This window comes from Myotis nattereri (genome assembly GCF_964212035.1).
Source record: "Myotis nattereri genome assembly, chromosome: 18".
Taxonomy (NCBI): Eukaryota; Metazoa; Chordata; class Mammalia; order Chiroptera; family Vespertilionidae; genus Myotis; species Myotis nattereri.
The window spans coordinates 5,970,893-6,039,478 of NC_138093.1; the positions used below are offsets into that span (position 1 = coordinate 5,970,893).

Here is a 68,586-nt window from a genome sequence, read left to right on the forward strand (position 1 = left end):
GAACCCCCATGGGGAAGTGCACCCATTCATTCATCTACCCGCTGGGACGGGTGACTGATTTTACAGTCACTCTCTGTGTGCCGGACACTTCGAAATCACAGTCTCACATTCACCAACCAGCCATGAATGAGTCTGTGCCTGCGTTCCCCGCCTGCCGTGAGCCAGGGGAGGGTGACAGAAGCCAATTGGGCACTGTCCCTGACTCCGGCAGCAGCGGGGGTCATGGGTAACACCCATACTGCTCAGCTGGCTGTGCCTGCATATGGGTGGCACACCTCCCTCCTCAGACTAACCGCTCTCACCTCTGAGGTTGGGACAGTCCACTGTCCGGCCGGCTAACACTCGGTGGGCAGGGGCCGGTGGGCTGTGTCCTCAGCTCCGTGGAGATGGCGTAGGTGACAAACAAGGGGGACCAAGCCTGGCCCTTGGTCACTCCGGCTGCTACCAGCCTCCACTGGGTTTTAATCTCCGTGGGGACATCTTTCCCAAGGCCAGGTGGTGACAGAGTCCACAGCTGATGTCTGCTTTTATTCTGTCTCTTTCAGGAATATTCCAAGGCCAGTGTTTTTTTATCAGTCTGAGTCCTTCTCCTCCTGGACCCTTCACGGCTGGCTGCTCGAGCCTATGTGATTGGATCACCTGAATCAGCCCTGAGGTCGGCAGCATCCTATCCCAGGACTTGGCCCACCTCAGAGCACTGTCCCCTGCCCGAATACCCAGGTCCCGTGCCACCACCAGGTACCTCTGAGAATGCTTCCCATCGCCTGCCTTCCCACCTCCTCCCGGAAGCCTTCCCTGACTTCCATGACCCACCTTATATCCAGCCCGAACATCCTGTTGCTTTATAAGATTCTCTTCTAGTTGCTTATCTATATGCACCTAAGCAGGGCAGCTTTTCCTGCCTTTCCATCTCATCCCCAGCACCAAGCAAGGAAGGACAAAGAACGGGCGATGTTTGAGGGATTTGGCTAGATGGGGGCACATCTGGGATGTTCTGATTGGAAAGATGCCCGTAGGTTACCGGGGATGGCACCTGCCTTTGTCCAGCCCTGTGGGACTTCTCAGGATTTATTACCCTCTCTCCTCATTTGTCAGGGAGATGGGGGAAGGGCTGAGTCCTGGTACAAACTAAATGAGCTGTTTCCACCCTGACCGGTTTGGCTCAGTGGATAGAGCGTTGGCTTGTGGACTGAAGGGTCCCAGGTTCGATTTCAGTCAAGGGCATGTACCTTGGTTGCGGGCACATCCCTGGTAGGGAGTGTGCAGGAGGCAGCTGATCGATGTTTCTCTCTCATTGATGTTTCTAACTCTCTCCCTCTCCCTTCCTCTTTGTTAAAAAAAATCAATAAAATATACTTTAAAATAATGATTAGTAAATGGGCTGTTTCCACCTGTCTAGCAGGCCCTGTGAGTCCAGCCAGGTAGGGTATACCTGGGAGCAAAGGTATATGAACAGCTTGTTGTGTGACCTTGGGCAAGTCACTCCTTGCTGGGCCTGGCTTTCTTCATCTGATAACAGTAGTGGCCTGGAGGATTGTTAAGGTGCCTTCCAGCCCTGAGCCTTTGCTCCACTGACTCAAAGACAAAGTGTTTATAGCTGCACAAATAAAATGTCCCTCCCTGACATGCAGCTTGGGGATCAGTAATTCTGTGCGAGTACCCTTGCAGTAAAACCAGAATCCTGCCATGTTCCCTCAAGACTGGACACGATCTTTATTCGTTGCTCATCCATTCTCCCTCTGCTCGGCCCTCCCTCCAACCCCCTTTACCACCCCACCCCCAATCCAGGATGCGGCAACTTGCCATGAATGAAGAGTGGCTGGTCACGTGGCCTGGTCGCCATGGCAACGGGTCCCTGCAGGCGAGGTAGGCATCAAAGTCACATGAGAACCCCAGAAAATTGGCTGAGGTATTTATAGAAGCAGGCTGGTGCTTTTATGGAAATGGGTCTATATTTGACTCAGGTACAGAAAGCTCTGTGCTGGCCCTAGGGAGAGGCAGGTCTTACATCTGATTCTCCCTTCCCAAGCCTGGAGTGGGGGCACCCAGTCCCCGCCCTTCCTCTGTGTACCGGCACATTCCCTTCCCCACACCAGTCCCCGCTGCTGCCCCTGCTACTACAGCAGACCCCCTTCTGTTTACACACAAAGCCTTCTTCCTGGTTGGGAGTTTGGGGGCCCAGGATGCTGGCCAGTGGGCAATTGAGGACACCCTCCTGCACCACTCCCTCAAGTACCACCAAGGGGCATGTCCCTGCAGCGCTCAGTAAATATTAGAAGTTACTGTGATGACTCAAAGCCTCGGCCACTCCTTCCTTCTGTGTTGGGAGAAGCTGCTAAATGGAGAAGGAGCCGAGACCGGTTTGGCTCAGTGGATAGAGCTTCGGCCTGCGGACTGAAGGGTCCCGGGTTCGATTCCGGTCAAGGGCATGTACCTGGGTTGCGGGCATATCCCCAGTGGGAGATGTGCAGGAGGCAGCTGATCGATGTTTCTCTCTCATCGATGTTTCTCTCTCATCGATGTTTCTAACTCTCTATCTCTCTCCCTTCCTCTCTGTAAAAAATCAATAAAATATATTTAAAAAATAAATAAATAAATAAAATAAATGGAGAAGGAATACATTGTAGATAGAGCAAGCTTTGGAAGGGTCGGATGTCTCAGAAAAGCAAGGAAATGTTCATGGTAACTATTGTTTATTGAGCACTCACTGGGTATGTGTTCTCTCATGTAACACTCACCCATCCAGTGCTGTGGAAACTGCTGTTATCCCCATTTCACAGATGAAATGTAATCTCCGTCATCTTCTAAATGACTGGATTGGGTTCACTTCTGGATTCAGGGTTCTGCTTCGTATTTCTCAGGACTAGGACTGCACTAACTTAAACTTATAGCTTCCTAATGTGCCTTACCGACTGGTGGGTGGATTCCCATCACACCCATTACTTCCCCTGCTAATTTCCTGGCTAATTGCTTGTTTCTTTTTCCTAGTGAATCTTAGAAGCAGCTTGTCTGATTACAAAGAAAAAAGTAACCCTTTTGTTATTTTCATCGAGTCTTTTTTAAAGTATAAATTAATTTATATGTTTTCTCTCCCAATCTAAGAATATCATTTATTTTCTTATGTTCAAATGCCCTTTTATGAACTCTCAGTAGCATGCAGATGCTTTCTTCGTGTAAGATATCCTACACATCTTTTAAAGTTTATTCCAAGTGTTCTTCTTTTCTGGTGATTGCTCTTGTAACTGAAGCATTTCTTATATTTCCTCACTGGTTGGTATATTGGAAGGTTACGATATTCTACATATTAATTTTGCATATATCACATTCCTGAATCCTTTTTTGGTTTTTTTAGTTGTGAATTATATTTTAAAAATGTATTTTTATTGATTTCAGAGAGAAAGGGAGAGGGAGGGAAAAATAGAAATATCAATGATGAGGATCATTCATTGGCTACCTCCTGCACACCCTCCTACTGGGAATGAGCCCGCAACCTGGGCCTGTATCCTGACTGGGAATTGAACTGTGACCTCCTGGTTCATAGGTCAACACTCAACCACTGAGTCTTGCCATCCGGGCTTGAATTATTTTTTAAATGAGCTTTCAGCCTTTAAGAGGAGGATGCACACACACACACACACACACACACAACCCTGGGGTAAGTGGCTATTTCATAATTCAGTGAGTTCCTAAGTGTAGGATATTTAGAGTAGTGCCTGGCCCATCTTATGAGTTACTGGTAATAGCAACAGTCATAATATGGCCTTGAGTTTACACAGGGTCTAATTTCATTTAATCCTTACAATGACCCCATGAGGTTAGAGAACAGATAAAGAATCTGAAGGTCAGAGATAGGAAGTAGTTGGTCAAAGGTCACCTGGGAAGGTAGAGCTGGATTAGAACCCGTGTTCATCTGACTGTACATCATGCTGTCTCAGAGAGAGACCAGGCCAGTCCTTTTGCAAAGTGGAGGGTCCCTGTCATCACTCCTTTTGATTTGTGTTCTGGGTGCTCATGCAAGGGTGTGCTTAGTTGGGCCACCCCACCCTGCTCAATAAGGACTCTGGATTCAGTTTCCGGGGCAGCTTTCTAACTGCTGAGTCCCAGTAAAGGAAAAGACTGGGGCTGGCCTGCCTTTGTGCGGCTCCCTTATATCCTCCCAACGGAAGTGGCAGCTCCCGGCTGACAGGCCAGGCCTCCACAGTAGAGAATTCAGCTCACCTTCCAGCCTTCTCTCCCGCTTGTCCCCTGAGTCCACAGCTTCCCTCCAGGCCTGCGAGGTCAGGGACCTGGGGAGTTCCATCACCTGCTCCTTCCTGCTTGCTCTTTATTCCTCTACATGTCTGTCCTCTCGCTCCAGACAGGAAGCGGGAGGACTTGTTAACGCAACCCTGTACTTCAAACCGTAATTTCACACATGTAGCTCAGGCTGCAGCTACTTCTGCAACGTGTTACTTCTGTTTTTTTACAAAATATTTTTATTGATTTCAGAGAGGAAGGGAGAGGAAGAGAGAGATAGAAACATCAATGATGAAAGAGAATCATTGATTGGCTGCCTCCTGCATGCTCCCTCCGGGCTTCGAACTCGCAACCTGGGCATGTGCCCTGACTGGGAATTGAACCGTGACCTCCTGGTTCATAGGTCTATGCTCAACCACTGAGTCACACCGGCCAGGCAATACCCATATTTCTAACCACACGTTCTGGTTTCTTTCAGCAAATCTGTATGGAGAGTTCATTCTGTGTTCAAGACGGGCATGGTCTCTGCCCTGTGGAATGTCCACAGCAGCCAAGGTGACCATCAGCAGCAGCCGATCACACCATAAGCACTTAACTACATTGTGACGACGGCTACGGAGGAGAAGAAATGTCCAGCTGGGAGGCTGACCGAATTCTCCATGGCCAGGAGGGGCATGAAGAGTTGGGGTCCGAGGTGAACTCTGGTGAGTGGGCAGGGAGTGAGGAGAGAGGAAAAAGGGGGACCTAGCGGCTTCCTAGCAGAGAGGGCACGTGCGCTGAAGGCTGAGTCAGGAAGGAGTGGGCGAGTCGGGCTGAGAGAAGGTTGGGGTAGGAGTGGGCTGCAGAAAAGGCCGTGGGAGAGGGGTGTGAAATGAGCCGGGGATGCGGAGGGCCTTGAAGGACCTGCTGAAGATGGGGCGAAACTGTGAGCTTGAGAAGGCTCCACTCATCTTCGTGCGTCTAAAAGGGGAGGCATTGGTGGCTCTTTGTTCCAGGCTGTCTTGCTGAGGATGTTTGCATAGCAGACACCTCTGGGGGCTGGAGATAGTGTCTCCCAGTGGAGGACAGGTTTGTTTGCTGTCCGGGATAATAACAGTACTAAGTAGAATAACATCTGGGGCCAAGGTTGGGCAGGCTTGCCGGCAGCCCACTATAAAAGATTGGGGTTCCCTAAGCTGGGGTTCCCCAGCTGGTGCAGTATTATCTGAGCACAGCCCCACTCCCCTCCTTTGGACTAGAGTGAAGGTAAACTGAGTTGACTGAAGCTCAAGCTTCCTGTTGAGCCTTGAGGAATAAGATCCTTTGTCTCTGGCCCAAGAGTCTCATGTCTCCTGCCAGCATCCATGAAACTGTCAGGCTCATTTGTTAGACAGCAAGGGTAGAATCTCAGAGCCTCCGGAGTACATGACCACAGTCCTATTGCCTTTCAGCAGGACCACTGAGACAGCTGCCACCTCCGATCCTTCCCAAACACCTGTGTCTAATGCCAAGGTCCCCTTAATGTCCTCTAGAGCAGCGGTCGCCAACCTTTCGGACCTCATGGACCACTGGTTGGCAACCGCTGCTCTAGAGCAGAAGTAATTCATTCCAGACTCTGCAAACAGCCCTCCCAGGCTCTGGAGCATGGCTCCTGCCTGCCTACCCACTCCTGCTCCAGCTCAGGCATTCACCACCCCCTCCCCCCAACCTCCACTCTCTTGTATCTTTGTCTTGTCATGCTGTCCCCTCCACAAGGGTCATCCTTCTCCCCTTCCACCCTCTGAGGCCAGGATCCTGCCGCACCTCCTCCATAAGGTCTGCCCAGAGCCCAGGCAGAACCCCCCTCTCCCTTCACTGACCCTCACTTTCCTTATCTTCTAGGGTCTTCGGTCCTTCTGCCTCGTACTGTGACTGTCTGTGCAAACCTCTCCCAGAGGCCCCCTACCACCATTCCTGTTATCCCAACCCCTGCAGCCTCTGCCTAGGTGGGAGCTCAAGAGATAAGTGATGTAGGAGGAGCTGAGCTGCACAGGGAATGATCCTCCTGGGAGATGGGATGGGAGGGCCGTGGGGGCAGAGAAGCCATTCCAAGTGAGGAGTAGAGAGGGAACAAAGGCATGGAGGTGTAAACTGCTAGGGCAGGGAGAAAAACCGCTTTGGGTGGGGCTGAGTTCATGAAGGGGCCAAAGGAGATGGGCCTGAAAAGATGGAGGCCCAGGACTCAGGAGGGCCTTGGCCATGGGGGTCCCGTTCCGCTCTGAGGGCAGAAGCCCCAGTGACTCCTCTCCAGCGTCTGGACCCCTCCGTGAGGGGCCTCAAGAGGCTGCTGCCAGGGTAGCCCCTGCCCCTCCTCCTGCCCACCCCCTCCACCAGAGCCTCGCTCGCGGCCCCAAAGCCTCGCATTGACGCGGGCCCGCGCGTGAGTCAAGCCTGCGTCACGGCACCCCGCCGCCAGGGTGGCCTTTCGCAAAGCGAGGGAACAGCGAGCACGCCGCGCTCCGCCCAGCTCGTTCCGCTCTGCAGAGCCGGCGTGACCAGAGCGCAGGGCGGGCGGCACTCGGTCCCGGCTTCCGCAGCCCCACGGGCTCCCTCTGCCGCGGGACCTGAGTCCCCGGGCCGCTCCCCAGAGGGCTGAGCGCGCCACGGGCGGGAGCTGGGCCGGGACTGGCGGCGAGAAAGGGAGCGAGAAGCCAGCAGAGTCGGTGGCGCGCGGCTCCGCGTCCCCTCCCAGCCCCGGCCGGTGCCGTTGCCGCCGGACTCGGGCTGCCCGAGGAGGGGGCTGTGCGCCCGCCGCCCGTCGGGGACGCAGCTGCTCCGAGGGAGTGCAGGGGCAGAGTGCGCGGCGGTCCGCAAGGCACAGGTGAGTCGCAGCCGGAGCCTGGCTTTACAGGGTCAGCCGCTGCACCTTCAGCTGTGCCGGCCCCGCCCAGCCAGGAAGGCCTAAGAACCGGGATGCGAGGCGGCGCTGCCCGGGTATCCTCGGGCTCTGCGCGGCCCGGGCTCCTCCCCCCTCTCCAGCCTCCGTTGCCTGGTGACGGAGCCCGAGAGTCGCGCTCCTCGGACGCATCGGGGGTGTCTAGCGCCGAGCTCAGGGGTTGGACACCTGACGCTGGCTTCCGGGGCTTAGATGGGCCTCAGAACTCCGGAGGTGTTGAGGCGGAGCTGCAAGGCTGGCGCCTGCGAACCCGGGAGGAGGCCACTGGTTCCACCGCCTGGAGCTGCGCTGGCTCAGGGCGCAGTTCCTGCGCGGCTGGAGACCCCAGCCCCTGCCGCTCTGCTTCAGGCCCGTGACCTTGACGGTATCATTGGCTGGAGAAGCAAAGCGCTCATGCCCGAGATGAGTATTTAATTCCCACACCTAGGGCTGGTCCTCGCTGAGTTCCGAGCTAGCGGGAAGCCCATACTCCCTCGAGGTAAGCGCATCGGAGCGGAATGGCGGAGATGGGGACGTGCGCGGGGTGGGGTCTCCAGGGCGCCCCCTCCGGAGAGTGGCCTCCGCCCCGTTTATACCTGTGCGTCAGGGGCTCGGATGCTCGCTGCACTCCAGGGGCGGGCAGTGGAAGGAAGCCTTGTGTTTCCTCTTAAAGCCCAAACAGCCCTGTTAGGCCTCCCAGTTCAGAAATCCCGAGGCCACTCACCTTACAGGACCAAGTCGCTGACAAGAGAAATTTTTTAAAACCAATTTGATCCTACTCCTCTTTCCTTTGAGAAATGATTTATCTAGTTCTTTGGATTAGAAATTTCTAACCAGACCTGTCTTTGGAGCAGTTCAGCTGTGAACATGAAGCTGGTGGGGTTGGATTGGAGAGAGAGAAGATTCATTGGAGGGCACTGCTCTTGTTAGCAGGAATCTCCAGAAACTAAGAAGATCCTTAACGACTCAAAAAAAAAAAAATCAAAACTTTTGTTAGATCCTGTTAGGCTGGTGTCTGGAGACCAAGGTCAGAGTGTGTGGAGGGCAACCCTGGGGGCTTGTCTACCTGATGCTGTGCTTACGTTGTCCCAGGGCCTGGTGAGGTGGGCCCATCACCTGGCAGGAAGGGCTTGGAGGTCACACCTGATTGTCCTTGGCCGTGGCCCAGCCATGGAGACCATCAGAGCCTCCAGCTCCTCTGCTGGCTCTTTCTCAGATGGAGCAGCTGTGGCTAAGTAGGTGGTGAGTTTCAGCGAATCCCTGCAGCTCAGCCTGGAGGTGACTCAGTGCAGGAGGTGCGTCGTGCCCACTCGCTCTGACTGGAGTGAGTTTGTTAGGCCTGAGTCACAGGCAGCGCGGTGTCAGCTGCTTGTGAGTTGAATGGAGTTCGGTACCGGGCCTTGTGAGCGGGAACAGCCACAGCGCCCGCCCGATGTTGGGGGGCCACCAACCAGAAGTGGGCAAGTCCTCAGAGGGAGCTAAGCAGACCCAGGCTGCCTGGCTCCTGGGCCAGGGTTCTGGAGCTCTGACCCCTGGGAAAGGCAAGCAGGGTCAGGCTGGGTGGGGAGGTGGAGGAGAGCTGCAGGGGAGGCGCTGGGATTGTGGTCAGAAGGCCCAGTGCTCTTCATGTGCCAGCGCGGGGTGACCTTGGGCAAGTCAGTTTACCTCTGGAGCCTTGGTTTCCTCAGTTGAAAAACAGGGACACCTATGGTGCCTTTGCCACGGGCTTATTTTGAGCCCAGTGACCTAGAGCGGGTGCTCATTAAGTGTGAGTTCCCCGCCTCTTGCTTTATGGGCCTTAACCAGGAGGGGTTCTTTCCCTCCCTGCCCTTGCTCCTTGGGGTGGAGACAAAGGAAGGTGACAGGGTTTCACATGTGAGAGAGGCACCTGCAACTCAGCTGCAAACTGACCTACTTCCACCGCTCGGTTCTTCCAGGAGACCCCGAACGGGGAAGCCCGAGTGAGCACAGGGCTGGTGGGGAGCCTGGGCTGGGTCTGCAGGGTGCCCTGGGCTGGCTGAGACTCCAGCACAGACCTTGACTCCTTAGATTGTCCCTGACTGTGGCCTGGTCCCAAGTTACATGCCTGCTGGGTGGACTGCAGGGGTCCTTGCCCTTGGAGCAGGTCTTGCCACCCTCCTCCTCACCTGCCCCCTCTGTAGGGGAGTTGGAAGCTGCAAGACCACGGAGTGTGTTCCCTGCCTTCTCTGAAGGACTCGGGCTCTGGCTCCCTCCTCTGTAATGTGTGTAGACTTGGTGCTGAGCTGAGATGTGTTTGCCTCAAGAGTGGAGGCAATGCTCAGTGGTTGACCATTGACCTATGAACCTGGAGGTCATGGTTTGATTCCCAGTTGGGGCACATGCCCAGGTTGTAGGCTTGATCCCTAGTGAGGGGGCGTGCAGGAGGCAGCCAATTGATGATTCTCTCTCATCACTGATGTTTCTATCTCTCTCCCTCTCCCTTCCTCTCCAAAATCAAGCAATCTATCTATCTATCTATCTATCTATCTATCTATCATCTATCTAAGAGTGGAGGCAATAGGGGGATCCCCAGTGCAGCAAAAAGGCCAGCTGGCCCAGGGAACTCTAGCTTGCTCCTGGAAATGTGTGTGTGTGTGTGTGGGGGGGGGGGTGGAGCACATGCACCCTGGAAATCCATGCCCTTCCCATTGGATCTGGCAAATTCCAAGGTACTAGAGACAGAGATGAGAGGACTCCTGAGAAGCGGGCGCCTTCTGTCTGGGCACCTTTCCTTCCCTCATGCCTGTCGGATTTGCTGCAGGAGGACAGTTCATCATTAATCCCTTCAAAGCTGCTAAGATAAGCAGCAGAATATTTAAAGGGAGGATGAATTGGGGCTTTTTTCCCTAGAAGCAGGTCTGACTTATCACCCACTCCCAGGCTGGGCTCAGGAAGTCCTCACAGCCACACATCTGGAGCCTGGATCTCCGGGGTGGGAAATAAACCATTACTCAGCCCTGCAAAGCCCTCCTACATCAGCCTTCTTCCCTTCCCCCCTCCCCCCTGCCTGCTGCTACTGTCCCAGGCTCTCAAAGGTCAGAAGCACAGTACCATGGGTAGAGCTGTTAGTACACGCCCCCAACTCAGGTGGGATGGGGATCTGTGGGGAAATGCCTACTGTGAGCTTTTAGGACGGCCGGGTGCAGGCCTGTACTCCAGAAGCTCACCCCGGTCTTGGCATCCAGCGATAATATCCTGATTTTTACGGAGGCTTCCGCGCTGTGCTAAGTGCTTTATTCATACACCATCCTGTCTAATCTTTGCTACCCCAGGAGACCGATCTTGCTCTTGGCGGTTGTACAGATGTGGGACTTGAGGCTCAGAGAGGTTAAATAACTTGGTCAAGGTCACCCGAGTCGTGCGTGGCGACCTGAGAATTAGAACTCAGGTCTGTCGGGTTCCAGACTTCCTGCCCTTGACCACGATGTGATATGTCCCATTATTAGTTCTTTATAAATGTTTGCTGACCACCCAGGCATTTATCCAAACGAGATTGTCTGAATGCGTGTCCAGTTCTTTGAGCTCATGCCCTGAGAAAGGAGGCAGTGAGCCTCCGCCAATGGGAAGTTGGTAGCGAATGGACAGCCCTAAACTGGCAAGTTGGGGAATGCGGTACATGCTTGCACGAGGGTGGGAATCCAGAAGAAGGTCACGTCTGGCGTTCTCTCCCGGACTTCCGGCTCCCTGGCCTCATTTCCTCATACGTTGTCAGGCCCGGGGCTGGTGCTGGGGCAGTGAGGGGAGAGCGGGCGCAGACTGGATCCCTCCATTTGTCCAGGCCAGGGCTGGTGCTGGGGCAGTGAGGGGAGAGCGGGCGCAGACTGGATCCCTCCATTTGTCCAGGCCAGGGCTGGTGCTGGGGCAGTGAGGGGAGAGCGGGCGCAGACTGGATCCCTCCATTTGTCCAGGCCGGGGCTGGTGCTGGAGCAGTGAGGGGAGAGCGGGCGCAGACTGGATCCCTCCATTTGTCCAGGCCGGGGCTGGTGCTGGGGCAGTGAGGGGAGAGCGGGCGCAGACTGGATCCCTCCATTTGTCCAGGCCGGGGCTGGTGCTGGAGCAGTGAGGGGAGAGCGGGCGCAGACTGGATCCCTCCATTTGTCCAGGCCGGGGCTGGTGCTGGGGCAGTGAGGGGAGAGCGGGAGCAGACTGCATGGTGCCCGGAGGAGGCCTTTTGCATCTGCAGAGTCAGGACCCGGTGGGAATTGGGTGGGTCAGGTTTCTCTTCTGGAGAGTGTGAGCCAGGGCCTTGCAGAAGCGTCTGGTGAGACCCAGGGCAGCACTGCTAACACTCCAGGGCTGTTCGCAGCAGCTGCCCGCATGGGCTGCTCAGAGGGATGCTGCTGCTCCCTGGTCTTGTCCCCTGGACAGCCCACCCTCCTCACCTCGGGGACTCTGCCCCTTGTGTCCTTGGCATTCTGGGAAACTTGGCATCTGCTTCCTCCTGCTTCTCCATCTCTTCTCTCTCTGAGAAATCACCCTGAGACACAGGCCTACACTATCCTAGCCCGCCTGGCACCCCTAAACCACCCGTGATCTTGGTGGGAAGGTCCTGTAAGTGAGGGTGGATCATTGGAGTGTAGGCATTAATGCCCCCCCCCAGTAGATACCAAGGGCCTTTCCAGACACCCCTGCTTCATGGGCATCCATTCTGTGAAGATGCCTTTGATAACCACCCCTCCCCACCCAGCATGAATAATTTAAGAAATAAAAACATTGTTCATCTATGGGTATATCCAGGTATTCAAAAACATAGATATTTACTGTGCAGGAAACTCACATGTGAGAACAGGAGCTCAGGTACAAGGGGACCAGGTGAGTTACTGGACTGCATTATTCTCACGTTCAGAACCAGGTATATCCATTAGAGAACAATTCTGGGTCAGGTGAGTTCCGGGCAGCCTGAGTCCCCAACTTGGGAGGTGGGACTTAAGGCCCTCATGTGGCCTCATGGGGCAAGCGTGGGGCCAGAGGAAAACATGCCCCAGCTCCCATGCCCGGGGGCATCTCCCCGGCCACACTGGTCCCACCGAGCTGCCACTCTGCCTTCCAGAGCCAGCTGAGGACTCGGCTCGTTTAAGATAAGAAGTTGCCTCTCACTGTGGTCCATCATTTCTAATTGCTGGTTTAATTAGAATTTCTGCTGAGTTCCTTGCACTGCTAATTTGCCACCTATTTCAGTTGCAAATAGAATTCATTGGTCCACACCCCAAATTTCTGCTGGTTGCATCTTGCCTTTAATTATAAGAGGCCTGAGCTCCAGTGATTTTAAATCCCACTGCAGGTGGGGGTGCTGTGTGATAAAGCTACCTTTCAAGAGATGTGGACAGTCACCTGGTGGCGTGGCTTCATCAGGTGTTTCCAGGTGAGCATTCAGAGAGGACACAGACCTCCTCCCCCGGGTGTGTCTGAGGGACAGAAAGTGGATTCTCTGTGCTGGGCAGCCCCTCACTGACTCCCAGGAGGGCCTGGTGGGCGCTGTCCACGGTCCTGGCACACCACAGAGCCAGCCTGTCTGCTGGTGACATGCGGAGTTCTTTAGAATGACTGGAAGAAATCCCTGAAAATTGCTCCCCAAACTACATTATGTCATTGGTTTGGGAAAGGACCTGGCCAGGTATGGAGGTCCCTCAGGGGGAAATGGTGCTAGCTGGACTGTCCCGCTGTTGACTTGCTGAATGAGACTCGGGTGTATCACTTTGCAGGGCAGCATGGTACGCTGGGGAACTTCCTAACCAGCGCCACAGATGGGTGGCGTGTGGCCATAATCAGGATGCCTTCATCCTTTGGGTATCCTGGAGCAGCCTCGGTGGAGGGTCCCCTCCATGGACCCCAGTGTGCCATACCCGTTGGCTCTTCTCTGTGGTCAGACATGCAAAAGATCGGAAAGCACTAGTGCATTGGAAAGAGCATGGGCTGCAGAGTTTGGGAGACCATGGTTCAAATCCCCATTCTCCCACTTCATGGCTGGGTCCTCTTGTACCTGGTATTTGTCTTGCCTTAGCTTAGGCTTCTCTGTTTGTAAAATGAGGATTACATTGTTCAATACATCTATTGGATGCCAAGTTGTTGAGGGGGGAGGATACATAACATACGTAAGCATAGTAGGTCTTCAAAGATGCTTGCTCCCTCCACTGTGTCCTGCGACCTGTTCCTGATAGGAGGGCTTTTCTGCCCAGCCCTCCGCAATGCAGCTCTGAAGGCTGGTGAGGAAACAGACGTTTCCGGTTCTCGGGAGAGAGACATCCTGTTGGGACTGTAATTAAGGGTTCCTGATCCTATTCCTTCAAGTGCTCTTCAGCAGTCTGCTGGGGAGCTCAGGTAATTGGACACCCTTGGCTCCCTCCGCCTCTCTCTCTGAGACAAGAGAAAATAGTGGCTTTAAGAAAATCCAGGTCAGAGGATTTGGGCAGAGGCTGTGGGGACCCATCTGTCACCACCAAGGGCCTCCCGGAAGGAGGGAAGAAGGGAGTGACTCCTGGACTTTAATTTTCACATCTGACTTTTAAAAATATTTGGCTTTCCAAATCGGGACAGGCTACTTGTGTGGGCCCTGGTGTGCCCTTCCTCACCTGGGAGTCATCTGTTTATCTCTCTATTGAAAGCCTAAACCTCATCTACCACCCTGGCCAGGTCACCATCATCTCTTACCTACCCTCCTTGTTTCTTCACTTGTGCTAGAGTGATCCCCCCCCCCCTTTATTTATTTATTTATTTATTTATTTATTTATTTATTTTGTTAATCCTCACCAAGGATATTTTTTCCACTGTAGAGTGGTCCCTTTTAAAGCAGGTGGGTAACATTGTTCGCCTCCTCAAACTGCCAGCAGCTTCCTGTTGGCCTTGAAAGGAAACCCAAAGTCCTGTCCATGGCCTCCGAGTCCTGCCTGCTCAGGGTTCTAGCTTCATCCAGTCCCAGCATGTCCACCTTTCCCTTGCTCTGGCTGCTCTAGGCATGAGGTCCTTTCTTCTGGTCCTTGCGCTCATCCAGCGTGCCTGGTCCTGCCTCAGGGCCTTTGCATTTCCTGCTCTAGAAGACACATCCTACAGGGCAGGAACATTGTTTGCTCTGTTCTCTGCTCAACTAGGGCCTGGTCCGTAGTTAGTGTTCAGTAAATATTTATTGAAGGAAGTAAGGGAAGGGAAGGAGGGAGAGAGGGATTTTTAGAATCCCATATTTATTCTCAGCAGAAGCTCTAGTTCACAGAAGTCTCTGGGCTCCAGTCTCCTCCAGCCGGAGAGGGAAGCGGGAGGTCGGTTAGAGCACCAAGCCCCTGTATCCCGCCGCCAGCCCTCGCCTGTGTGTTGTTCAGGTCAGTTCCAGGTCACTGCGGGGCAGTGGGTGGATGCGCCTCTGTTCCTGGAGCCCATTTCCCTGTGTTCTCACAGGAACCTGGCGCTGGTCTGTGGGTGCCCCTGCGTTATCTCATTTTATCCTCGTGCAACCCTGTGAGGTCGGAGCCTCAACCCCATCATTTCAGATCCAGAAGCTGGAACAAAGAGGGGCTGTGTCCTTTTCTAAAGACTCACAGCTAGTACTGTGAGCGGCCAGACTCACACCCAGGTTCCCCCAGATCCCAAACCCATGACCTTTCTGTGGTGGTGGTGTGGTTCTGGGGTCAGATGGTGGTGGGGATCCAGGGCCTCCACTTTCTGACTGTGTGCCTTATTTTATCAGCTCCAAGATGAATAGTTTCGCACATTGTCACACCTTAGAATCAGGACATGATGTGCAATCAATGACGTCTCAAATCAGCTGTGGGTCAGGAGGTGGTGGTGCGTAAAATCCTTCCCTTAGCCTTTCTGGTAAGTTCAAGCAAGTAGCAGCATCAAAGGGCCTTAAGTTCAGTGAACTAGAGGTCATTCATCCCTCTAGACCTGGACTTCTTCGTTTGTAAAATGGTTATCACAGTGGTACCAGCCTCACACACTTACTGGCGGGTTAAAGTACCTAACGGCTGCTCCACGCAGTGGCTGCTACAGAGTCAGTCCTCAAGAAGTATTGCCTGCATGTTGCTCTTGTCCTTGTCATTATTGCTATGCCCACTCTACCTGAATTCTAGCACAGGGTCAGGTGTCTGTGGGCGGCCACGGTGCTGGTCTTGCTACATCCCCACCGGCACGTATTCCCCCACGTGAAATGGGAAATCTAAACCACAAGCTTTGGTTTGCACTGGCCCGCCCACGTTTTCCAGTGCCAGTTCCTGCCCCAAACCCCTCCCGACCATCTGCCCGTTTTTTTGCTTCCCTTCCTCCTTGACTAAGAAAACAAAATATTGACTGCAGAGACTGCGCCGGGAGAGCATGACAGGATGGCTGCAGAAGGCTCACTGTGCCCGAGCCAGTGTTAGGAAGGGGCCTGGTGGCCCGCTGGCACGCTCTGTGCCAAGACTGTGCCTGTCTGGTGTTTATTTCCCGGAGGTGAGGATGGGTGCTGTCTACCGGGTGGAGAAAGTGGGTGGCTCCTTTATAAGAAGCAAAAGGCAATGAGCAATGGCCAGACTTCTTTTTCCTTAGCTTTGAACTTCCTCTTGGGCCATCCGTGGGCATATGATGGTCTTGGGATCAGAATATCGCAGCAGAATGAGGGGGGATTAAAGCTGGAAATTACATCAGACTAGAAAATTTGGGGGGGCTCAAGCATCAGTTCATCTATTCACTCATTCAGTTCATTCATATCATATTTATTAGCATGTGTAATAGTAAGACGCCAGGATTTGGCCTGGTAGAAGCAAGGATGGGGTCAAACCCCGCAAGCTGGTGAAATGGAGTTAGAGATGATCGCTCTGTCTGGCTTCTCGATCAGCTTTTCATTCTCTTTCCCCTCCTGTCCATGTGGAAACCAGGCCTAGTGGGTAGGTAAGCCCTGTTCCCTCTTTTCCAGATGAATAAGGAACAGAAAGTTGGTGCCCCAGCCCCAGGGTCCCCCGCACATGTGCTGCAGGCTGCGCTCCTCCAGGGCCCCCTAGCTGGGCGCGCAGACCTCCTGGGAGGCTTAACCGTCTCCCCAGGCAGATCTGTTGGCTCCCAGGCCTGCCCCTATGTTTCAAAGGCGAAGGCAGTGGGTAGGATGTCAACCTAGGAAGCAGGTTGTTCCTGGAGGGTGGGAAGGCGGGGACTCTGGGACATCCATAAGGACCACGTTCTGCCCCGCATGTGCCGGGCAGGACACTTAGAAAAGGAATCAGCCATGTAAACAAGCAGCTCTACTAGAAAGGCAGATGGTAAATGCGTAAAAAAGTGTTGCCAGGAGCCAGCTGCGAAGGGGAAAGAAAGGACATTCATTCTCACTTAGAGCATCACAGTGTCATGGAGGCCAGACAGTGGGCCTTGAGCTAGCTGCACCCTCAGGGACTTCAGTACGGAGGGGCTGGGAGGGGTTCATGCAGAGGGAGAGGTGGGTGGGCGGGGGACGCGAGGTGGAGGGGCCTAGTGGAGGAGCCGTTAATGTCACAGGGAGCCGGAGCCAGGCAGTGTGGGATTTCGTGAAGCTGCCTCTGAAGGCCTAGAAGGAAAGCGAGCAGGGAGCCTGCTGGGAGGTCTGGACTAGAGCCTGCAGGGTGGGAAGGAGGACGGATCCGAACACACTGACAGGTGACTTTGGATGGAGGAAGCGGGATGCAAGGTCCAGAATGGTGCTGGGCTCCCTGCCTGTGTGTCCCGGGTGAGAAACCCAAGGAGGGCGGCCACCCAGCCAAGGCCAGGGCCTGTCCGGAGCAGTTGCTCCAGGTGGTTCCAGTAAAACAAAGATAATTTGGAGGACATTGTATGCCTGTGACAGGAGTCACCTGTTTGGGCTCAGTGGAAGCCCAGAGGGTCTGAGACAGTTAGGAGAGCTGCTGGGGCCAAAACCGGCTGCCACGTGGACACTGGGAAGCCATCAAGTTCTCAGAACAGGACTCAACTTGCTTCCTTCCCAAACGATTCCTCTTGAATGGGACCTTGGCTTTAGGGCCTGGGGACCCAGGGGCTCTCCCTGCTTTGGCTTGGGAAGGTGTAGCACTCTTTCCAGAGCCACAAGACCCAAGGGCAGCAAAGCTAGGCATGTCCCATGGGCTCAGAGAAGCAGGGCATTGTGGGATCTGTAGTCCCCTCGCTGCCTGCTTTCCCCAGGATGGTGGCTTCTCCACTCAGCTCCCCTAAGGTTCCGACTTGGAAAATAAGTGATTCCCTTGAATTACGTGGTACAACCTTCCCAAGGAAGAGACGCCCCGACCCCAGGAGGCGGGTGCTCAGAGGGCGGACCTCAGCCTTGCAGCAGGGCCTGTGGGCTGGAGGGACTCCCGCTTGGCCCTGGCCTGGGCTGAGCAGCCATCCTGCACCCCTGAGGTCACTGCTGAGTACTGTTACTGCAAAGTGGTGGAGCCCTCCCCCGGGCAGGAGATATTTTTACCTGTCTGCTTCCTAGTCGGTGTTTTATCTCTTCAGGAAGATGCACAATTCAGTGGCGCAGGCCTGCCGCTCTCACATGCTGTTCTGAGCTGCGAGCTGCATGGTTGCTAGGTGACAGACGTGGCACGCGGCTTCCTGGGCCTTGGTGCCCGTCTGCGTTGTGCTTTAAGTCATGGAGCCTTTCCTTTCAGAGAACACCACGGAACCTCGTCTCCCGTGCTGCTCGAGAAAGCCACTTTAACAGCCCACCCAGCTACTCTGGGGGACGATTGCAGTCCGGCTGGGCCGGCTGTCAGAGTGTCCGCAGGGCGCCCCACGAAACTCAAGGGAATCATTTATTTTCCAAGTCGGGACCCTAGGGGAGCTGAGTGGAGAAGCCAGCATCCTGGGGAAAGCAGACAGCGAGCTCTCAACTGACAGGGTGGCATGACACAGGCCCAAGCAGGCGCGGCGGCGGCTAGAGCCTGGGGCTCGCAGGCCTCACTCTCACCCACGTGCACGAGGGGCGCTCCTGGGATGTATGCAGAGCTGATGGCCTCAGAGATCATCCAGACCAACCCATTTCACACACAGGGAGCGCGAGGCCCTGGGAGGTCAGGGCGATGGTGCCGTGTGCTCAGTTGGTGGCGAGGTGCCCTGCACCTTGCCGGCCTTCTGAAACCTAGATGGGGGCTGTCTCCCCAACCTGCAAAGGGAGGACAGAGAGGAATTCTGGGTCCTTCTCTACTTGGATGCTTGTCCCAGCCTGTGCTTTGGGCTCATTGGCTGGGTCCACGTTGGATTCCCGTGCACTGGTCTGCAAGCTGACCTTCCTTAGCATAGGGGCCCCAGGAGGGATGGGGGGGGGAGGGTTGTTTCAAGTCACTGCTGGCCCCACCTCCCCTTTAAAAGCACAGAGAGAGCACAGGCATGAGGAGGCCTGGGTGCTGACAGCTGTGCCACCTGGGCAACGTCCTATGTTCCCTCCGTTCTAGGTGCGAGGGATCCAGCAGCGAACAAATAAGCCAAATATTTCTTCTTGTGGAAGCTACCCATTTCTCCTAGAAGGGCCAGGTACTAAAGAAAGAAACAGACATATCAGGGCCAGGGGTGGTCCTAACAAGGGGCGACTGCAGGGGTGGCAACCTGGAGGGCTGCTATTTTAGGCTCCAGAAAGGCATCCCTGAGGAGGACACATTTGAGCAGAGGCACTCAGAAAATGTATGTCAAGTGAGCAATGGCGCGATGAATGAATGAATGAATGCAATGGGAGCCCTCAAACCCAGGTCTGTCTGACTTCCAGGCCCCTGATCTTCACCACCACCGCCTTCTTGCTGTGCCCATCCCCGAGGAGTCTGGCCCAGTGGCTCTGGGCTGTTCACTCGCTCTCTCTGGGCCTCAGTGTCCCCATTCATAAAATGAGGATGGTGCTAGGGTCCCTCAAGCTTTCATATTTTTAGTACCAGACGTGGGCATTGTCATCTGAGCACATTCACTGGGCTCGGGAGGTTCAGTCGTGGCTGCAGCCCAGCCCGGAGCCTCAGCTTGCGCATACACCAGCACTTTGCATCCTGCAGACCTGACGGCATGGGAGGCCCCTGGGCCCCATCCTGCAGTGCAGGGTGCTGAGCACAGCAGGGATGTCTTGAGAAGAAGGGAGAAGCTCCGCTCGCATTGAGCTGTTTCTTGTGGTTCCCTGCTGCTGCTCTGGTATCTCTCTCTGGCTTTACCACAACGTGCTGATTTTGTCCTTGAGCCTTCCTCGTCTAAAATGATGCGCCCTCCCCGCCCCCAGCCCTTTCTCATGTTGGTGACCAGAGCTGCCACTCACTAGGCTATTTATGGGGAAGCACGCTCTCCAATGGGTCAGCATCAAGATAAATTCTGCAGACTTGCGGAATCCCCCTTGCTTTGCTTCAGTTGTGGCAGGATGTGCAGTAAATCAAACCTAATGCATTGCAGATCGCCCTGATCAGATCCTGCTGCAGGCGGTCCTGGAGGCAGGCTCGGGGCTGAGGCACCCTGCCGACTGCAGTCTCCAGCAGGACCTGGCCCTTCTCTCAACTCCAGTTTTAATCAAAATTCTCGGTGTCAGCTGTAGGGAAGGTGGGACAGCTAAACAAGCAGCCATGGCGGGTGCCTCAGGTTCACTCCATTTAAATGACCTGGGGACCGGGACCTGCTGTCAGGGATGGGGGAGGGCCTCACCTGGAAGCCCAGGTGAGATCGCAGGCCTCCCTGGCACAGTGCCCTTGGGCAGCATTTGCTTGTGTAGCATTGCCAGGACAACAGCCCAGGGAGGCTGAGGACTGAAGGGTCTGTGGACACACACTCCCGCCTGGGGCATCTCCAGGACATACTGGGATATTCGGCTGACCCGCTGCAGAGTCCCAACAGAGAGCCATGTGTATTCTAGGGAATTCTGGGGTCTCCTAGGCAAGCTGGCTCTGTCCCAGTCTCCCCAAAGCCCAAGACCCTGACTATTCCTGGGCTGGCAGTCACTAAAGACTCACTGTCCTCACTGATGTGGTCCAAGGCCTGGCCTGGGCGGGTTGGCTAACCCCGCAGACCAGCATGGACAGTTGTCCCAAACGGCCCGGCCTCCTAGCCTCATTAGCAGAGTTCGGCTGGCCAGGTCCCCTTGAAGTTCAATCTTTGCTGGAGTCAGAAGGTGTGGGCCGAGGCCAGCAGGGAGGGCAGCTGGGCACGCTTCTGCTGTGCAGTGACCTTGCCCGGCCGCTTAGGTGGCATATCCGAGGGGAACAGACAGGAGCCGGCTTCCGAAGGCAGCTCCTCCCGTAGTTCAGCAATTACAGAGCCGGGCAGTTTACATCTCTGGGAAGATGCAGGGCAACTGCAGGCCAGGTGTACATGTGTTTAATTTTACATTCTCTGACTTCCACTTGATGAGGAAGTGCTTTGAAATGAAGCAGAATGCGGGATCCTTCAAAGGATTCACTTCCTTGGTGCTTTATTTTCTTAAAGGGAAGCATGAAAGACAGATGAGGATTGGCAGGGGAGCGCGTTGCCTCCCCCGCTCCCTTGTGGAGACATTATCTGCTGTAAAACTCGCTGAAGGATGGAGAACCAGCTCTTGGCTGCAGTGGCCCTCAGATAATGTCATTGGTGAACGATGACCCAGGGTTTGTTGGCACCTCCAGGGCTCTGGTGCCAGAATCCTAGCCGAGCCTGGTCAGCGCTCCTGCCTGGGGAACGAAGGAGCAGGGCCTGGTGTCCGGGGGTCCCGTGTGAGAACTCTAACCCTTTCCCCACCAAATATTCATAATCCCTTTGAATCCCCTGGAGATCCTATAAAAATACAGAGAAAGATTGAATAGGTGTGGAATGGGCCTGACACTGCATTGCTAACCAGCCCCTGGATGCTGCTGGCCCACGACGTTTTGAATAGAAAGACCCTTCCTAGAGAAGGTAGCCACTGGCTTCCCGGGTCCCTGCAGGGGTTCAGGCTCCACAGAACAGAGAGCGTGGACTTGGCTGAGCCCCGGGAGCGACGGCTGTGGGACCCAGGGGGGCTTGAGCACTTGGATCTGCATGTGGGAAAGGGAGCGGTGCTGCCATGGGCAACCCTTGATTGGGACTTGGTGTCTGGTGTGGCCTCTTTTGCCTGTTAGATTTGCCCTTCTGAGGGTGCTCAGATAAGGCCTGTGGGAAACTGAGTCCCGGCGGGGAGGAGGGCCAGCTCAATAGCTCATGCCACGGACCAGCTCCGCGTGTGTGACAAGGAGTTGATTTAGTTGGTCAGGCCAGCTAACCCTCCCCTGCTCCCCTGGCTTCACAGGTCCCGGATGAGAAGGTGCTGACAGCAGTCGAGTCCCGCCTTCTCTGTGTGCTGGGGAGCAGGGCCCGTGGCCCCAGTGTCACCGATGCCGAAGAACAGCAAGGTGACCCAGCGTGAGCACAGCAGCGAGCATGTCACGGAGTCGGTGGCCGACCTGCTGGCCCTCGAGGAGCCGGTGGACTACAAGCAGAGCGTCCTGAACGTGGCGGGCGGGCCAGGTGGCAAGCAGGCGGCGGCGGAGGAGGAGCTGGACGCCGAGGACCGGCCGGCCTGGAACAGCAAGCTGCAGTACATCCTGGCCCAGATCGGCTTCTCCGTGGGCCTTGGCAACATCTGGAGGTTCCCCTACCTGTGCCAGAAAAACGGAGGCGGTAAGAAGCAGGCCTGCTGGCCCGGGAGTGTCCTGCTAATGGGCTGGGCCGAGGGGTGAAGAGGACCCCCGCTCCCCCGCCCCGGGCAGATGGGAACCCTTGTAGGTTGGAGCTTAGTATTGCGGAGTAAGACCCCCAGGAACTGCTAAGCACTAAGAGCTGTCAAGAACCCGGACAGCCAGGGTTCAAGTCCCTGCCAAGCCAGTCAGCTCTTTGCATGCAGCCTCAGTTCTTTGTTCCTCATCTGGAAAATGGGAATAATAGTTGTTCCTGCTGACAGGAGAGTTGGGAAGACGAAAGAGCTTTGCATGTAGAGTGCTTATAACATGGTGTCTTACACATTGTAAAGAGCAGCTTCTGGCCATTATATTAAATGCTTACTAGGTGCCTAAGCACTTACTGGATATTAGTCTGAAATAGATGACACTGCTGATATTTGAGCATCTTGGAATAATCAAAGCATCAGTTTCATGTGGTTCAACCATTGAATCCCCTCAACAACCCCATGTTGTTATCATCCTCATTTTAAGAGACTGCAAAACTGAAGCACAGAGAGGTTAGGTAACTTGCTCAAGGTCACACAGCTACTGATAAAGTCAGAATTCAAGCCTGGACAGCTTGGCCCCAGGGCCTGCGCACGCAATCACCACACCTAGGAGGGGTCCTCATGCCACTCGCTGAGTTTGAATCCCCTAGAGCAGCGGTTCTCAACCTGTGGGTCGCGAACAATGAAAATACATCCTGCATATCAGATATTTACATGATGATTCATAACAGTAGCAAAAGTTATGAAGTAGCAACGAAAATAATTTTATGGTTGGGGGTCACCACCACATGAGGAACTGTATTACAGGGCCGCGGCATTAGGAAGGCTGAGAACCACTGGCCTAGAGGATCTTACTCTGGTATCAAACCTCTTCTCCCCAGAGGCTGAGTCTCAGCACCTACTGGGTCTCAACACCCCGAGGCAGTCTTTCAGATCCCAGGAATAACCCTGGGGTGGGCCAGAGTGAGACTCAAAACTACACTGAGACATAGGCTGTTAGCGACCCAGGAGACCTCAGAGACCCTGGGACCCAGTCCCTACCGCCATCCTCTGCGGAAGTCGCTACCCCCTGAGCGGTGCTCCCTGCTGCTCAGGCTGATGGCCTGAGGCTCTCGCAGGCTGGGACATCAAAGGAAATCCAGGTGTGTCCCTAAGTGTATTTGCTAAGGTGGAAGAGGGTGCATTTCCAAGTGATTTCAACAAGGGCTAATGTGGAAAAGCACCTCTGATGGCCCCGAAGTGCTGCCCCAGCTCACATCCCCCGAACACTGTGCTTACTAGCACGGCCTCGGCTGGTGGGGAGCCCAGCAGGCAAGGCAGCGCCTGGGCCTGCTGAAGGGGACGGGGCTGAGTGAAGGGTGCCAGGTGGCGGGTGGCCAGTCTGCTGAGGACCCCTCTTTGGGCAGCGTTCCCTCGAGGCTTCCCTGGTTCTTTGGGGAGAGGAGAAAAGCAGCCACAGAAGATGCCAACCTACTTCTCTGACACCCCAAAACCCATCTCCCTGCACATCTTGCCACCCAAGGACATGGGGGTGAAATACACAGCCAGCTGGCTGTGTCCCTTTGCTGTCCTGCAGGTCATGTCTCTCCTCTCCCATTTCCTGAGCCCAGGATCGAGACAGACTAGGTTATAAGCCTGACCCGCCCTCCTCTTAGGGCCATGATGGGGCTGCTGGTCAGTGACGAGTGGCATTGATGTGTGCGTGTGTGAGTTAGCGTGCTGGCTGCTATGTGTGAGGCTCAGTGGGTTGCCTGCCTTGGAAGCCTTTCCCAGTTAGCTCTGTGGTCAGCTGGTTTTGTGTGTGGGGGGTGTGTATGTCTGTGGTGTGTGTGTGTGTGTGTGTGTGTGTGTGTGTGGTGTGTGTGTGGTGTGTGTGTGTGGTGTGTGTGTGTGTGTGGTGTGTGTGTGTGTGGTGTGTGTGTGTGTGTGGTGTGTGTGTGTGTGGTGTGTGTGTGTGGTGTGTATGTGTGTGTGTGTATGCATGTGCGTGTGTGTGTGTGCATGTGCGTGTGCGTGTGCGTGTGTGTGTGGTGTGTGTGTGTGTGTGGTGTGTGTGTGCATGTGCGTGTGCTGACATTGCTCGTGTGAACCTGGAGGTTCTGCCCTGGCTCCCTGGATAGCGCCTGACCCTCTGTTGTCCTGACGTCCCCTCCTTGCGTATGCCTGGTACAGGTTAGATAACAGCTGACTGTTGCCCAGTGCCAGGTCTCGTGCCCAGGAGATGCCCATCCCTCAGGTTTGTTGGTAGATTGAGCACATATTGGGGAGCATGTGGGATGTCATGGGATGGGGGGCAGAGCGGTGAGGCTGGAGCGTCTATTGGAGACTCCCAGCTCACTGGGCTTGGTCTGGGGGTGCTGGGTGACCATCAGGGCACTGGTGGCTGGTGCTGGTCTGGCCCCGTTAGACGGACAGGCAGGGCTGTGCCAACAGCATTGCTAACAGGACTAGGTCATTGGCACAGCTCTCGATGGGATCGCTCGTCTGTGTCCAGACAAGATTTTAATTTTCCTGCTAAATGCCCTGTCACTGGAAACGAGATTGTCTGCTGTGAAGCCCAGGACAGAGTTTAATTTATCATCTGGAATCTTCAGCGATTCCATTCTCTCCTAATCATCTTCCCAGCTCCACTGTCCTGAGCTGCTCATTTCTCCCCGCTCCTCCTACTTAGCTATAGACTCACGGCCACGCTGGTCAGACCTGTCTCCCTGCGGAGCCTCCGCTTCCCCAGTCCGCCCTGTCTGGCCCGGGGCGCGGTCTGTGCCCTGGGGCCACTCCACCTGGGCTGCTGCTCTGTAGGAGGGGGGTGAACAGTTGTCCCCAGAGTACATCGCCGGTCAGTGTGTCTGCTGGCGTGTGACTGGATATGTGGATTCTGAGAGGCAGTACAGTGTCTGTCTGCCCGCCTGCCTGCCTGTCTGTCTGTCTTTGGGTCTAGCCTTGTAAGCGGGAGGCTCTGATGTACCGTGGACCCTCCCTTCGTGTTTCAGGTGAGGGGAATCCCGGGAAGGGGGAGGGTTTGGGTGACCGGAGTGGTCAGCCACACCAATGAGCCAGACCATCCCTGGAGGAGCACAAGGACCAGGGGTGGTTTGAGATGATCAGAGATGTGGGCCGGACAGTAGGACTGGCTGCCAGCCCTCCTTACCCTGGTGCCAGCCTCAGACACCTTTCCACATCCCCCTCTCCTCCCAGGTGCCTACCTGGTGCCCTACCTGGTGCTGCTGATCATCATCGGGATCCCGCTCTTCTTCCTGGAGCTGGCCGTGGGCCAGCGCATCCGCCGGGGCAGCATCGGCGTGTGGCACTACGTGTGTCCCCGCCTGGGCGGCATCGGCTTCTCCAGCTGCATCGTGAGTCGGGGGCTGGCCCCGGGCCCTTCCTGGGAGGCAGAGGGGCTCCAGACAGGAGTCCTGGGCCAGGTCCAGGACAGGGAAGGAGCCCCTCAACGTGGGAATTGCTCCCAGCTGGTCTCGGGACCGTTATTTCCGAGACTGGAAGTTGTTGCCACTGCCTGAAGCAGGGTATAAACTTGGGAATGTTATGAAGGAGGAAAGGCCAGGACATGTCACAGGGGGTGCGGGGACATCTCTGCTGGAGTTCAGGCACATGTAAGCCACCCGGTACTCCGCTCTGCTTACCAGCCCGTAGCTCCCTGCGAGGGAGGCCCTTGCTCTTTCCTTGGGTAAAGAGGATGTTCACTGGGCAAGTGGGTGGCAGGAAAAGGCAGCCCTGGGCACGGGCATCCTTGTCCTGTTGTTGTGCTCATGGGCAGAGCTGGAGGAGGGTCAGACAGGAGCACCCGGGGGGGCGAGGCTTTGGCACAGCGGGAGGCAGGAAACCCCTGGACGGGGAGCTTTGTGAGGCTCTCGGCTCATCCACAGGCCTGAGTAGCGCTCTGGGGAGGACAGCGAGCCTCCCTTAGGGATACAGCCCAGGTGCCCACGCTCACCTGGGGCAAAACGGGAATCTGCTTCTGGAAGGGACCGAGGATGCAGAGCCCGGGGGAGGGTCAGTGCAGCTGCCTCGCATGCTGGGCATCGCTCCTGCACAGGTGCACACGGCTGCACACAGCCCACTCCGCTGGGGCTGCCATGAGTGGGAGGGGGTCCCCTTGGACTGAACGCACACAAGGAAAGGAGTGGGTGCCCCTCCATATCCCCTAACTTGTGCTGTGGGAGCGTCCGCTCCTGCACACCAGGGCTCGGGTGAAATCAGGTGAAGTCGGTGAAGCGAGGGGCCCTCGGCGGTCTCACGGGCCAGCAGGTCACTAGTGCATAGTCATATCGCTGCCCCGGGAGGTGCCAGGCCTGTTACGGTCCATGCAGCGCGAGAAAGCACTGCTTTCAAAGAAGCGCCTGGGAGCCCCAGTCAGTTCTACCAAAGGTAATTCTATCGCTTCCAAGGAATGAGAGGTGACATTCTCCTGGAGATGAGAAACGAGAACTGACGTCTTTGTAGAGGCGGCTGCAGACCGTACCAAGGGAGAGAGTGTCCCAAGAGAAAGGTGGGCACAGGAAACCAATAAGAAGCATCCAGAAAACCCCAAAAGGCACCCCAGTCTGGGCATAGTGACTATGGGGGCAGAGCTGTGCGGGTCCCACGCCCAGGGCAGCTCTGACACTGTGCAGCCGAGGCATCGGGAAAGGGTAGGTAATGCTCTCAGCCTCCTAGAAGAACGAGAAACTGGAAAGGATTAACATGTTATGCGTTTATTGCTTAAAGGAGAGACTTTAATATGGGAAGCATTCCTCGGTGGATTCTTTGAATACCAGATGAATGGAGGGTTAGGGGGGGCCTTGGCTGCCCCATCTCCTCCCCGCTCCTCCTCCTCCAAGGCTGTGCTCTGCCCAGCCTCCAGTGGGGGTGGGGGAGGAGGGGTGGGGAGGGGTCTTCCTGCCACCCCCATGACCCCTGCCCTTGGGCCCTCGTCCTCAGGTCTGCCTCTTTGTTGGGCTGTATTATAATGTGATTATCGGCTGGAGCATCTTCTACTTCTTCAAGTCCTTCCAGTACCCACTGCCCTGGAGTGAATGTCCTGTCGTCAGGAATGGGACCGCGGCAGGCAAGTACGGGGGCCCCTGAATGTGACCAGCCGGGGACCCCAGCCAGCCCTGTCCCAGAAAGGAGTTAAATGAGCCAAAGAGGCTTAGGCACAGATTTGGAATTGCATTGACTTGCTGTGTTACCTTGAAGAAGACACCTGCCCTCTCTGATCCTCCTTTCCCCTTCCGATGCCCTCTCACCAGCCTGTAGTTCTTAATGGGATTGAATGAACTAGTGAGTGCAGGTAAAACTCTGCAAATGGGGACTCTTCTTTAGTTGTTATCCATTACCCTGTGCTACTCAAATACCATCCTCTCCTGACACAGTTTTAATTTGTATGTGCTTTCCATCAAAGCCTGGATGATTATCCCACCTCACAGATGGGCAAACAGGCCCAGAACAACTTTCCCATGGTCACACCATTGATTTAACCAAGGGAGGAAATCCAGATCTTCTGCTCCCAGCTCAGGACCTCCCCAAGTTCTGCCTTACCCTTCCTGCCCTCCACAGATGGGCGTGGGCAGGGGGTGGCATGAGCGGGAATATAGATTAATGAGTCCTGAGGCCTCCCAGGCCCTGTCGGGAGCCCAGGAGTCCTCGGGGTCTTCGATCCTGGCCAACCCAGAACAGGCACAGCCCGCTGCCTGGGTGGGGGTCCAGGCCCCGCCACCGAGGCTCTGCTGCCGTTGCAGTGGTGGAGGCGGAGTGTGAAAAGAGCTCGGCCACCACCTACTTCTGGTACCGAGAGGCCTTGGACATCTCCAACTCCATCTCGGAGAGTGGGGGCCTCAACTGGAAGATGACGCTGTGCCTCCTTGTGGCCTGGACCATCGTGGGCATGGCCGTCGTCAAGGGCATCCAGTCCTCGGGGAAGGTGAGTTGGGAGGGGCACTCAGACCCACAGCCTGAGAAAAGGGTGGAGGACAGGGGGCCAAGAGATCCGGGTCGCCCCACGTAGGGTCCTGTCGGTGGGCTTGGCCTCCGGGGGACTCGGGATGAGGTCACAGGCTCCCGAGGAGGCTATGGAGTGTCATTTCCGCAGCATCGTTCCTGGGGACAGATCCTCAGAGGCTGCACACAGGCCTCTGCAGTACAGACCAGCAGAGCCCCATACACCTTCTCCCCCGTTCATTCCCCTCCCAATATGCTCATGCTTCTTTGTCACCTGTCACTATTCATGCACTGCCAGGGTTGGAAAGGACGTTAGGGATCCTGCAGCCCAATCCACTCATTTTTCAGGTGAGGAAACTGAGGCCGAGGGAGGAGAAAGCACCTCCCTGAGATCATACAGTCAGTCTCTTCGTCCTGGAGCTGGAATTAGAGCCCTGGCTGGCTGGCTGGGGCCTCGGGTTCTTTACCAGACTTGATGAGCAAGGATGCCAAGCCTTTGGAACAGTAGCGTGGTCTCAGCCACCTCCTCGTCCCTCTCTAGAGTTTAAAATTGTAGCCGACACCTTGTGGTACTTAGTGTATGAATGCCTGTGATCCACAGCCACCTTATGGGTTAGGAGTTACTGTGCCCATTTTATAGGTGAGGCGATGGAGGCACGCCGAGGCTAAGTACATAGCCCAAGGTCACGTGCCTCCTAAGTGTCTAGGGGCGGACACGCACACTCCTGATGGCCATACCGCCTGCCTGGCGGTCCTCCTGATCTGTTTCAGTGCAGCGAGCATGGCGTGAGCCTCTTCTTCGCGTGAGGCTCGGTGCCAGGCACATGGGGATGTGGAAACGCGCAAGAAACACACATGCTAGAAAATAGGACATGATTTATAATCACAAGAGGCAGGACCTTCTTCTGATGTTTTTGCTTGGGAGCCGTGACTGTAACCTCCTGCAGGCCTTCTGTCAAAGGCCTCTAAGGACAGGGGAGACCCTCAGGGGGTCCGCTGGAGCCAGGGACAGAAACGCAGGCTCCAGACATGAAAAAACTGAGGAAGGGAGAGCAAAGGGTTCCTCGCCCCCTGGGCGCCCCGGGGGGTTGGGGGCGCTGCAGGCCCAGCCATGCTGACTCCAGCTTTCTGGGCTCCTGTTTCTGCCTTGGCTCCAGGCCAGACATGCGGTGGGGTTGGCCCCGTGCCCAGGGTCCCGGGCTCTGCTTTCTGCAGCTATCAGCGGGGCTCATGTGCCCCAGCTGTGAGGGGGAGGGAGGTGCCAGCTGCAGGAGGGCCCTGTCCCACGGTGGGTCCCTGTCTTCCCTGCAGGTGATGTATTTCAGCTCCCTCTTCCCCTATGTGGTGCTGGCCTGCTTCCTGGTCCGGGGGCTGCTGCTGCGAGGGGCCGTCGATGGCATCCTGCACATGTTCACGCCCAAGGTAGGCATCCGGGCACCCCAGCTGCACCGGGCCGTCAGCCTTGTGGGGCATAACACTCCAAGGGACGTGCTGGGTGTCAGGCCCTGGAGGGGTGCCTTGGGGATGGAGCATGGGCCCTGCCCTCAGGGTCCCCAGGAAAGGGACAGCGAATTTATTTGGGTGGAATCAGAAACAGCTTCAGGGAGGAGGTGACACGGGAACTGAGCCTTCGGGAGCAGGTAGAATTTCATGAGTGGCAGGAGGACGTTGCAGTCAAAGGAACCGCGTGAGCATGAGTGTGAGAAGCACCGGGCGTGCTTGAGGGAAGTCAGGCTTGGCTGGAGCACGGGGACAGGGAGGGGGGATTCATGGGTGCATCTGTGACAGCAGAAACCAAGAAGGTGCCTCAGAGAAGGACGCTCCCCCGGGAACCACGGCTTGTACCCAGGTCAGGAGAACAGTGTGACTATTTTATCAGAGACAATGGACCACATGGATAGTGACTGCCCTCAGCGACTCCATCCTCATCTCTCCTCCCGGTGGCCCTGGCAGGGGCCAGGCCGGACCACTGTGCCCGTTTCACACGCCCGCGCAGGCGTCCCGAACATGGTCACCCAGGCTTCCTCCTCTGCCCACCATGTGTCCCTGCCTCTCTTCCCTTTTAGACCACTGGGCACAGCTGGTCCACTGAGGAGCAAGAGAATGTCAAATGCAGGTTTCGATGTCCTTCAAGGTACCCCAAGCAATGGAATTAGTAACCCCGTGGGTGGGCTGAGAAGCCCACCCCCAAATGCCAGCTGACCAGCCACCAGCAGGGGCCGGTGAGACCCCAACCCATGGGCCTGGGTCAGAACCACCCCCAAGTTCAGGTCTTAGCATTGGCCCTCAATAGTGCCATGTCACACGTGTGTCACACACACGCACACAGTTACACAGAAAGTTCGTGCAGATCACACAGAGAGAAGAGCCCTGATTCAGTGGGTTTGAAACCCCATCCCCTCCCCACGCCCCCATGCGCGCAGCTGTGCACAGCTCCCGGTGTCCGGGTGGCAATGTGCAGGACACCCGGCTCCATCGACGCCAGACCGCAGGAGCCGGCCCTCAGCATGCTGGGAAGTGACTTCTAAGGTTTCCATGGGAACCACCGCGGAGGTCCACTTTACGAAGCACTTAGTGAATCTCCGGAGGCATGAGTGTGACTCGGGCCACGTGGCTGGCGCGGGTGGTTGTGAACACGTGGTGTCTGACAAAGGAGAAAAATGCAAACCTGCTTTCTTTGGGGGGAACCAGCCCTAAGAAGAAAGCCGACTGTTTTATGAATGACTTCAACTCTGTTTCTAGAAGCTGCCTGAGGTGAACAGTGAGTCTTTGTTTTACTTTACTGAGCTTTGTGAGCAAAGGACAGGCTCCAGAGATGGTGGTAAATGTGGAGATGCACCAGGTCTCCAGATGGGCCCCTGTTGGTGGTGGGAAAGCGGGGGTTTAATTCCAGGAGCAAGGGAACTGGACTGTGACGCCGGCTGCCGGGCCGAGCACAGACAACGCCGCTCCCATTTGATTCAGACGCTCTTTAAAACATCTTGTTGTTTTATCTCAGGCATATAAACACACATACTTAATATCAATGAACATTCTTAGGAAATAAAATACTACAGATGCCCTATCGTCACAGCGCACTCTGATCCCACACCCTTCCTCCCCAAAGGTAACCACTATCCTGAATTCGGGTTTATCCTGCTACTACATTAAAATTTTTTTTTGTAAAACATATATGCATGTCCATAAACAACACATAGCCATTTTGCGTACTTTTAAACTTTACATGAAGAGCATCATGTTATATAAACCTTGTTTTTATTTTTGCTCAACACTTTTGAGATTTAGCTATAATGGTATTTGTAGCTCTAGTACATCCGTTTTCGCCGCGATATAGTATTCCACTGTAGCACTAAACTCAAATGGGTTTATTCATTCTCTGGTTGACCACCGTTTAGGTTTTTCCCAGTGTTCACCGTTGCTGGTAGCGCTACAATAAACATTATTACACGGGTCTTCATGTGCACAGGCCCGCTGGGTGTGTGTGTTGGGGAGTGGAATTGCTATCCCAAAGGGTATGCATAGCTTCAGCGTTCCTAGATGTTGGCCAAATTGCTCCAAAGAGGTTGCGTCTGTTAACACTCCCACCAGCTGTGTGTGTAAGTCCCAGTGGCTCCACATTTGTTAGACTTCAGTTATCATCAATCATATGGGTGCAGAATGGTTGATGTGCATTTTGAACAGCAGCGGCGGGGCGCTCCTTTCCAGCACCCTTTCCTGGAGTTCAGGAAACCGTGTAATCCCACTTTAGCAGAGGCCAGAGTCTTCATGAGGCGAAGTATAAAGAAATAAATCCAGAAGGCTCTGGAGGATCCAGGTCCCCAAGAACCAGCAGGCGTGGCCCCTGGCCCACTGAACCTGGTGACTTTCAGTCCCGATGAAATCTGTGGGGTCCATCTTGAGACCTTGCCCACTGAGCAGTTATGGGGCAGCTCCTGCCTTTGACCCTGGAGAGATGTGTTCAACAGCAAAAGGGGGCCTGAAGGTCAGCCGCGTCCAAAGCTGCCCAGAGATCCGGTCATGAGGACTGAGAAACGGCCGAAGCACTTGGCCACAGAGGGGTCACGTGACCTCAACAAGAGCAATTGAGGTGGTGGCGTGCTGGGGACAGTCTCGTAGTAATGGGTTCACGGGAACATTGAAGGTGAGAAATTGGAGACAAGGGATAGAAACCACTTATTTTCAGTTTTGCTGTAACAGGGCACAGGCATGAGAAGTGGGGTGCTAACTGGATAGGGCCAGGGGATCAAAGGTGTTATTTCAGAATTTTATATAAAAATAAGCCATCAGACCCTGCTGGTGGGGATGGAAACGGTGCAGCTGCTCTGGAAGAACAATCTGGCAGTTCCTCAAAAGGTTCGGCAGCGTTAGCACGTGACCCAGCAGCTCCCCTCCTGGGCACACATCCAAGAGAGCTGAAAACATGTGTCCACACGAAGACTTGTACACCAGTGTTCAGGCACCATTGTTCGCAATAGCCAAACAGCAGAAGCAGCTCAAGTACCCATCAGTGGACGAATGGAAAAGTGAAGGACGGCCTATCCATTCGATGGACTCCTTACCCAGCCATCAGAAGGGGTGAGGTTCCCATCCATGTGTGGGTGAGCCTTGAAGACATTATGCTAAATGAAGGAAGCCATTCACAAAGACCACATGTCGTATGATTCCATTTACACGAAACATCCAGAACAGGCAAATGTGTACAGACAGAAAGCAGATCAGGGCTGGGTTTGTGGGCAGGTTGGGGGAGAAATGGGGAGTGAGCGTTACTGGGCACAGGCTTTCTTTTTGGGGTGCTGAAGATGCTCTAACATTGATGATGGTCATGGCTGCTCCATGTTCTAAAACCTAGTGTGGTAATGGCTGTTAGGTTGTGTTCCGAGACTCTGTTTCCAATATGGGGGGAGGTGCTCCCCACGCCTCCAACAAGCGCTTCTCGGAAACCAGCTGGGAGTCTGAGAATTCAGCTCAATTCCATTCCATTCTGAAATACCCAGGGGTAGCATGGCATCTCCCAGGTTAGGAGTTCAGTCCTCAAGGCCGCCCTCCCAGACGCCAGTCACAAGCCTGGGATGTCACCTGGACTTCTGACCTGCTGGCCAGAAATAAGAGGTTCCCACGACCCCCTCCTGGGGTTCCATTAATTTGCTAGAAAGGCTCGCGGAACTCAGACGTGGTACTACATCACCGGTTTATAATTAAGGATATAACTCAGGAAAAGGCAGACGGAAGAGCTGCTTGGGGCCAGGAACAGGGGCTGGTTGGGAGCTCCCGTGCCCTGCAAGTGAGCTACTCTCCCCTCATCTCCACATCTCCACCTTCTCACCAGCCTGGAAGCTCTGGGGCCCAGTCCTCTTTGGTTTCTATGGAGACTTCGTTACGTAGACATGATTGATGGAATCATTGGCCACTGAGGACGGATTCAACCTCTAGTCCCTCTCTCCTCCCTGATGCTGGGGTGGGGGTGGAAGTTCCAACCTTCTAATCACTGGTGGGTTCTCCTGGCAACCAGCCCCCCCCCCCTTAGGGTCCTCACTCACCTAACACAAGGCACCTTTATCACTCTCCACACTTAGGACATGCGAGGGTTTCAGGAGCTGGGAGGGGACTGGATGGAGACCAGGTGTCTCATCGTCACAGTACCGCAGCGCACAGCTCTGAGATGTGCTAGAAACCACTGGATCACACACCAAACAAATCCAGGAAAGGGCGAGTCCATGCCGTCAGAGAGAAGGCGACCAGTGTCCTTGAATAAGCAGGGGCGATGGGACCCCGTGCCCCAGGGGGGAATTGGTCTTAGTGGGGAGCACAGCCTGTCCCCGCAGGAGCAGGAGGGACGGGCCAGCCTGCGGGCACAGACACTGGCAGCTAAGGGGCTGTGGTGAGGAGCTGCTCATGGCGGGCGTTCTGCGATGGTGTCATTTTTCTCTGAGAAGTAGCAGCAAGGTCACCAGCTGAGTTAGAAGGAGGGAGGAGGGCTGGAGCCTCGGGAGTGAGTGTGAGTAACTGCATGGGGGGGGGAGGGTGTGCAGCACGCAGGGCTCCCGGAGGTCAGGGGAGGGGAGCGTGCGGTGGGCTGGGCCAGCGTGTGCTTAGATCGATCGCGTGTTTCGCAATGCGTGGTGCTTCCTGTGCCGGCGCTGTGGCACGCACCTCCCACGCATCCGCTCTTTAAGCTCATACCAGCCCTAGAGGTAGGCACTGCTGTTACCACGTGGCCATCTCCGGTGTGGACAGTAGGGGAGAAAGGGGAGAAATACACACACACAGGCGTGTGCACGTATATGTGTATAAATACACTGACATTAAACATCACCGGGAGGGTATGCAAGAGACTGACGTCATGGTTGCCTCTAGGGAGGGAGCAGGGCGCCTGGGACACTGAGGTGAGGAGAGGGAGGCCTTACTGTGGACCCGTCCCGCCTGTTGGTTTTGAACCGTGTGACTGTGTGACCTGTAAGCAGTCACCATGGAAGGAACCATGCCAGCCTCAGGGTTGGGATCAGCACCAGCTGAGCTCCCGGCGTCGCCGCCTCTGGGTCTGGGCAAGTGGGTGGTCCTGACAGTGAGCCAACTGGCCACAGGGCCAGGGTGTGCAGGGATCGCTAGAGAAGAGGGCGGCTCCCTGCGAGGCCCAGAGGCGTTCGGGGTGGGACTTGCATGCTCCCACAGCTAGAGGGGCTCTGAGCAGGACCAGGCAGCCCAGCCTCGCCACCAGAGGGCAGGCTCAGAGCCAGGCGATGGGGCCAGATCCCAGCTCATCACTTGGCGCTTGGCAGCCGGAGGGCAGGGTCCTTGGCCCCCAGGGCCTCCGTTTCCTCGGCTGCTAGATGGGGTGAGCCCTGGCGGCCCTGGCACAGTTGTCGGGAGAGTGCAGGACCGCCGCTGCTTGCAGAGCGCGCCGTGAGCCTCAGCGAGTATGGCTCTGTCCCTCTGAAGGTGACTCTGCCCGTAGGCAGTGGGAGCCCGGTGCTCCGGTGCCACCTGGTGTCCCGCAGTCTGTCTGGCTCTCGCACTGGCAGGGGCCTGGCAGGGCCAGGGAACAAGGACGTCGGCTCCCGTCACGAGCTGCTCGGGCTGGGCACTCGGCAGCTGCTTGTGGATTCAAAAAGCATCTTCGTGCCGCTGAGCCAAATGCCACGAACACCTTGTTCCCTGCGCGAGGCAGTGACTCAGCCATTGTGCCAAGGAAGTGACGGGAAGCTGTTGCTCCGGGGGAGGCACCCCGAAAAGGGTGTGAGCCTCGTCTTTGGTGGGGAAGCCCGGTTCCCACCTCCCCTCCTGCAGTCACACTCTGACGTCCCGAAAGGACACTGAGCTTCCTAAGGCCAGGCCTTGGGTTCACTCTCTGTGGACACTGTGATCGGGACCTTGTTGAAATCATGTGCCATCACCCAGCAATCCTGAAAGAGCCCCTTCAGGTTCAAGGAACAGCAAGCCTCCAGCTCAGGTCACCTTAGAACACAGGTCAGCTTTGCCTGCCTGTCTGTCTGTCTGCCCGCCCCCTTCCATGTGCCAGGCACTGCTCATGCAAAGACAGCAAGTGGGCTCCATCCCTCAGAAGCACAAAGTGTAGAAAGGAAGATGACGCACACACCAGTAATTCCGGTGTTACTGCGGGCTGTGAGAGCTGAGGACCATGACTAGCTCTGCTAGAGGCCGGCAGGAAAAGCTTCAGAGCGGAGGTGATATTTGTGCTGGGTTTTGAGATATAAATAGGAGTTCACCAAAAAATGAGTAGGAGGAAGGAAATTCCAGGCAGAGAGAACAGCCTGGGCAAAGACCACAGGTAGGAGATCATGGTGCTTTCGAAGAATGGTGCACAATTTACTTTTCTTATTTATTATTATTATTTTAAAATATATTTTTATTGATTTCAGAGAGGAAAGAAGAGGAGATAGAAACATCAATGATGAGAGAGAATCATTGATCTGTTTGGAGCCCACAACCCGGGCATGTGCCCTGACCGGAAGTTGAACCGTGACCTCCTGGTTCATAGGTTGCCGCTCAATCTCTGAGCCATACTGGCCGGGTTGGGGCACAATTTAAAACTTATGAATCGTTTATTTCTGGAACTTTCCATTTAATATTTTTGAACTGCAGTTGACCATAGGCAGCTAAAACCATGGACAGCAAAACCACAGATAAGGGAGGATGACTATGTTTTTCTTTTTTCTAATCTTCACATTTCTATTAGGAGCGTGGCTAGGCCCCAGTTCCTTATTCACAATGCCCGAACCCAAATAGCCCTGGAAAACAGAAGTGATTTTCTTTCTCTGGGAGGGAACTCATCTTGTGGCAAAATGACCTGCACAGCTGGGAGGCTATTTATAGTCCTCACGGATGCGCTGGTGTGAACTGCCATCTTCTGCGGCAGAAACACGAATGCATTTGATTACACGTTTGTCCCAGGCCCGCTCAGGGTAGCATGTAGCTCTGTGGCATACGCCCCGTATTGCCTTTTGACACTAGAATTAGAAACGAAACCCTGAGTTCCCAAACCAGGCTGGCCCCGGGTGTGTCGGTAAGGAAGCGTGGGCCTGGATCACTGTTGGAATGCAGGCGGCCTGCTCCATTTCTCCGGTGGTCTCGCTCTCCGTGCTGGGACCAACGGACACCGCGTCCACCTGTCTGCACGTTCAGCCCGCCCTCCCAGCCCACCGGGCCCCAGCAGGTGATCTCGCCTCCTGCTTTACAGCCGCCTTAGTCAGAGTCAGGAGGCGGTGGGAGGAGGGCACCATGGCCTGGCGGGCGGTGGTCTATATGTTAGAAACTCCTCTGCCCCGACGAGTGAGCTGCATTACGGCGAGCAACTCATTTCACCTTGGGCCTCAGTTGACTCTCTCAGTAATCCCCGCCCCCGCCCCCGCCCCCCAGACTTCTCTGTCTGTACCAGGTCGGAGGCATTTGCTGGATCAAATGCTACTGCGTGCCAGGCGTGACTGCTGGCTGTACATTTGGTTCTCACAGCCACTCTGGGAGGGAGACTCTACTATTATTCCCGCTTTTCAGATAAGGAAACTGAGGCTCAAGAAACAGGCACTACCACTTGCCAAGTCCTCTCGGCCAGTGAGGGTGGGCGTCAGAGTCAGAGCTGCGTCTGTCTGACTCTGACGCCCTGTGCTGGGTCCAGCTGGGTCCCTGCTTTGCGTAACAGAGGAGACGGGATGTGAAAAGGCGTGGGAAATTGCCCCAGGCCGTCTACATGCTGTGTGGCTCAGCCTCCGACAAGCTTGAGAGCAGACTGTGTGGCTCAGCCTCCTGACCGGCCTGAGAGCAGATGGGGTCAGGCAGGGGCTGCCCCTCTCTGGAAGGGTCTTAGATCTGTGCCTCAGGTTGGGTGAGCGGGGTGGGTTCCTCTGTGACCTGGGGCATGTAGGTGTGTATGAGTGAACCTTTTCTTTCTGGGACCAGGGAGAGCAGGTGGGCAGGAGGAAGACGGTGGTGTCTTTGTTTATGGTTTGAGGTGGAGGAGGTCTCAGGGAGACCTGGATGTTCGCAGTTCTCAGGCTGCACACTGGACAACTCTAGGAGGCACCATTCACACTCTAGTCTAAGTGAGTGGCACTCCCTAGAGCAGCCGTGGGCAAACTACGGCCCGCGGGCCGGATCTGGCCCGTTTGAAAAGAATAAAACAACAACAAAAAAGGACCGTACCCTTTTATGTAATGATGTTTACTTTGAATTTATATTAGTTCACACAAACACTCCATCCATGCTTTTGTTCCGGCCCTCCGGTCCAGTTTAAGAACCCATTGTGGCCCTAGAGTCAAAAAGTTTGCCCACCCCTGCCCTAGAGTCATGCACTGCACACCATGTCTGATGGCCCTGGAGATGCTCCTTCACGAGATAGCCCCGTGGTAAGCTGTGATCGCAGTTAAAATGGGCAGGGAACCGACTGTGCACGTGTGTGCGTCCGTTCTGTCCTGCCTCAGCCCGACAGTGAGCCTTTACCAACAGGCGCCTGGATCTGCGTGTCACCGGCGACACCGTTCCAGGGGGTGAGGGGACATGCCCCAGGTCACACAGCTCCCCTCTTCCCCACTGCGCCTCGGGGCCTCTGCACTCCGCCGAGGCTGCGGAAAGGGGGGTTGGTGGGAACTCCCTTGCACTTGAATGAAACCGTTACTGTGTGTCTCCTTTCTTCCGGTGCCACGGTCCCCTCCCGCATAGCTGGACAAGATGCTGGACCCGCAGGTGTGGCGGGAGGCGGCCACGCAGGTCTTCTTCGCCCTGGGGCTGGGTTTCGGGGGCGTCATCGCCTTCTCCAGCTACAACAAGCAGGACAACAACTGCCACTTCGACGCCGCCCTGGTGGCCTTGATCAACTTCTTCACCTCGGTGCTGGCCACCCTCGTGGTGTTCGCTGTGCTGGGCTTCAAGGCCAACATCATGAATGAGAAATGCGTGGTTGAGTAGGTGGCGCCTCCTCCTGCCCTTTCTCCTCCCTGTCCACCCTCCCCGGGAGGGGCAGGCGGGCCATGGGTGGGGAGTCCCTGTCCCTGGGCTGAGGATGGAGATCAGGGGAGCTCTCCATCCCAGCCCGGACCACAGGGGCAGATTCACAGATGCCTCTGCTGATGGCCAGCGGGTCCCACCTGGGTGCCAGGAGGTGCCCCCAGGTTCGTGCTCACCGCTGCCTTTTTACCTCATCTCCTCCCCTTTGTGCTGCAGGAATGCTGAGAAAATCCTGGGGTACCTCCACACCAACGTCCTGAGCCAGGACCTCATCCCTCCCCACGTCAATTTCTCCCACCTGACCACCAAGGACTACTCGGAGATGTACAAGGTCATCATGACCGTGAAGGAGGACCATTTCTCAGCCCTGGGCCTGGACCCCTGCGTGCTGGAGGACGAGCTGGACAAGGTGTGGGACGGGCTGGGAGGCACACAGGCCAGGGGTGGCTGGGGCTTGGGTGCGGGCTCCAGAAAGCCACCAGGGACCCATTCATTTACTTGATAAGCAAGGACCTTATTTTCATGTGTCCAGAGAGGGAGAGAGGAAAGGTATCAGTTCAGACCCCTGCCCTGAGGTCAGCTGAGCCCTGGTGAGCAGGGGCCCAGCGTTACTGCAGTTGTCCTGTACCGCTCCTGCCCATCAGCGTTGCCTGGGGTTTTATAAAACCCTGATACCCAGCTTTACCTCCCGACCAATCAAATCATTGTCCCTGGGGTGAGCCACGCATCGGTGTTTTTAAAGGCTCCACTGTGATCATGAGGCAGGCGGGCTGAGATCACTGCATTCAGGTCTGGAGTTCAGAGCTGGGAGCAATCAGGGAAGGCTTCTTGGAGGAGGAGAGTCTTGAGCTGGGTGTGTTGCTAAAAGGGAGCGTCTTCATCTGAATTACCTGGGGTCCTTGTACACCTTGCAGATTCCAGACCCCACCGCTGAACTCCTGAACTGGTTGGTGTTTTACTGCCTTGGTGGGGGCAGGATTCTGATGCAAACTCAAACCTGAGCCCCGCTGGCCAAAGCAGCGGGATGTAGGTGGGGGTGGGGACCCTTGGGGAGAGGGAAGAGTCAATCCTAAAGCTCTGAGGGGCTCCCAGGGTGGGCGAGGGCCCTCACTGAGGCCTGGCCCTCCCTCCGCCCGCACCCGCAGTCCGTGCAGGGCACAGGCCTGGCCTTCATCGCCTTCACCGAGGCCATGACGCACTTCCCCGCCTCCCCGTTCTGGTCCGTCATGTTCTTCCTGATGCTCATCAACCTGGGCCTGGGCAGTATGATCGGAACCATGGCGGGCATCACCACGCCCATCATCGACACCTTCAAGGTGCCCAAGGAGATGTTCACAGGTACCTCCTGGCAGCCTCCCCCGCCTGCGGGCATGACGGGGTGTGGCTCTGACGGAGAAACCCTGGGTTCGGACTCATTCCTGACCCACAGGGCTGGGCCTGCTGCAGGGTGGGCTGTAGGCCTGGGGAGTGGGCGTTGGGGGGGCCTGGGTGCCCCCAAGAGCCCCGGGCCCGCCCACCGCACCCCTGCCCCCACACCGGCCTCCGGCTCTCTGTAGTGGGCTGCTGTGTCTTTGCATTCTTCGTGGGGCTGTTGTTCGTCCAGCGCTCGGGAAACTACTTTGTCACCATGTTTGACGACTACTCGGCCACCCTGCCGCTCACCGTCATCGTCATCCTCGAGAACATCGCTGTGGCCTGGATCTACGGGACCAAGAAGTAAGGGGCGTGGGGGCGGGGGCAGGAGTGGCTCTCCTGGGAGCGCTGTTTCCCACGGCCCCAAGGGGCCGGGGTCCCAGAGTCAGGAAGCCAGAGCCGGAGGTGCTCCTGCAGATCATGTAGAGGCTGGGACGCAGAGAGGGCAGCGCTGCTCAGGCTGCGGGCGGGAGTCTCCTGGGTTCAGGTCCCATCGTCACCCTAAACTGCCTTGATGCTCACAGCACCTTTCCTGGGTACCAGCTCCTCAGAATTCAGTGCAGCGTAAGCACCTAGTGGGTGTACAGGGGCCCCTGCCCTCCGCACTCATGGACTTCAGCAGCCCTACTCGGCGTTAAGGCTATTTACACAGGGTGTGAGGCAGGGCGTGGTTTGGGCCCTCCGTTTGGGTGAGAGAATTCAGCAATAAGAAGGGATTAGGTCTTGTGGCCTGAGCCAAGGACAGCCCCGGGCCTCATGGCTTATGAGGGCCAATCTGTACTCCCAGAAAGCCCTGCGACCGGTTCCCCTCACTTGCTCAGCAAGGTCAGGGCTCCACTAACCTGCTCGGCCCTCCCCTCCCCTCCCCTCCCCGATGTCTGGACCTGGCCTTAGAATCGGGCTCTCTCACTGTCGCTGATCCAGCCACCCGCTTCCTGGGACAGGGCAGCGGGCGGTGACAAGGCAGGGCGCAGCCGTGAGCAGGGCTGGGACACGCTGCTCAGAGGTGCTGACCTCGGCAGCCTGGGGAAGCGCCCGTGCCCGTCTCGGAACGCTATTTTAAATGCACATGATAAAATAGAGAGCATTGTACAGGCAACTCGTTATATTGACAATTAGCAAAATACTGTTTCAAATCTGAGATGTGATACCTGTGTACTTTATTTTTTAAAATATGTTTCTATTGATCTCAGAGAGGAAGGGAGAGGGAGAGAGATAGAAACATCAATGATGAGAGAGAACCATTGATCGGCTGCCTCCTCAGGCCCGACACTGGGGATCAAGCCTACAACCTGGACATGTGCCCTGGCCAGGAATTGAACCGTGACCTCCTGGTTCCTACCAGGCGGGCTCTGACTTTATTTTTACTGCATTACATCGTAAGGTCTGGCTGTGGGTTTCGTGGCCATGGTAACTCTGGAGCAGCTGTGAGCAGAAGTGATCTTAGGAGGTCTCTTCAGTTGTAATGTGACAGGAGCATATCTGAGATGTAATCAGTTGCTGGCAGTCCCGGGAACGGTTAACACTGCTGTGCTTGTCTGCGTTTGTAATAGGAGGAAATGCAGGATTTCGGCTAGGTGTTATTGAGGTAGAGGTGATTTTTTAAATGCCATTCGTGGGCACAGTCTGCGAGCCCCCCCAGAATTCCACCCACAGGCACTGTAGTTAGAAACCCCTAGTCAGGGCAGCCTCTGGACACCAGGGAAGCGCACTTCCCCCTCTTTTCCAGCAGGGGGAGCCTAGAGCCAGGCCAGTGCGAGTTGGGGTGGGTGCTGCCCAGAGCACGAAGCCCTCTGGTGCCGCCTGCCAGGCAGAGTGTGTCCTGCGGGTTGTATTATATCCTGGGTGGGTGTGATTTGATGTAGTCAGAGGATCTTAGCGGAAGACGGCAGAGCCTGTCCCGAGGCCAGCGGCCACAGATGATATACCAGGAGCGCTGAATGTGAAGAATGGGTGGGATGGTCAGAGAAGGCTTCCTGGAGGAGGAGGCTGTGGAGGAAGACGCAGGCACAGTGGGGGTGCCAGCTTCCGGCCCTCTGCTGCCCCTGGCAGGTTCATGCAGGAGCTGACGGAGATGCTGGGCTTCCGGCCCTACCGCTTCTATTTCTACATGTGGAAGTTCGTGTCTCCCCTGTGCATGGCTGTGCTCACCACGGCCAGCATCATCCAGCTGGGGGTCACGCCCCCAGGTTACAGCGCCTGGATCAAAGAGGAGGTGAGGGGTGGCAGCCCGGGGCCCCGGGGACATGGGGGCCTTCCCAGGCCTTTAATGCAACAGGTGATAGAGACCAATCCTAGTGGGGCAATTGCTATGTGCCCGGCCCTGCTGGGGCCGTTGCACACCGGACTGTAACCTTTCCAACAACCCAGGGCGAGGCGGTATCGTCCCTGTGGTACAGACAGGGACACGAGGGTCGAAAGGCTAACGCCCTTGTCCCTCTTTCTGACCCGTGCTTTCTCGCCCTGGTGTGGAGTGGACTCACCTACCTTTGTACAAGTGCAGAAACTGGGGTGCAGATGACCGGCTACCTCAAGTAGCAGTCCCTGCTGCCCTTCATCTCTGCTGGTGCCAGATGGTGGTGGGTGGGGAGAGGGCGGAAGAGGGGCCCTGTGCGGGTGAGGGGTGGCAGTGCCAGGCACCGGCCCTCACCCCCGCCCACCCCCAGGCTGCCGAGCGCTACCTGTACTTCCCCGACTGGGCCATGGCGCTCCTCATCATCCTCATCGTCGTGGCGACCCTGCCCATCCCCGTGGTGTTCGTCCTGAGGCACTTCCACCTGCTGTCCGACGGCTCCAACACCCTGTCCGTGTCCTACAAGAAGGGCCGCATGATGAAGGACATCTCCAACCTGGAGGAGAACGACGAGACCCGCTTCATCCTCAGCAAGGTGCCCAGCGAGGCACCCTCCCCCATGCCCACCCACCGCTCCTACCTGGGGCCCGGCAGCACGTCGCCCCTGGAGCCCAGCGGCAACCCCAACGGACGCTATGGGAGCGGCTACCTCCTGGCCAGCACCCCGGAATCGGAGCTGTGACCACCGCCCCCACCACGCCCGCCCCTCGCCCCCTCCCAGCCAGCCCCGCCCTGCCTGGCCCTCCTCCAGGAGAGGTGCTGCCCTGCCTCATCCCCCAGCCCGTTCTGCACCCCAGGCCTGAGCGGGGGCTGCACCATCTAACCCTCCGAGATCCCATCACCGCGTGGCAGCCGAGTAACTGGAACAGCCCAGAAGTTCTGACTCCCGTACAGGGGAGGCTCCCAGGGGCCACTTTCAGGGTCACCCCTCCCTTCTCTCCCCCTAACCTGCTGCCTGCAGATCCTGGTCTCAGAGCCCTCTGTGCTGCCAGGTGGTGGGGTGGTGACAGCCACCGGGGTTGGGCGGGGTATCCCAGAGGCTGCCTGGTTGAGGGCGGGGGATGGGACGGATGTGCCAGGACCCAGGGCTCAGCTTGGGGTGGGGCTCCTCCGTGTGAGGCAGATGGTGCCCGGGCAGCAGAGGGGTGGGGGCCCCTCCACCCCCACCTCTAGGTGGGGTCTCCGATGTCCTAGGCCAGGCCTGGGTGGTGGGAGGTGCTCCTGCATCTTGCCTGGGAGGGCCATGCCTAGGTCTGAACCCTTCATGCCTCCACTGGGGCTTAGCATCTCCCTGTCCCCTCCCCTCCCCGCCCCATCCTGGAGCCGAGTGGTGGCCTCTGCCTTTTCCTTGAGTCCCAGAGCACACTTGTCCACAGCACAATTCGGGTGGTTTGGAGCACAATTGCAAAGCACATCCCCTCCTCTCACCTGGGACCCAACTTTCTCTCTAGTGGCAGCTTCTCCCTGGAACGGGGTTCCTGGAGTTCAGGGCCCTTGTCCAGGAAGCCTGGCACCTGGGAAAGGGATCATTCCACTGCCCTTTTGGGCTGCCACTCCCCCTCTGTAATGTAAGCACGGCTACCCAGTCCATGGCGGTCGGGGCCACAGACAGTGCTGTGGACGCTGAAGGCAGCCAAGGGGAGGGGCTAGGTGTCTGCGTCCCACCCCCACTCTTCCCTTCCGCCTACCCTGGAATAGAACCTGACCAGAGAACAACTGCCTGCAGAGTGATGGATGGGCCAATGGAAGGAAGGATGGATGGATAGATGATGGATGGATGGATAGATGGACCAAGGGAAGGATGGATGGATAGATGATGGATGGGTGGATGATGGGTGGATGAGTGGATGAGTGGATGGATGGATAGGCCAATGGAAGGATGGATGGATGGATGGAAGATAGGAAGGAAGGGAAACTGGCTGGGACAGCAAACCTCTCTGAGAGCTGAGGTGGGCAGGGAGGGCCCAGGCCTGGGCGCCATGACAGAAGGTTCTGTGACTCTGACTGCTCTCAGCCCTGGGGGACAAGGGGAAGACAGACTAGGCTCAGGTTCCCTCCTTGGCCCCTTAGTTTCTTGTGCCCCCCTCTTGCCTGGGGATCCATCCCCCCGGCCCACAATCTCCATTACTCGCCCCGCCCTCCTCCCCTTTCTGGCCTCTCAGCCTCCCTGCCCTTCCAGTGAGGGGAGCAGGAGGCCCACGTCTCCCCAGAGACATGAGCCTTTGGGGCATAATGGGCCGCCTTAGGCCCCTCCCCTGACACCACCTCCTACCGGGCCCCATGCCTAGTCCCACCAGCTCAGCAGCAGGAAGAGCAAGGCCCGGGGGAGACATGCTATATATACTATCTGTGTATTCTATTTCTATTGTATATGCAATCTGTACATGTGGGTGTAAATGCTGTTAAAGGACAACCCAATGTACTGTGGCTGCCGGACTATTTTCACCCTCAGTGCTGCACAGATCTATTTTCATTGTATATTTGATATATTTTTAATTTTGTAGCTTGTGGCGGGGCCAGGCCCCAGCCCGCCAGCCTGGGACAGGGGCGTGGTCCCTGCGGGCTGGCCTGTCCGGCTCTCTCTCTGCTGTGTTAGTCGTAGGGCGCAGAGCTTGGTGTGCGTGCGTGTATGTGTGTGATGTGTGCACATACGTGGGTGTGGGTGTGTGTGGGTGCTGATTTGTGAACCCCAGTGTCCCCCATGTCCTGAAGACCCCGCTACCCTCCCTGCTCCCCCTCCTCCTCTCAGCCAGGCCCCTGGGGCTGCAGGAAGCCCCTGCTGTGGGGAAAGCGGGCGATCCTTGCTGGTGCCACCACTGGGCTCCCAGACACGGCAGGAAGGAGGGGCCTTGGGGATGGAGCCCCCCGATTCATTTTCCAGTCACCTTCTCGCTGTCTCCACGGGAGTCACAAGCTCTTCGTCCTGACAAAAGTCCAGGCTTCTTAAGCGGGTGAGACACCCCCCTCCCCAAGAGGGCCCCTCATAGCGCCCTGCCCTGCATTGGTCTCAGAGGTCCTGACCGTTCCGGAGGGACCTGCGGCCTGTCGCCTGCGCTGTTGACACACACACCTTCGCTCGCTCCTCAGTGGGCGAGGCTGGGGCAGGTGGGGCCTCTGATGAGGAAGATCCAGCCTAGGCTTCCTGGGGGAGCAGGAAGGGGCTCCATCCTGGCACAGGGTCCCCAACCCCCACTAGCACCGCAGGAGATGGCGACTCCAGGGCGGGCGTGCCTGAGAGAGTCCCGGGTCCCTGCCCCTCAGCCTGATCACCAGCTTCTTGCTCAGGGAGCCGACTCCGCTGAGGCAGCTTGAAGCCCCAGGCCCAGAGCGGGCGACAGTGGGGCACGAGCTGATCCCACTGAGCTCGGCTTTGCCCTCCAGCAATAAATCTGCAGAGACTGTTGCTTTCCTAGTGCCGGGAGGCGCCTCCTGAGCCAGCGGCTGTGAGCTGGAGCCAGAAGCTGTGTGCTCCCAGGGCTGCAGCATTACAGGCAGGGGCCGCCCTTCTGCCCGTCCACCAGCCGCACCCCTGCCACTGCCTCCCCACAGAGAAGAGACGGAACCTGTTGGAAGGCACCTGACGCCCTGAGCATCCATGAGGCCCCCCAGACTGGGGACCTACTGCCTCTTCCCTGAGGCCTAACGACTGGGAGCTGGGGCAGGGGCCCAGGGTCCCCCCTCACCCCGAGTGCTGCTTGGTACAGGCCTAGGTGCAGACAGCGAGCATTACTTTAGGTCCTGGCGCAAGTTCATGGCTGGCAGAGCCCTGGGTAGGTCAAGACCACTCAGCCCAGGGGAGGGGACGAGGCATTGTCACCCTGGAGCCCCCTTCCTCTCTACTCCCCCCATCGTGTGCAATAAAGTGTCTGTTCTTACCAACCCCCTCTTGCCTCTCTGACCTGCCAGGATCGGGGATGGGATGGGGCAGCGTTGGGGTAAAAGCTTGGATGGGATGCTGTGGGAGCTGTGGGTGTGACTGGCTGGCTGCGACTTGGGGAGGAGGAGGGACATGTATTTATTCTCCAAGAATTGTCTAGGTGCCCTTGTAGCAGGCCTTATTGGGCTCCAAGGACTCTACACGTCCACTCTCATGGGATGTTCGCAACAGCTGTCTGAGGAAGACAGTTGACCTTTGAACAACACAGGTTTGAACTGACGGCACCACTTATACGTGGGTTTTTCCCAATAAATATACAGCTGGCCCTTCATACCCAAGGGTTTCCCATCTATGAATCCAACCAACAGAACACAGAATTTTTAAAAAATATATTTGTATTGATTTCAGAGAGGAAGGGAGAGGGAGAAACATCAGTGATGAGAGGGAAGCATTGATCCGCTGCCTCCTGCACACCCTACACTGGAGATCAAGCCCGCAACCCGGGCATGTGCCCTAACTGGGCATCGAACCGTGACCTCCCGGTTCCTAGGTTGATGTCTGCAGCTGGGAAGCCTGACGCACTGCTCTGTGTCCCTTTCTATAAGGGACCTGACTCTACTGGGGTTCTGACCGCCCTGTTCAAGGTCGGCTTGGTGGTTGTCCACTTGAGGAACATGAGGCTCCATCGACGTGAGGATGGTGTTTGGTGTCCACTTCCCGGGCTTTGAGGGGGAAATCCCTGCCCTGCCTTACTGCCAGGAAGAGCTCTGCAGGGGGGGCCGGGGGGGGACCTCAGGGAGGGGCTGGGGCTGGGCAGGCCGGAGAGCCAGGGAAGGGGCAGCAGGGTTCCTTGGAGCAAGCCACGTTCTAAGTCGTGAGAGAGCAGCCCCTCTCTTCAAACAGAAGGTAAAGATGAAATAGGGAATTTGTCATGAATTTAAGTGTTTAGTAAGCACCTACGGAGCTGCGGGTGGGGGAAGTGCTGCTTCGTGCCTCGCTCTCGAGGAGCACAGACTGGCTCCGGGGGAGGGGGAAGGCCCCCCCACCCCCCACGGCACCCCTCTCCAGCCTGGAATGAGCTGCCAGCCAAGGTCCCCCCGGGGTCTCTCCATTGCCTTCTCCTGCCGGAGGAGACGGTGTTGTTCCAGGAACGGCCAGCAGGTGGCAGGAAAACCTTTCTATCCAGATCTTGGTCCCCTCGTCCTCCGTCACTTACTCCTTTGTGGATTAGTCTATTCGTTGAACAAACACTTATTTTTATAACTGATTTTGTTTTTAGAGGAAGAAAGGGAGGGAGATAGAGAGAAACATCGATTTGTTGTTCCATTTATATGCATTTATTGGTTGATTCTTGGATGTGCCCTGGGGGGGCGGGGCGGAGGCAGGGATTGAACCCAGCAACCTTGGCCTCATGGGACGTGGCTCTAACCAACTGAGCTACCCAGCCAGGGGTGAACAAACACTTATTAGGCATCCACTGTAACAGGCTCTGTGCCAGCTATGGCTGCACAAGGATTAAGAAACCATTCCCATTGTCCTGAGTTGGGGAAAGGGAAGGGAACCCCTTCTCCCCCCACTCCCCCACACCGACCCCAAACCTCCCCACATGTCTCTCTAACCGGGGAATATCTTGGTGCTGGAAATGTCACGCCTTGAAAATTTATTCAACCCTGTGGTTGAAGGTAATGTTTTTGGTTGAAATATCAACCCTCCTCTCAGGAGGGACACACCAACCCCCTAAGAAGCAGTCTAGCACGGCTTGGGTTTGAGGGAGTACGGAGCCAGACTTCCCCCGTTCAAGTTCAAATGCCAGCTGGGCCCTCTGCCTCCTGGGAGACCGAGGCCTCGGGGCTTACATCTCCTCGTCTGTAAAACAAGTAAAATGAATGGATTGGAATGAGACGATGCATATTGCTGTGATTCAGGTTACCCCAAATCTTAGTGGCTTAAAACAACCGTTTTATTATACCCATGGTGTTTTGAGGGAGGGATTCAGGCAGGGCTTGTCTGAGCAACTCTCCCGGTGTCAACCGAGGCCAGACGTGCCGGTGGGAGGGTCCACGGCAGCCTTGCTCGCGCTCATCCCGACGGCTGGCACCTGGGGACAACGGCTGCAGGGCTGGGCTCTGAGTGTCACCAGAGGAGCATCCGCACTGGCCTTGGGAGCGTCGCTCATCTACGGAGGGCAGACTCCTTCTGTGACGGCTCAGGGTGCCCAAGAGGCCATTTCAAGGGACAAGAGGTGAAGCTGTCCCGCCCTCTGCCCCCGCATCCCACTGCCTCATCGGGTCCATGCAACTAGCATTCTGAGTGCCCAGGATTGTGCTCAGCACTGAGAAGAATTACATACAAAGAAGGACCAGGCAGGGCCTGCCTTGCAGAGGCCTCATAACCTGGCATGGAATGTCCTGCCACACATACCCACGGTGCCAGGCACACCATTGCGTCCTTTACTTAAACATCGTCTTCTGTAGGAAGAAACCTGGAGAATGAGGAGGAGACGACGTCTGTCCCTCAACAAAAAACACACCCTTGTTGGGGTTGCTCTGTGCCTGGCACAGTGCCAGCCGCGGGGCAGGAAGACGAGGCTGAGCCACCCTGAGGCTCCCTGGGCTGGAGCCGGTTGGGTGCTGGGTGTTCGTTCTCCCCACGCTGCCCCTGGGCTTCGTGAGCATCTCCAAGGAGCCAGGGTTCGGCTGCCTGTCCAGTTGAGGCTCCCTGTCCCCAGGACACTGCGGGAGGGGCCGGTCCATCAGGACTGATGAACTGTAATGGAATGAACCAGCTAAGCTGGAATTTAGCCCAGGTGGGAGGAATGGAGATGGAGCCATGCTGAGTGCTGAGTCTCGCCAGCTGGGCCTGAGCTAAGGTACGTGTGTGCGCTCTGGACGGAGGCTGGGTCTCTACCCCGGCAGCCCTGAGCAAGGAGGGCTCTGGGGCCACCTAGCTGGCCCTGGCCCTGGCCCTGGCCCTGTGACTCCCATGAACCAGAGGCCACGGTCCCGTGTCACTCCCTGCCCTTAGCCCGATCCCAGGCGCAGCTCAGTCCCCCGAGCTCACTGCTGCTCCAGGGCCTGAAACTTCTCACGGAGAACGTGCCTGGGAGCAGGCAGTCGGGCCCCTGACAGCCCTTGGGCTCCAAGTCCACGCTTTACAAGGCTCTGAGTCCTGGCCAGGCCCGAGTGTGTGGCCTGCACCCTTCTGGTCCTTTCCCTTCAAGAGTTGGGCCATCAAGGCCATCTCTGGAGCTCCCCAGAGCCCCAAATGCACCTTCACTAGGGTTTTCACAGCAACCAAACCCTGCCTTCAGCCCTGTGCAGAGGCGTTCAGCTGACCTCCACGGGGCCATGGGCTGTGCTCCACGCTGGTCCTCCCCAGACCCGGCCTGGGAAGGCTCTCAGCATTTGGGTTGGAGCCTGTGTGTCTCTGCGGGCTTTTTGGGGGGTGGGGGGGGGCAGGGGCGGGGTTAAATCAACCGATAAGCAATCTGGAGGCCGGCAGCCTCCTCTCACCCTTCCTTCCCTTCTCCTTCCACGAGGGGAACGGCCCTATGCCCTCCCCTCAGTGGTGATGGCTGATAAAGCAACTCAATTAACTGGGCTGGGAGCAGGGCGGGCCGGGAAAGGACACTGGCTCCTTGACCCGGACCTGAGGGAGAAGGGGGTGGCTCCTGGCCAATGGGGGGCGGAGGGGGGGGGCGTGAGTACCAATGGACAGGACCTTGCCTTGGCAGATGGGACCTGCTTCTCGGCCTGGAGCCCCTCGAAACAAGCAGAGCCCAAAGAAGAGATTGGATGGCTCCTGTCACCGGAAGCAGCTGAGCCGCACGCCGGCGGGATCCGCGCTGCTCTGAGAGCCAGGGCCTGGGCTGGTGGGTTCCGGAAACGCTGCAGGTGCTGACAAGCCCCGTCAGTGTCACCTGGGAGCCAAACCCCGTTTCCCTAGTCGTTGGCCACGCTTTCACTCCAGGTGAGGGAGGCCCGTGGCTGACACTTCCGCCTGAACTGGCTCCTAGACAGACGTTCCTTCCTGACCGCCGAAGACAGCCAGCACCAGGGGGCAAGGGTGGAGGAACGGGGGTGATGGAGGGAGAGGAACACAGGTTTAGGAACGTCCAACTTGACTGCGTCGCAGTCTTGCTCACGCCTGTCAGTTACCAAGGTCTTGGAGGAATGGAAAGGGGAGGGAGCAGGGAGTTATGCTGCCAGAGCTGCATGAGGTGCTGGGATTGACAGGAAATCCAGAATCAGGGGTCACCCGGGCCTTTTAGCCCCTTTTTCTCACCACCACAGCCCCCAGCTGCTGTGAGGTCTGGCGCAGGGTCTCCTAGCACCACGAGGGGGCAGCACCCACCCACCCACAGTAGACGCGCAGGGCAGGCAGGCAGGGGGCTCTCCTCCCTCCCTGGGTTCTGGGCTTTGGGGAAATAGCATGACCTCATACACACACAACTGATGGGGGACAAGCCCTGTGATGCCAACTGCGGCACACTCAGTCCCCCAGAAAATTCCAGCAAGGCCCAGTAACAGGGTAGCCCAGAGCTCCAGCATAAAACCTTTAGCAAATGGTGAGGCCTTCTCTGCAGGCCCGTGACGTGAGGCTGAGCTCCCCAGTCCAGCCAGAAGCTCATCAGTGCACCGAGTCAGGGGGCCTCCCACCCAGGGCACCTCTTCCCGCTGCGCCTCCCAGGCGGGGCCTTCGGATTTCCTTGGCTCTTCCAGGGTTCCCTTACCTCAACCCCAGCGTTCTGACCTCCCCTCTTCCTCTCCTTCTCCCCGGGGGGCAGCTTTCTCCCTCCACCCGTCTCCCCACTTGCCACCGTCTTGGAGGAATGGAACACCATCTGCAAACACTGCAGAATGCACGCTCCAAGAGGCAGAGGTTTAGCAGGGCAAGTTGCGGGGGGGGGGGGGGTACTTTGTTTTATTGGAACAGCTTCGGGCACACAGTAGGCACTCAAGAAATGCTAATTGAATGAGCAAATGACGCAGGAGTAGGGTGGGCTTTCACCGCTCCTGGGGTGACTGAGTTCAGGCAGCGTGAAGAACAGGGCGTGGGGGAGAGGTGCCCAGCCAGATAGGACTTCACAGCCATTCATCGCGGTCGGTTCACCCCCTTCCTCGCTGACTCTTCCTTCCGCACTCCGGCTTCTGGCCAGGCCCGGGCCCTCTCTTCCCAGTCACATGTGGGGGTTTTCTTTTTTGCCGCAGCAAACTCAGAGGCAGCTGAGCTCTCAAATGCAGACATCACGCCCAAGGGGTGGGGGGACCAGATGTAAAAGGGGTGCCAGTGAATGTGTGTTTCTGACTACAGTCCAGATGGTACCCACCTCCTCTGCATATCAGTAGATCGTCAAAGATCATTGTCATTTTGCTTTTCTGACTTCGTTCTTTTTTTAAAAAAAAAAAATATATATATATATTTTATTGATTTCAGAAAGGAAGGGAGAGGGAGAGAAAGGGAGAAACATCAATGATGAGAATCATTGATCGGCTGCCTCCTGCACACCCCACACTGGGGATCGAGCCCACAACCCCGGGCATGTGCCCCGACTGGGAACCGAACCCTGACCTCCCGGTTCATAGGTTAATGTTCAACCACTGAGCCACGCTGGCTGAGCTCTGCCTTCATTCTTTTTTTTTTCTTTCTTTCCTGATTTCATTCTTAATGAGACTTTTGCTTAGAAGAACCCCTTGAACTTGCACTGGGCTCTTCCCTTTTCCTCGGCCGTCGTCTTGGTTGTCCCAGGAGAGCCAGGCACTCCTGACCTGGCGATGGGACGGTGCACAGGTGTCTCCGGCAGGTGCATCCGTCACTTGCATTTCTGCCTTAAGATCCTCCTTACATCATCCAGGCGGATATAGAAAGGCTGCCTGAAACTGCTTTAAAAACAAAAAGAGGCTTAATTTCAAGATTAAGAAGTTCTGGACCTTAAAACAAATGAATCTGGGAATTGCTGTTGGGATGAGGCCAGTCAAAGCTGTTGGTGCCCAACGTTTTGGGCATGGCAGCTTCGCAGTCACTTAGCAAACAAGTTCTCAGGGGCGGGCGCTGGGGGAGCGCCCGCCGGGGGAGCTCAGGGTGGGGAGGGGAGAAGACATAACGAAGGGCGAAGTCACACTGCGAGGCCTGAAACCAGAGCAGAACCAGGAGGGGGTCCCAGGCAGGGCCGCACCTCACCTCCTGCGCGTCCCCAGGCAACGGTGAGCCGGGCTTAATCGTCGTTCAGGCCCACCCACTGCCGGGAGCCCGAGGGGTCACCCGTGCCACCAGGGCGGCTTTGGCGAGCGTGACAGACCCCGTGAGCGTCAGGACCGCGGACATCTCGGGCCTGGCCGCGCCTGGCCGGCGCAGGATGCGGGCGGGGTGGTCAGGAGGCCCCAGCACGGAGTCTGGCGCGGGAGGGGGCTGCCTCCTCCTCCGCGCACCTTCCCTCCGCTCGCTCTCTCCCCCGCCTCCGGTCGGCCGCCAGGAAGCCGCCACAATGCGACCAGCTGGGCGGGGAGGGGGCGAGCGGAGGTGAGAGGTCAGGGGTGAAGCGCGCTCCGCGGTCACCGGGGCTGCAGTGGGAGGAGCTGCGGGCTCGGGGAGAGGGAAGCGGGGCGGAGGGGCGGAGGGGCGGGTGGCGGAGGCGCGCAGGGTGGCGCGCTCGGCTGGGCGCCGGTGGCGAGAGGGTGACGCGCCTCGGTGGGGCTCGGCTCGCGGAGAAAGGCTGAGATCCGGGCCGCCGGGGCCCTGCAGCGACCGGGTCGGCCCCGCGCCGCGCCGCGCCCACCCCGCCCCGCGGAGGGCGCGCCCGTGCGAGGCGGGGCCGAGAGGAAAAGGCGCCACCGGAGAGTGGTGTCCGCTGGCCTCGCTGGGCGGAGGCGAGGAGCCTCTGGACCCCCAGACCCCGGCCCCCCCTGCCCTCGCCTCGGGTTACCTCTCGTCCGCCCCCTGCCGCCGCGAGCCAAGGCCGGCGCCCCGCCCGGAGATGGGCCGACGCGTGGATGGCGCGGCTCCCAGCGCCGCCAGATCGCAGGAGCCGGGCGCCGGGGCGCTGCGCTGAGGCTCCCGCTCGGCGCAGCCCGGAAAGCCTGCAGGTGTCCTTGGCCGCCCGGCCGCCGCCCGGGAGACTCCTCCGCCGGCGCCTAGCGCCCCGCTCCCCGGAGCATCCCCGCCCCCCGGGATCGGCGCCGCGCAGGACGCCCCGTCCGAGGCCCCCTCTGCCCCGGCGCCGCTCCCAGCCGCCGCCGCCCGGCGGACGCAGGGCCGGAGGCTCGCTCCTGCGGGCGCGCTTGTTTTCCTGCCGCCGCCTCGCCCTGCGCAGCCCCCGCCCGCCAGATCGCCGCTCCCCGCGCGGCCCCGCCCGCCCTCGGTGCCCGGCGCCGGATTTATGAATGGGGGGAAGAGGCCACATGCCGCCGCCGCCGCCCCGTGTTGACCGCGCGGAGCCCGGACCCGAGGAGCCCCGGCTGCCGTGAGAGCGTCGTCCCGGCCCCGGAGGACTTGTTGCTGCTGCGCCGCCGCCGCCGCGGGGAAGCCGCCGCTACCGGGCTCGGTGCGGTCCGAGAGCCGGGGGCGGCCCGAGTGAGTGAGCGCGCGCCCGGAGCCTCGCCGTGCGCCCGGCGGTGCGCCTCCTGGTCTTTGGCGGGTGGTGTCCGGGCGAGTGTCTGAGTGTCCGGTCCTCGCGGGGGAGTGTGTGTGTGCTTGCCCTGCTCTCCCGCACCCCGGGCCCTCGCTGGGGTTCTTGGTTCTCCGTCCCCCCCCCCCCCCGCCTCCCTCCCCGGCGCTGCGTGCCCAAACCCCAACCACCTGTGCACCCGAGAAACCCAACTCCTCCCGCTCGGCGCCCCGGGGGGAGACGGGGGCAGGGCCACGCCGCAGAGGGGGCCGCTGCCGCCTCCTGCCTCCTCGCCGTCTCCTCCCCGCCCCGGTCTGACGCTGCCTCCTCGGGAAGGGTGTTTGGAGGGCAGCGGCCGCCCCAAGCCGAAGCCCCGCAGCGCTTCTTATGATCAGCTCGGTGTGTGTCTCCTCCTACCGCGGGCGCAAGTCGGGGAACAAGCCTCCATCCAAAACATGTCTGAAGGAGGAGATGGCCAAGGGCGAGGCGTCGGAGAAGATCATCATCAACGTGGGCGGCACGCGACATGAGACCTACCGCAGCACCCTGCGCACCCTCCCGGGCACCCGGCTCGCCTGGCTGGCCGACCCGGACGGCGGGGGCGGCCGGCCCGAGTCCGATGGCGGCGGCGCGGGCAGCAGCGGCAGTAGCGGCGGCGGCGGCGGCGGCGGCGGGGGCTGCGAGTTCTTCTTCGATCGGCACCCGGGCGTCTTCGCGTACGTGCTCAACTACTACCGCACCGGGAAGCTGCACTGCCCCGCCGACGTGTGCGGGCCGCTCTTCGAGGAGGAGCTCACCTTCTGGGGCATCGACGAGACCGACGTGGAGCCCTGCTGCTGGATGACCTACCGGCAGCACCGCGACGCCGAGGAGGCGCTCGACATCTTCGAGAACCCGGACGGAGGCGGCGGCGCGGGGCCGGGCGACGAGGCCGGCGACGAGGAGCGAGAGCTGGCCCTGCAGCGCCTGGGGCCCCACGAGGGCGGCGCGGGCTCCGGCGCCGGGTCCGGGGGCTGCCGCGGCTGGCAGCCCCGCATGTGGGCACTCTTCGAGGATCCCTACTCCTCCAGGGCGGCCAGGGTGAGTGGCAGGAGCCTGGGCCATGGCTCAGGTCTGCAAGGAGGCGCGTGGTGGTGGTGGGTAGGGGCAGGGAGGAGCCTGGCCCCAAGTGACTTACCTTTCCCTGCTTCCCTCCCAATTCCCTCTGCCTTCCATGGGCCCCAGGGATCTCTCTCTCTCTCTCTCTCTCTCTCTCTCTCTCTCTCTCTCTCTCTCTCTCTCACACACACACACACACACGCACACCCTCTCCCCTGCATGCCTCCTCATGGAATTGCACACACTTGACTTCTTCTTGGACCAGCCTGCTTTACTGCACCCGCTCCCGGCCAGTGGGGGGCCCTTAGCTGAGCTCTTCCAGCCCCTGGGGAAGACAGGCCCCTTTTCTTCTCGCCACCCCTCTACAGGGTCAGAGTCCTGGAGAGCCCACTGAGGCCTTCTGCTGGGGTCAGGCAGGGTTTAGGGAAGCAACTCGAGTGTCAAGCGCCTACTCTGTGTGGCAGCCCCGCGATGCGCTGCCTCCATGGGCCCCTCATTTCAGCCCTCCAGCATCTCAGTGCTGGGAGCTGGAGTTGCAGAGAGGTGGGCGCCGGCTTCGGCCTCTAATGCTCATAAAGGCCGAGCCAGGACCAGAACTCATGCCTGTGGTCCGGGTTTGGGAGAGGCCTCTTTTCAGGGTGACACGGTACCTGCTCCATCCATGCCCCTGAGGCTCCTTGCGCGCCTGGGATGTGCTGGGGTGAGCGAGAGTTAGACAGGAAGGTGCCTGATGTCTGGGCCCTGCAGGCTCCCAGGCCAGTGGCCAGCGCAGGCTGCCGGGTGATGAGCCCATGTTTGTTGTCGCTTCTTCCTGCTGCGGCACCTCTTGGCTTCCCAGAAAGCCCTGGTTCAGGGTTCTGCTTGAAGTGGGTGTATGGGGTGGGGGTGGGGGTGGCTTAGACCCTTCCCCAAGTCAATCCAGTTGCCCCAAACCCTCTCGGGTGGAAGCGGGGGGGGGGGGGGGGGGAGACATGCTTGGGCAGCTAGAAAACAACCATGAAGGATGGCTTAGATTCTTTGAAAAAGGACCCTGGGGTCTGGGGTCTCACCTCCAGGCTGGGGTCTGTCCGGGACCCATGTCTGGGGTCTGGGGACCGCCTGCTGCTGTGGGAGCTGGTCCTGTCACCTCTGGCATCCCAGGTTGTCACGCTAGTGAGTCTGGAGCCCTGCTGCCCTCCCAGCACCCCCTGTGCCGGCCCTCAGCCGGGTCGGGTCGTGGAAGGAAAAGTTCCCTTCCAGGGGAGGGCAGGAGCTGGGGATGGGGCTACCGGGAGGGGCCAGGCTGGGCTGGACCAGGGCAGGGGGCTCGTCTGCCTGCAAGAGAAGGGGGAACAGAGGGCTCAGTGGCCATGGAAGCCAGGCCGGGGCTGTGGGCGTCCCAGGGCAGCCCCCGGAAGCCGGGACCTTCTTCGGGCCTGAGAGTGAAGCTGGTCAGCTGCCCTTGTTCCTTCCCTGCAGCCCCGAGACCCGCTCAGAAGGTGAGGGCCCAGCGTGCCCCGGCCTGGGTCTGCGGTGAGTTCTGGGGGCCTCTCCAAGCAGCTCCCCGACCCTGGCTGTGTGCACTAGGCGGGCAGAGACAAGCGGGGTTCATTCAGGCTCTTCCCAAGTGTTCCCCGACCCTGGCTGTGTACACTAGGCAGGCAGAGACAAGCGGGGTTCATTCAGGCTCTTCCCAAGTGTTCCCCGACCCTGGCTGTGTGCACTAGGCGGGCAGAGACAAGCGGGGTTCATTCAGGCTCTTCCCAAGTGTTCCCCGACCCTGGCTGTGTGCACTAGGCGGGCAGAGACAAGCGGGGTTCATTCAGGCTCTTCCCAAGTGTTCCCCGACCCTGGCTGTGTGCACTAGCGGGGCAGAGACAAGCAGGGTTCATTCAGGCTCTTCCCAAGTGTTCCCCGACCCTGGCTGTGTGCACTAGCGGGGCAGAGACAAGCGGGGTTCATTCAGGCTCTTCCCAAGTGAGGGGCAGGGGAGCAGGAGGCAGACTCAGCTGGATGGAGGTGGGACAAGCCAGGCAGGCGGGGCGGGGGGAGTTAGGCCCTCTTAGACCTGAGCATTCTAGGGCCTCTGGGGACTTCCACCATCCCGGGTTCTTCCCTCTTGGATCCCAAGGGGCTGTGACATCAGTGAGTTCATTTTTTCCTTAAACTCCTCAAAGAGTGGCCCAGCCGGGGGGCTCTGGGCCAGGCCCTTGAGGTCAGCCAGGAGCCCACATCCTTTGCCCTTTGGGTGTAGAGCCCCGTCAGCAGGGTGGCCCAGGTGAGGTTGGAGATCGGGGCGAGGCAGGGTTCACTCTCCCCACGGAAGCAATGCCAGGCTTCAGAGCCGGTGAGTGTCTCCTCAAAGACACCGACCGGGTAGCAGAGCCGGCCCCCGCCCGCATGGAGTTCCCGGCCGCTGGTCTCCGAGACGGATGTGCGCAGCTGCCCCGGGCCTTGGCGGCGCCCTGCCCAAGAGCACGTGCCTCCTGCGAAGGAGCCCGGGCCAAGGCGAGCCGGCAGCTGTTCCTGGGACGCAAATGAAAATAGAGAATTAAAAAAATGCATAACTGTTTGTTGAGCCCTCCATGCACATGCTCTGCACTGATCTCTAATCCCCCCAGTGCACCGGCAGAGGAGGTGTCATCCCCTTTAATAGCTTGAGGCTGTGAGAGGATCGACCTGTCAGATCGCACAGCCCGATGGTGGCAGCTGAGAATCAAAGCCAGGGCTCCGGGGCCCCCCAGCACCCCCTCCTCCCGTTACAACAGCTTTTCCCCCCTGAAGGAGGCTGTTTTCCAGGATTCTGGCCTGGGAGGTGTTCTGAGGGTGTGCGCCTCCTGTGGATGACATCAGAAAACCCCGGGGCAGACAGTGACGTCAGAAGTGACACTTATTTTCTCACCCCCTAGGTCTGCGGGTTGGGGGGCTGTGCCCGCCCTGCTCTGACCCTGGGGTCTGTGCGCGGACCTTCCCTGGCAGGGCCTGCAGCACTGCGGCCGTGGCCTTGGGGTCCTCACCGAGGGCCAGTAGGATCCAGGAGCCCCAGGAGCAGGGCTCTGCCCCAGGCATCTCTTCGCACCAGCATCTGGTACAAATGACAGGAGCAAACCAGATACCAACAGGAAGGGAACTGAGCTGATTGTGGGAGCTTGTTGCCTAGCTACCGGCCTGGCCTAGGCAGCTCTGAGTTGGGGGGGTGTTCACCCTGCTCCCTTCACTGTGGCTGGACCCATAGGTGGCGGTGCCGTGGTTCCTGCCTCCACCTGCCACTGTCTCAGTCCCAGGGAGAGTGGGGTTCAGCAGCAGGCAGGGAGGCTCCCAGACCCAGGGGGACCGGGGCGGTTTGGGCAGCGTCCAGAACTGCAGTCGGGCCTTCCTCCTTTTCCCCGGGCGGGCAGGAGGCCCATGAATGGGCCCGGGACGCTCCCTCCCCCGCCCCAGTCTGCAGAGGTGCCAGGGGCTGGGCTCACTGATCAGCCCTCTTCAGGGTGATCGTCTTTTGGCTAGATCCGTCCCTGGACTGGGTTTTCCCACAATGTCGCCCTTCTACATGGAGGACACCACGCACAGGGTCCCGCCGCCCCAGGAAGGCCGCTGGAGCTGCGCTTTCACGTCCGTTAAGCATCCGCCAGGTGTCGGGTGTCACCCCTGCTTTCTTCCAGAGTCTCATCTGGCCCATGCGAGGCAGGGACTGTTCCTTGTTTTCAGAGAAGGAAACAGGCCCAGAGGGGCTGGCCCAAGGTCACACAGACCTCACGAGTCCAGGCTGCTTCTCCGGGTGCCTCAGCGCCTCCTGCGGCTTCTGCTGGAGGCCTGTGACTCAGGAGGGCTCAGTCTGCTACCCCCCCCCCCCCCGCTTCCCGCTCGTCCCCCTCCAACCTGAAGCCCCGTCTCCATCCCCAGGTTCGCTCACTGTAGGACTGTCATGGGACAAAGAAAGGAGACTGGCAACCTTGGCCCAGGCAGGGGCCCGGAGCCAAGGCCTTGAAGGAAATGCCCAGTGAGGGCCTCTCGCCCCTGCTGAAGGCCCCGGCTTCTCAGCCTGGGCATTGCCAGGACCAGCTGGTCGTTGGGCACGACAGGCTTCAGAATGAGGGCAGGACTCCCTGGTCCCTCGCCCGCTGCCCTCTGGGGTAGGGAGAGCCGGCCAGCTGAGCCCAGTGCCAGCGGGCCCAGCCACAGCCCCCCACCTGCCCTGAGGCCCTCCATGTCCTCTGGGTTGGTTTTGTGTTTCTTCTCTGGTTCTAACAGCCCCGCGTTTGCCTCTTGAGCATCTTGTCTCTGGATGGTGAGGTGTTTCCGGCACTGAGCTGGGCCCTTACTGCATGCCCGGCACCGAGCTGGGCGCTTACTGCATCCCCAACACCGAGCTGGGCGCTTACTGCATCCCCAACACTGAGCTGGGCCCTTACTGCATGCCCGGCACCGAGCTGGGCGCTTACTGCATCCCCAACACCGAGCTGGGCGCTTACTGCATCCCCAACACCGAGCTGGGCGCTTACTGCATCCCCGGCACCGAGCTGGGCGCTTACTGCATCCCCGGCACCGAGCTGGGCGCTTACTGCATCCCCGGCACCGAGCTGGGCGCTTACTGCATCCCCGGCACCGAGCTGGGCGCTTACTGCATCCCCGGCACCGAGCTGGGCGCTTACTGCATCCCCAACACCGAGCTGGGCGCTTACTGCATGCCGGCTGCCGGGCTCTAAATATAAAGACCAGTCAGAGTGGCACTTGTTCCTGAAAAGAGCCCGGCCAGGTACAGGTATAGCAGGTGGCTGTCGGGGGAAACTGGGGGCAGGAGATAGTAATGACAATACAAGATGGATCAGGGGCTGTGTCCCCGTCTTAAAAGTTCACTAGGAGGTGAGAGGAGGAAGGGCTAAGTCCCACCTCCACGCGGCCAGTTGGTGGTGAGGGGTGGGGGGTGAGCACAGGCAGCTTCTCGGAGGAGCTGGGAGGTGAGCCGGGAGGCCCGCAGGATAGCCACTTGGCTCCCTGAAGTGGTTTTTAGAAGGAGGCGGGTTATAAATACGTCTCCAGTGTGGGCAGTGTTTACCCATGCAGTTAGGGGCGAGGGGGCTTCCCGGCCAGGGGACCGGCTTGAGCAGGGGCAGGACGGCTTGGGACACGGATGGGCACTGTTTGGCCGGATCAGTTCTTGGCCAGTGGTCTGGGCTGGACTGCACGCCTTCTGGGGCCCTCAGGGGTCCCCAGGGGCCCCAAGTGCTGCCTTGGCAGGGGGTGGGGTTAGATAGAGGCTGGCTCTGGGCATGGGAGCCAGTGGGCCAGGTTCTGCCTCTGGGGGAGCAGGGGTCTCTTGGCTTGAACCTGGGCCTCGCAGTGCAGGCCCTGCCCCAGGAGCCCAGGCACCGCTCAGAGGTGCCTGGCCTTGCAGACCAGCTCCTTGCCTCCTCTTAGCCGCAGGCTGCCCACTCCCTTCCCGGCGCTGCCCGGGCACTAGGATCTTGCTTCCCCGCGAGGCTCAGCTCCTCACCTCATCCCCACAGGTCTTCCTCTGCAAGTGTCTTTGGCTGTGGTCTCAAGTTCCTCTTCTCCTACACTCCATCCTTAATACAGGTTTTTGGGGCTGAGTCTCCTGATGTGTATCTGTCCATCTGTCCCCCTGGCTCCCCTCCCTGCCCCGATGATTGTCTTCAGTTCCTGATGACGGGTGTCTGTCACCTCCCAACCACCCCTGGCAGGTGCCAGATCCCCCAGACACTCTAGCTCTGTGCTGAGTTGTACAAATATCATTTCTTTTAATCCTCAAAACAGCCCGTAAGGGAAGTACTACTCTCCTCCCCGCAGCACACCAAGCATGCTGTAGCCCCAGGGCCTTTGCACAGCTGCTCCCTCTGCCTCAGCTCCTTTGGATCGGCTCTAACTCACGCCTCAGTCTCTGCTTAGGTGTCTTGACCTTGGCTTTGAGGCCTTGCCTGACCACCCTGTTTGAAATAGCTCCCCTCCATCACACTCCTTATTCCCTTTGTATTTATTTCTCTAAGGCTTTTCCATCTGACATAGTACATGTTTTACTTCTTTGTTTGTGGACCGTCTCCCTCACGAGAGTGTAAGGTCTAAGGGATGGGGGTGTCTTGCTTTGTCTCTGCTGTGCCTCAGCCCCCCGAACAGTGTCTGGCACCAAGTAGGTGCCCAGCTTTCCATTTTACGGACCATGATCAGAGAGGCCAAGAACCTCGCCCAGGGTCTCCCAGGAAGTCAGTGGTGGATCCCGACTGCACCCGGAAGTGCATGACTTTACCTTTCCATCCAGGGCAGTTCTAGGGTGAGTTGGTGGAGGAGGCTGGGCACAGGGCTGGCCACTGGCTGAAATAGCTGGGCCCTCATCTGGGGGGCAGGCTGGAAAGACAGCTCTGAGCTGAGGCAGGAGGCCTGGCCTCGGTTTGATCCTGAGAAATGGGCACATGTGGCGACCCTTTACCTGCCCTCAGCTCTGACAGGTGGAGGTGAGGGTGGCAGTGACTAGATGGGACAGTTCTGTCTGGAAAAAAAAGCTACATGTGTGCGCACTGCGGGGATCGGGGCAGTTCCTGCTGCCGGGGAGGGTGCTTTGCACTCACCAGGAGGGGTTCTGGGGCAGCAGGGGAGGGAGGCACCAGGCGGCTCCTTGGCCTGGGGGTGAGAGTGGCCCAGGACACAGGGTCCTCCCTCCCTTCCCCCCTCTGCACCCTCTGCCCCGCCTTTTGGCAGCGCTTCCTGAACTTGTTTTTCTGAATCACTAATTACTTCACCCTCCTCCCAGGTGGGCCAAGCTCCGGGCTAACTTCTCCTCAGAGAGCAGGCTCCTGCTCCCCTTGCTCCTCGCAGAGCTGGGTGTGCTGTCCCCACCCCTTGTCCCAGCCCCTTTGCTTCTGGGGGGAGGGTGGCGCCAGGACTGTGGGCTCCCAGCTCACATCACCGTGGCCACTGGGCAGCTCATCTCTGGATGCCGCGGGGAGCTCAGAGGTTGGAGCCCTTGGCCCAGTGCGATGCCCTGACAGCCCATTTCTCAGGGGAAGAACACTGAAGCCAGGAAAGGAACTTGACATTCACCTTCATGGGGCAGAGCAGGCAGGAGAAGCTCCGGCAAAGTTGCCAAGAGGGGAAGTGTGTCTGTGGTCTTCCCCCATTTTTCTTCTGTCCCTATCGGATCAGCTCGTCCATGTTCAAGTGTAAATAAGATAAGTCTTGCCCTGGCCCGTGTGGCCCAGCTGGTTGGAATGTCATCTCCTGCCCTCAAAAGGTCGTGGATTTGATTCCCAGGCAGGGCACATACCTAGGTTGCGGGTTCGATCTCCGGTCAGGTGCATATGGGAGGCAACTGATCAATGCCCACCCCCCCAATCAATAAAAAAGTAAATAAGTCTTAGTGTATGACGGGTGTCTGCCCTAAGCCACAGGTCCGCATCCCTAAGAGCTGCAGCCATCAGGGAGCCGGCTGGGAGAGTATGGACGATTCAGAAAAGGCTGTCCCGGGCCTGTGAATCCACCCTGGCCGGGAGGTGGTGCAGGTTGACGTGAAGAGAAGGCGCAGCCTCGGAAGTTGGCAGTGCTGAGTTCAAGTCCCCCGCCCCCCGGCTTCCAGGCTGTGTGACCGTGAAGAGGCCTGCTTCCCAGGTCCCTGGGAGGACTGAGGCAATAACACACACAGAGCCCCGCTGTGCCCGGCACGGAACAGACAGCTGATGGATGTGCATTCCCAGAGTTCCCTCCTCGCCTGCTCTCGCTCCATTCTCCCAGACCCCCGTGTTCTCTGGTGGTGTGTGCTGCCCCCACTCCCCACCCAGGTGCAGACTCCCAGGGAGGGGAGCAGCTCTGAGGCCTCATTAGACGGCCACGCCATGGCCAGGTGGAAATCAGGTGTGGGGGGGGCCGGGTGGGGGTGGGGCCATGGTCCCCTCTCACCCGCCAGTTGTGGCTCAGCCCTGTGCTCGGGGAGGAGCCCACCCCCACCCACCCAGCCGAGCAGGCAGCACCCTGGGCCCCGGACCCCAGCAACTGCGCCCTGAGAGTGGTGAATGGCATCGCATGAATAACAGATGACGGCTCCGTAATTGGTGTTATTACACATGCATTTCATCTCCATTCATAATGGCTGGACACTTAACCCCGCCGTGCCTCTGCCGAGCGCCGCTGTCATCACTCTGCGAGATCCCAGCAGCTGTCTGGACCAGCCGCTGCCTCGCTCGGGTCCTCACGGGTGCAGCTGAGTTCTCTTTGGAGCTTAGGGGCCAGGAAATGCCCGTTGGGGGAGAGGGAGGGTGGTTATTCTGGGCAGACCACCCTGTCTCCTGCGGTGGAATATATGCCTTCTTTAGGCGCTTCCCACTGCCGGGCAGTCGGCCGGGACATCCTAAGGTGAGAGGCAAGAGAGGGGCTTGGACTTGGGCTTCCGGATGTGGGTCATGGCCAAGCTTCGCAGGCTCAGCCGACAGGAAGAGGCCCAGGGTCACCCCCTCGCCCCCTGCCTCGGGCACATCCCATCGTGCAGTGAGCCTCCAGATGCAGTGTGCCCAGAGTCCCCTGGGAGGGCATTTAGCGTGCCCGCCCCCCCACACACACCTTTGTCACTCAGTGGGCTTGGGCGGGGCCCGGGAATTTGCATTTCTAACGGGTTCCCAGGTGATGCTGGTTGCTGGTCCAGCGCCCCGCTTGGAGGAACGCTGCCGGAAGCCTCGCTGCGCCCGCACGGCCCGCGGACAGGCAGCTGGGCCCGCGAGCGTGTTAGAAATACAGAACCGCGGGTCCTGCCCGCACCCAGAAGCAGTGTGGCACTTTAACAAAGTCCCCGATGGTTTACTCTCCGTACCAGTCTGAGAAGCCTCAGAGCACAGCGGGGGTAGGGACGGGCAGAGCCAGGCAGGGAGCAGGCCCGGCAGCAATAGCTGCTTCCGGCCAAGACCAGCCTTGAGCCCCTAGGCTCCGTGACAGCGACTGGGAAGTATGGCCTTAGAGCAGCCAGGGAGGGGGGGGAGTCCCTGTGAGGAGGGAATTTTAGCTCCTGGCTGTGAACTTTAACCCCACCCCTCCCCATCTTCCTAGTGGACCGCCTGGTGACCCACGTACCCGCCCCCCGGGCTCACCCACCCCGTCTGACAGCTGCCCCCTCTCCCCCTCACCCACAGGTGGTGGCCTTTGCCTCTCTCTTCTTCATCCTGGTCTCCATCACCACCTTCTGCCTGGAGACCCACGAGGCCTTCAACATCGACCGCAACGTGACGGAGATCCTCCGCGTGGGCAACACCACCAGCGTGCGCTTCCGGCGGGAGGTGGAGACGGAGCCCATCCTGACGTACATCGAGGGCGTGTGCGTGCTGTGGTTCACCCTGGAGTTCCTGGTGCGCATCGTGTGCTGCCCGGACACGCTGGACTTCGTCAAGAACCTGCTCAACATCATCGACTTCGTGGCCATCCTGCCCTTCTACCTGGAGGTGGGGCTGAGCGGCCTGTCGTCCAAGGCGGCCCGCGACGTGCTGGGCTTCCTGCGGGTGGTGCGCTTCGTGCGCATCCTGCGCATCTTCAAGCTCACCCGCCACTTCGTGGGGCTGCGGGTGCTGGGCCACACGCTGCGCGCCAGCACCAACGAGTTCCTGCTGCTCATCATCTTCCTGGCGCTGGGCGTGCTCATCTTCGCCACCATGATCTACTACGCCGAGCGCATCGGCGCCCGGCCCTCCGACCCGCGGGGCAACGACCACACCGACTTCAAGAACATCCCCATCGGCTTCTGGTGGGCCGTGGTCACCATGACGACGCTGGGCTACGGGGACATGTACCCCAAGACGTGGTCGGGCATGCTGGTGGGGGCGCTGTGTGCGCTGGCCGGGGTGCTGACCATCGCCATGCCCGTGCCCGTCATCGTCAACAACTTCGGCATGTACTACTCCCTGGCCATGGCCAAGCAGAAGCTGCCCAAGAAGCGGAAGAAGCACGTGCCACGTCCGCCCCAGCTCGAGTCCCCCGGCTACTGCAAGTCCGAGGAGACCTCGCCCCGGGACAGCACCTACAGCGACGCCAGCCCCGCGGCCCAGGAAGAGGGTCTGGTGGAGAGGAAGCGGGCAGGTGAGGTTGGCGTTGGGGAGGGAAGGCCCCGCTCCCACAGCGGCCCGGGGAGGCCGCACTGTGCTTGACCGCTCTGGGCTCCCCAGGTGTAACCTGTGCCCTGTGACGGCGGGCCTGGGGGGTGAGTGTCCTCCTGAACTTGGGCTGCAGGGGGCGGTACCTGGGCTGTAAGTTAGCAGCCTCGGTCCCTAATCTCTCGGTGCCCACTCTGCTGTGTGCTCTGAGGCCCGTCACCCCCTGTGGGCATAGGTTCCGCACCTGTGGAACGGGAACGGTATCCATAGCCTACCCCCAGACTTCGATGGGACCCAAACAAATGACAGAAAGTCTTTAAAGATCTTTACAACCATCAGGCACCGTCGTTAGCTGGAGAGCAGGGCAGCTGTTCTCCCCAGGTGCGTCCACAGTGAATCCCTTCTCCCCAACCTCCCAGTCTGCTGTCTCTGGCTAATTAGTGTGATCACGGAACAGCAGTGGGGGCTGCCTGCTGCTCAGCACAAGTTAGACTGAGTCCTGGGCTCGGGGTTGGACATGGGATGTGGGGAGAGGGAGCCCAGAGGCAGTGGCCAGGCATTGCTGGGAAAGCCTGCAACAGCTGGCGTCCGTCCGGGGGCCCAAGGGCCTGAACCTCGGGCTTCAAGGATGGGAGGGGCCCCCAGGAAAGCCCACCCCCACCTGAGTCAGGAGATGGGAGAGGAGATTGGCTCAGCCTTGGCACTGGAGTCAGGATGGAACCTCGCTGTTGGGAATGGGGTGGGCTCCTAAGGGAAACTGGGATTCCCGGTGTGGGGGACCGCTGGGGGGAGGCCATCGGGTAGCTGGGGGGAGGCCATCGGGTAGCTGGGGGTAGGCCATCGGGAAGCTGGGGGGAGGCCATCGGGGAACTGGGGGGAGGCCGTCGGGGAGCTGGGGGAGGCTGTCGGGGAGCTGGGGGAGGCCGTCGGGGAGCTGGAGGAGGCCGTCGGGGAGCTGGGGGAGGCCATCGGGGAGCTGGGGGAGGCCATCCGGGAGCTGGGGGGAGGCCATCCGGGAGCTGGGGGAGGCCGTGGGGGAGCTGGGGGAGGCCGTGGGGGAGCTGGGGGAGGCCATCCGGGAGCTGGGGGAGGCCGTCGGGGAGCTGGAGGAGGCCGTCGGGGAGCTGGGGGGAGGCCGTCGGGGAGCTGGGGGAGGCCGTCGGGGAGCTGGGAGGAGGCCGTCGGGGAGCTGGGGGAGGCCATCGGGGAGCTGGGGGAGGCCATCCGGGAGCTGGGGGAGGCCATCGGGGAGCTGGGGGAGGCCGTCGGGGAGCTGGGGGAGGCCGTCGGGGAGCTGGGGGAGGCCAGGACACTGAGGTAGCAGCTCCTGGCTAGGCTTGTGGGCAATGTGGGACTCATCCCCCAGGGCAGGTGCCTGATTTGGGACACGTACCTGTGGTCTGTTGGGGGACACGCACCTGTGGTCTGTTGGGGGACACGCACCTGTGGCCTGTTGGGGACACGCATCCGTGGCCTGTTGGGGACACGCACCTGTGGCCTGATGGGGGACACGCACCCATGGCCTGTTGGGGGACACGCACCTGTGGCCTGTTGGGGGACACGCACCTGTGGCCTGTTGGGGGACACGCACCCATGGCCTGTTGGGGGACACGCACCTGTGGCCTGTTGGGGGTGCCCATCACACATGCTGAAACCACTCATTGCCTGGGGCCCTCCAGGCGCCTGGGTCTTCTGTAGACCTTGATGGAACAGCACCCACTGGGCTCCCCTCCCCCCCCCCCCAAAGTGGTACCCTCCCCGGCCCTTGAGTATCAATCTCCAGCCCGCGCTCCAGGGAACTGGAGCTGTACCCCAGGCCCTTTCAGGGCTCAGAGGGAACCTGACACCACAGTGTGCACGTCCGTAGGCCAGCCGCCGGCACACACTAACCAATGTCCGTCGGCCGTGCCGTAGCCTGGCCCTCACTGCTCGGCCACAGTCAGGGCTTTACTGGCAATGCCAGGGCCACCGCCTTCAGACCCAGCGGCCCCCCTTCTGCGGATCCAGGGCCCAGCTTCACCCGGGCTGCGGCCTGGCCGGGCAGGAGCCGGGTGAAGAGCCCATAGCAGTGGGAGCTGAATTGGAGCCTCTTGCCCCACCAGGGTCCCCAGACACAGGGGAGCCCCGAGCACAGGGAGCTCTGAATCCTTCAGGCGCTCAACTCCAGCTTGGACGCCTGGTGAACAAGAGTAACCGCCTTCGGGTGGTCAGGGCAGACAGCTGGGAGCACCACTCTCCTGGCGTAGCCCTGGCAGTGCCACCTGCACCCGACAAGCCAGGCAGTCTCCGAGGGGATCCAAGCCCATCAGGTGCAGCCTGAGCCAGACCCAAGGAGGAAGCAGTCCGCCGCCTGGATGGGGGAGTGGCGGGAGAGGCAATCTCGCAGGGCAGCAGACTCGGGGAGTCCTTGCTTAGGGCATCTGTGGCCCATCTCCCAGGAAAGACGCTAGGCCAAGGCTGGGGAGGAAGCCAGCACCTGCCCCCTGCCCCCAGGACAGGCCCACTCCCTGGCCCCTCCCCAGGGTGGAGGAGTGACCCCAGGTGACCAGGGAGGAAGGCAGGGGCATCACCGAGCACGTCCTTTCTGTCTGACCCCCTAGATTCCAAGCAGAACGGAGACGCCAACGCCATGCTGTCGGATGAGGAGGGGGCGGGCCTGACCCAGCCCCTGGCCTCCGCCCCGACCCCCACGCCGGAGGAGCGCCGGGCCCTGCGCCGGTCCGGCACCCGAGACAGAAACAAGAAGGCGGCTGCCTGCTTCCTGCTCAGTGCCGGGGACTATGCCTGCGCCGACGGGAGTGTCCGGAAAGGTATGGCTCCCCAGGCTGGGCAGGTGGGGACCCCCCAGTGTCCCCCACAAAACTTGAAGCCCCCTTCCCCCCCCCAAGGCCATGGCCATCATCTCCTCTTCCCTGGATGCACCCCAACTTTTAGGATGGGTATCCTGACCTTCCAGTCCGATTTCCTTAGAAAGGCCTGCAGCATCCCAGGAGGTACACATGGCCCGTACCCCAGTGCCCACAGGGAACACAAGCGCTGACTGGGAGCAGGGGTCCCTGCCCCTCCCCTCCATCCTGTCACTTCTCTTCCGCTGGTGCCTGCTGTGACCTGCAGGCCTGGCTTCCCAGGGTCACTGCCTGCCTTTCCCTTGGCCTCCCTTAGACCCAGCTAAGGCTCCCCCAAGTAAGTAGTCCCCATAACGCTCAGGAGTCGGGGGGAGAACGGGGTGCCGGTGTGAGGTCCCCTGGCACAGGCCCACCTCCTCCGTCCTGCCTTTTGGGGGCCTGGAGCCCAGAGGGGCGGACCCAGCTCTGCAGCCCCAGATGTGACTTAAGTAGAGCCAGAGGGTGGCAGGGAGGGGGAGGCTGGGGTGGGGGTGGGGGGCAGCGTAGAGCTCCCCTCCTCGGTGTGTTCTGAAGGGCTGGAAGTGCACAGAGGCCGCCGTGGCCTCCCGTCAGGAAGGCTGCAGCGCCATCCGCAGGCCCCAGACCCACGCAGGCCCTGGCAGAAGTCGGGGTGGAGCTGGGGCTCCTGGCCTGCGGCGGGCGGGAGTGATGAAGGATGGTATGGTCAGCAGTGGCTGGGGACCAGTGGTCTCAGGTTCAGGTGCTGCTGCCCGGCCCTGGTCACTGTGTGTGTGTGTGTGTGTGTGTGTGTGTGTGTCTGTCTGTCTGTCTTCCCTGTCCTGTGGCCCAACCTCCCTACATGCCCTGCCTAGTTTCAGAATCAACCCTGATCCCCCCTAACAAAGCCGTGCCCTGGTTCTCGGGCCACTTCTTACCCAGCCCTCCTCCAGCCCAATCCCCCCAACACTTCTCACTGTCCCCAAAACCCAGACCAGGGAGGCAGGGAAAGTGCCTGCTGCAGGAATAGCCTGTCCCCCCAAGGATGTCCCCTGGCCTGTCCAGCCCACGTGGCCTCCAGAGCCACCTTCCCAGGCCCTGTTCCCGGCCCTCCCAGCACCGCTGTTCCCACAGGGACCCTGGGGTGCCCTGACCCTCACCAGGCCCCGAGGGGTGGATGTCAGCGTAAGTCCTGTTGGGCCTCAGAAACAGGAGCGA

At 58.6% G+C, this 68,586-nt stretch overlaps 2 protein-coding genes and 1 long non-coding RNA gene across 5 annotated transcripts in view; 2 read left to right on the plus strand and 1 right to left on the minus strand.

Annotated features, from left to right (window-relative positions):
• The first annotated feature begins 6,681 nt into the window (after window positions 1-6,681).
• Window positions 6,682-45,771, plus strand: SLC6A17 (solute carrier family 6 member 17). Its single transcript, XM_081112326.1, has 12 exons — window positions 6,682-7,075; window positions 21,318-21,688; window positions 24,930-25,087; window positions 26,673-26,799; window positions 27,473-27,654; window positions 28,983-29,093; window positions 37,842-38,083; window positions 38,343-38,535; window positions 39,272-39,464; window positions 39,683-39,842; window positions 41,592-41,754; window positions 42,206-45,771. Exons 2-12 carry the CDS (start codon window positions 21,403-21,405, stop codon window positions 42,572-42,574), a joined length of 2,184 nt encoding a protein of 727 aa, XP_080968452.1. The 5' UTR covers window positions 6,682-7,075; window positions 21,318-21,402; the 3' UTR covers window positions 42,575-45,771.
• Window positions 45,772-51,178: 5,407 nt separating this feature from the next.
• On the minus strand, window positions 51,179-53,001 carry LOC308533967. Its single transcript, XR_013997134.1, has 2 exons — window positions 52,692-53,001; window positions 51,179-51,651 (listed from the first exon to the last, which is right to left on the minus strand). It is a non-coding gene; the product is annotated as an uncharacterized lncRNA (long non-coding RNA).
• Window positions 53,002-53,759: 758 nt separating this feature from the next.
• Window positions 53,760-68,586, plus strand: part of KCNC4 (potassium voltage-gated channel subfamily C member 4) — a gene marked incomplete at both ends in the record, with an annotated part of 19,879 nt that continues 5,052 nt past the window's right edge. For all 3 annotated transcript variants that reach the window (XM_081112209.1, XM_081112208.1, XM_081112207.1), the window contains 3 exons: window positions 53,760-54,452; window positions 63,575-64,511; window positions 67,126-67,335. In XM_081112209.1, the coding sequence (XP_080968335.1) occupies window positions 53,760-54,452; window positions 63,575-64,511; window positions 67,126-67,335 (1,840 nt within the window). The remainder of the gene's footprint in view (window positions 54,453-63,574; window positions 64,512-67,125; window positions 67,336-68,586) is intronic.

Excerpts from the sequence above, each read along its gene's own strand:
- SLC6A17 (XM_081112326.1), top strand. The coding sequence starts at position 21,403 with ATGCCGAAGAACAGCAAGGTGACCCAGCGTGAGCACAGCAGCGAGCAT. Across the intron at positions 27,655-28,982 it reads GCATCCAGTCCTCGGGGAAG|GTGATGTATTTCAGCTCCCT; the intron begins GTGAGTTGGGAG and ends TCTTCCCTGCAG. Across the intron at positions 38,536-39,271 it reads TGGAGGACGAGCTGGACAAG|TCCGTGCAGGGCACAGGCCT; the intron begins GTGTGGGACGGG and ends CCGCACCCGCAG.